At 43.0% G+C, this 71,730-nt stretch overlaps 2 protein-coding genes across 8 annotated transcripts; one reads left to right on the forward strand and one right to left on the reverse strand.

Moving 5' to 3' along the window:
- Nucleotides 1–10,204: 10,204 nt before the first annotated feature.
- LOC147465625 (chitin elicitor receptor kinase 1-like) lies at nt 10,205–53,045 on the forward strand. Of its 5 annotated transcripts, XR_015189326.1 has the most exons (13): nt 10,207–10,912; nt 21,623–21,675; nt 21,743–21,806; nt 21,915–22,055; nt 37,596–37,762; nt 37,833–37,922; nt 38,327–38,426; nt 51,361–51,512; nt 51,610–51,692; nt 51,780–51,912; nt 52,006–52,119; nt 52,305–52,490; nt 52,565–53,045. XR_015189326.1 is itself a non-coding variant. In XM_086520982.1 (12 exons), the coding sequence occupies exons 1-12, from the start codon at nt 10,264–10,266 to the stop codon at nt 52,610–52,612; spliced, it is 1,794 nt and encodes a 597-aa protein (XP_086377108.1). In that variant the 5' UTR covers nt 10,207–10,263; the 3' UTR covers nt 52,613–53,045. The 5 variants fall into 5 exon arrangements, 4 of the variants coding, with proteins under 4 accessions (XP_086377113.1, XP_086377108.1, XP_086377101.1 ...); XM_086520982.1 differs by lacking the exon at nt 52,305–52,490; XM_086520975.1 differs by lacking the exon at nt 52,305–52,490 and having other exon boundaries at nt 10,210–10,912; nt 52,491–53,045.
- A 2,925-nt stretch (nt 53,046–55,970) lies between these two features.
- LOC147465626 (pectinesterase-like) lies at nt 55,971–58,433 on the reverse strand. 3 transcript variants are annotated; one of them, XM_086520998.1, is made up of 4 exons: nt 57,445–58,433; nt 57,303–57,347; nt 57,139–57,210; nt 55,971–57,019 (listed from the first exon to the last, which is right to left on the reverse strand). In XM_086520998.1, exons 1-4 carry the CDS (start codon nt 58,334–58,336, stop codon nt 56,343–56,345), a joined length of 1,686 nt encoding a protein of 561 aa, XP_086377124.1. In that variant the 5' UTR covers nt 58,337–58,433; the 3' UTR covers nt 55,971–56,342. The 3 variants fall into 3 exon arrangements, with proteins under 3 accessions (XP_086377124.1, XP_086377116.1, XP_086377115.1); XM_086520990.1 differs by having other exon boundaries at nt 57,139–57,975; nt 58,201–58,432; XM_086520989.1 differs by having other exon boundaries at nt 57,139–58,432.
- Nucleotides 58,434–71,730: the final 13,297 nt, after the last annotated feature.

The raw sequence follows: 71,730 nt of genomic DNA on the forward strand, positions 1-71,730 counted from the left end.
TCATTCTAGGGCTAACTGATTTTTCTATTGTGCACTAAGCAATACACTCTCTAGTGTGTGCCTTGGGCTTCTTCATCTTCTCCAAGTTGTGTTATTCCCCTGCAACCCTAATTCCAACATTATGCACAACAAGAAGGCAATGATTATGAAGAGACTTTTGTTCCCACTTGTCATATGACTACTGTTTGTTTTCTCTGTGCATTGGCATCTCATTTTGAATGGAATGTACACCAATCACACATTGTTACCGCTTTCTTGAATGGTGATATATTTGAGGAATTATATGTAATGCAACCTCGCGATTTTGTCAAGAAAGGACAAGAATATAAAGTGTGCAAATGTAAGAAAGCTTTGTATGGGTTGAAGCAATCTGCTCGTGCTTCGTATGAGAAAGCTGATACTCATTTGGTTAAACAAGGCTTTCATAACAATCCAACAGAAAGCACTTTGTATGTCAAGCTTGAGAGTGATGCATTTCTCATCGTCATTCTATATGTATGTTAACCCTCACGGCTCACAGACACCCCATCACCTACGACGGACGTGTATTATGTATTCAGTAGAGTCAGGTACCGGGCTTGTCGGACCAATAGGAAAAGGGTAAGAGTGATCGCCGATGAGAGGCGCACTCTAACTGGGACATTCAAGGGATTAGTTGGCTAAGCATGGGCGCCCAAGTGTGAATGGGGTGAGCTCATATAAAAGCCAACTAAACCTAAAATTGACTCATTCTCTCATTTGTGCAATAGAAGAGTGATGAATTGCCTGATACTCCTTTGTTCATTGTTGAGACAATGCCTGAATGGAGTGAAAAGATTATTAACTTCTTAGTTAATGGTTTTCCACCCAAAGAACTGCGAAAATATATAGCTCGAAAATTAATCAAGGAATGCGAACCCTATTTCTTACTGGCTGGAACTCTCTATAAGAGAGGAAAAGATGATGTTCTTAGACGATGTGCCCGCGAGGATGAGTATTTATATATTCTACAAGAGGCACACATGGGCGTAGCTGGTGGTCACTTTTCAGGAAAGTTGACTGCCCGAAAGATCTTACAGTCAGGCTATTGGTGGCCCACTCTGTTTAAGGATGCATCACTTTTTGCAAAGGGATGTGATGAATGCCAACGCTTCAACAAGCCACAAAGAAGGGATAGGATACCTCTACATCCCATCAAGGTAACCCAACCATTTGAAAAGTGGGGATTAGACTTTGTAGGACCGATTAGTCCGGCTGCACGTAACACGCAATCACGATATATCATTGTGGCTACTGACTATGTAACCAAATGGGCTGAAGCAAAAGCAACACGAAAGGCGGATGCAAAAACAACAGCTAAGTTCCTCTTTGAGAACATTATCACACGTTTTGGATGCCCCTTTGAACTTGTGAGTGACAATGGAACTCATTTTATAAATGAAGTAATAAAAGAACTCACATCAAACTTCATGATATCCCACCACAAGTCTACACCCTATTATCCCCAAGCAAATGGCCAAGCTGAGAGTACCAACAAAACTCTCATCTCCATTTTGACAAAGACAGTTGAGGCTCATCGCAGTGATTGGGACCTAAAGCTTACATCAGCTTTATGGGCTTATCGTACTGCGTATAAAGTTGCTATTAATTGCACACCGTTTAAAATGGTGTATGGCCAAGAAGCAGTTATGCCATGGGAGTTTGTCATTCCTAGTCTTCGAGTAGCTTCTCAAGAAGGTTGGGATGGTAACCCCTTAGTGGAGCGATTATATATCCTGGAAAGGCTAGATGAAGAAAGGCAATTAGCTGTGCGAAATGCTTTAGTGGAAAAGGATAGGAGAAAGAAGTGGTTTGATAGCCATTTAAAGGATAAATACATCAAGGTTGGTGATAAAGTTCTTATGTACGGGTACGTAATGAAAAGAAGAAATTGAAATACGCTGGTAAGGGACCATATCGAGTGTGTGAAATTATCCCGCAAGGTACCATTCGTGTGGAGACTCTAGATAGAGTTGAAACCATTGGATTCCTTAATGGGAGTAAATTCAAAAGATATTATGATCCTCTAAGCCAGGAAGAGTTGCAAGCCATCCATCAAAAGAAGGCTGCCAAGGAACAAGCAGAGCTTTAAAAAATCCAAGCAAGAGTTGAGGCTTGAGAACGACAACAACGTCTTAGACGCCAACGAGAGGCTAATCTGGGAATCACGCAAGCATTTTTCGAGGACACAGATGACGACTCATTAGAATCTGAGCCACCCCTACGATACCCAATTGAGCTAAATAGCCCCTATGGGAAAGTACTATACAATGCCTTATTATATACGGGAGCTAAACACAATTTATTATCCTATGGAGTTTGGTGTCAATTAGGGAAACCGACCCTATCCCCGAGTACGATGCAAGTCAAGGGCATTAATAAAAAGAAAACTGCTATTCTTGGAGTCCTTCAGACCCCTATTGTCTATGACAATGGAAGCATAGTGCAGAGGTTTCTAGTCATGCCCGCGGGAGCTATGGAAGGCAACGTAAACCTGGGACACACGTGGATGTTGGCAACCAAATGCACTATTGATTGGGATACTGGTAGTGTCACGACGCGACCACCGACTCTTACCCCTATCATTCAAGCAAAGTCACCTACGTTGCAAACTCTAGCAAAGTTGAAGGATAGCCAACATTCACAAGCCAAGGTGGTTAACTCGTCTTTGCCGGCTACCCATGAACCTAGTACTTCAACACTTGTAGTTGCAGCAAGCAGTAATATTGCAAGTACTCAACCTGCACGACCTAAGAGTACATATCAATGGGTCCCCAAGGCCTTACTTCCAACTACCTCAACCCTCCCATCCATTTCAAGAAAAAATTTCCCTGGAGAACCAAGAGCGCGCTCTAAGAGATTCAAGACCAAATCACGATGGATTCCAAAACGACTATTAAAAGTCCAAGGCTACGATGATGGAAATGAGCAAATTTGGGTACCTAAACGTAAAATGTGTCCTTCCCTATCGACAACAAACCCATATGATTCAAACAGTGTAACGCTAAAGCCAATGGCAGACCGTAGGAAGGGAAAGATCACAGAATGCTACACACCTAGTCCAGAGCTAGTTTGGGCTCCAAGGCAAAACCAATTTATTCCACCTAGCTCAAGCAGGGGGGAGTTCCCTGAAGCTTCTAGCTCCTCATGTAATACATCCATAGAGGTAAAAGCTTCTACACAGCCTCCATCTATAGTAGTGGACCTCCATGAAGCTACAAAAGAATCCACACCTCCCAATGTTCAAGAATCACCTGATGAACCACTTCAAGTTCGATCCTGGGAGAGTACCTTACCACCCTTGCAACTTGACGAGGCACCTAGGGTAATAGAAAACTACTGGCAAAAATCCTCACCTATTACCAACTGGAACAATTGGTTTCAAAGGGTGACGACATCATTTCAAACGGTATGATCTACCCAAGGAAGGGGAGAGTGTTTGTGGACATCCATTATTCACTTGCTTCCCTCTCAACCTTTCCCCCTGACCCCTTAATCTCCAATCTTAGGGAATGTATATATAAAGCCTTATACTCACAAAAACAAGATAAAAAAGTAAAAGAGCAAGAGCCATAACACAAAATCATAAAACCAAATTATGCACAAGAACACGACCCTTGTAATATTTGCACTCTAACCATCATCTATTTGCGTGTACAGATATGGCTAGTACGCTAGAGTCATCCACTCCTGCCTTGGGTGAGAGGTGCCCTCGTTATCTTTCACAAATATTTCACATGGTCTTTCCAGTGCTTGCATGTGAATGGGATTTGATAGGTACGCTAGCATATGAGAGGAATTTTGAGGAGTTAGAATGGCTAGTACGTCTCTTAACCACGTCTGATCCATACTTAGTAGAGAGTGTTTCTCCCATTGCACAAGCCTACCCTTTTGACCAAGATGACTATAGGCGTCTAGTGACCTTCTTAGTAAACATGGGCACCTATGATGAAGAAGAAAATTTACAGGACAACACAGATGGCACATATGGTCTCATGGATGATGACTTTGTTTATCTCGACGACGAGGATAGGGGTTTAGCCTTAGGGTTTCCCCCCAACCTCTACAATATCCTATTCCCTTGACTCTCTAGGGGAGTGCAAATAATTAGGTTAGGGTTCCTTATGTTTTTTGTTGTGTTCAATAAGTGTTGGTACCTTTTCCCACTAATGTGCCTCTTGGAGGTATTCCTTTTATTTCCTAGTGTGTACAGGAGCGTGTTGCTATTGATAGGATTTGGACCTTCATGGAATCTTTATCTCGACTCACTCTTCAAATCAAGCGCGACCATCGACACAAACAGGTGTTTCTTGTCCATTAGCATTGCCCCTTATCTTTTTTGCATCTATGATTGTCTGCTTTAATTGTGATTGGTAGCCTAATATTCACCGCATTTGCTTAGTATCAAACATTTAATTCAATGTAATTTTTTGTCATAATCACTTGTCGAGGTTTAAAAATCAAGCAGTCCGACTAAGCTAGTTTGACCAATTTAGGTGTTAGAGATCTTCTCTTAATACCATGGGGAATGCTTTCCTAATAATCAATGGTTACTTAGGTTCTTAATCCGATTTAGGTAGCATTGTGTGAAATGTACTAGGGCTTTCTAGTGGGCTTGACCCTATTGACCTTTAGCTTAAGTATTATAAAGGGAGTTTACTAGTGTGATGAGCCTGGGGAGGTGTATCAGTGTTATATGACCCCCCAAAGTTACAAAATTAAAATGCTGAAAATGAACAAACAAAAAATCAAAGTGCCACACTGTAAAATCTTAAGCTGGAAGAGAAATCTCAGCTTTATTTGGTACTGCACTCACATGTATTGCCTATGGTACTAGAGCCCTAGAGGTTCCCAGTGTGGGCGCTTTTCTTTGAAAAGCAAAAAACCCAAGGCATACAAAATAAGCACACACATCAAATTGAATCACTGTGAAAAGACTTTGGGGGGTCAAAGAAAAAGTAATCAGTCAGGCGATGATTTCATGAGAAATTCCTTTTATGGTAGCTTAACTACAAGGTCTTCTAGATATAGCCTCTAGTCAGCCCTCGAACATGAATACTTGGCTCTCGCGATTAAACAACTTAATTGACCACAGAAAATTAAGAAGCTTACCCATGGTATTAATATTCGATCTCTAGTGCCTTTCGACCGTCAAATTAGCGACCCCCGACTTGTTTAATTTTTTACCTTTACATCTGTTTATGCATTTGATTACATTGAAATTTAATGTTCATTGCTAACAAATTGTTTGAAATTCTTTTACCAATCAATTTGTCTACCTAAAACTGCATATGCTTTTTAATCACTTATGAGAATGCAATTACTGTGCCAATGTTGTTTGATTTTGCAGTGACTGAAGAAGGCTAAGGACATTCATCTCAAATGCTCTTCCACCTCGACGAACGAACTTCAACTCAATAGCTTCCGAGGACGGAATCTACATCAGGAAGGGGGGCATGTTAACCCTCACGGCTCACGGACACCCCATCACCTACGACGGACGTGTATTATGTATTTGGTAGAGTCAGGTACCAGGCTTGTCGGACCAATAGGAAAAGGGTAAGAGTGATCGCCGATGAGAGGCGCACTCTAACTGGGACATTCAAGGGATTAGTTGGCTAAGCATGGGCGCCCAAGTGTGAATGGGGTGAGCTCATATAAAAGCCAACTAAACCTAAAATTGACTCATTCTCTCATTTGTGCAATAGAAGAGTGCTCTTGCTCCATCTCCATCTCCATCTTCTTCTTCTTCACCTCCTTGTGTGTGTGTGTATGTGAGAGAGAGAGAGAGAGAGAGAGCGCGATCGAGCATTGCGGCGGCACGACGGCGGTGAAGCGGTTGAGCGCGACGTAGCAGCGTCTCCTTCTTCTTCGCGGCGAGGAATCCTCCACGGCAGGAGCATAGAGCGGTGAGTGACACACCATTGCCCTCTTTTGAGCTTACTAGTTAAGCTAGTTGTGTGCTTGGAGCCGTCTATGGCTCGCACACAGTGTAAGGCAAGGCCCTTGCTTCGACAGTGCGGCAAGGAGCGCACAATGTAGATGATTTTCTGATTACTCGTCCGAATGAGATGCAGATTGTTGAATTCAAGGCTAATTTGAATGCTACTTTCAAGATGAAAGACTTGGGTCTTTTGTCATAATAATCAATATCTAATTCTCCTAAATGATTTTCTCATGTTAAACTGATCATTTAATATGGGGAAGTGCCAGGGGAGAAAAAGCTAGAAATTGGTTAAGCTAGCAGACCGGCCACAGTAGGGATCCAAAGGAGGGAAATTAGGGATCCAAACGGGGGGCCATCTATAAAAGGGCCATGTGCAACAATGGGCTTAAAAGACCCTAAGGTTCAACCTATTAAGACTTCCAAAATGCTAAGGTTCCAAAATTCAAAGGTTGTGTCCAAAGGTCAAACATTGGGGGAATTGGATGCTTTGTGTGTCCCAAAAGTCTTTATCAATCCCTACATAGGAGGGGGTGAGCCTTGCAAGTAGGGAATGAGAGAGAAACACACACACACACACACACACACACACACACACACACAAGCTCCCTTTACACAAAGGGAATGAGGGACACATGTCAGCTCCCTAGCCCAGATGCCCACAAGGTGTACCCAATTCCTATTGGATGGCCTTGGAGGTGGACCAATGAGAATTGAGCTAGAGAAAATCTAGTTTAATTATTTTAAAAACACTTAATAAAAGAACCAATAAGAATTAAGCTCTCTAGAAGAATATTGAACAGTCTCTCAAGGGGACCAATGAGCATTCACCAACCCAATGGCTTGCCTGATCCCTATTGGCCAGGAGGCAAAGGGGTCCAATGAGAAGTTAATTGCATTTATTAATTACCTAAAGCCTCGGGGGGTTCACCCTTCAATCACCCCTATATAATGTGCATTCGTGGGGTATTAAAAAAACCCCTCTTTTAACATGTCTGAATGAATAAAATAACTCCTTATTTTAGGATTTTTTTCCAAAATTGAATATAAAAACTCCTTATTTTAATGTATCTCTATTAAATTGGCTAATTTTTTTGCATTTAAAAACCCCTCATTTCGAACTCACGTTATACATTAACATGATTACATAGTGCACCCCTGAGCCTAAAGCTCTCACAAAAGGGGAAAGAGGGACACATGTCAAAAGGCTGTCACTTACACTGCTTAATTTCCATTGGCTAAGCCCGGGGAGGTCCAATAGGACTGTAGCAAGAGCAAATTGGAAGGGGGGTCGACCAAGAGAGACAGGGGACTGATTTTTGCAAGGCATTATCACCTACACACTCACACTAGCTCTTGTGTGAAGCAAAGAAGACTCTCTCCCCTTCTCAAGCTTTAATGGAACCAAGCTAATTACTAAGCTAAGCTATGCTAATATGAGTGATTATGTGAGGAGATGTACATCTTTCTCGTAAGAATACTCCTTCTTCCTCTCAATCTACTCTCATACCCCGCTAGCTCTCACCATTTTCGAAGGTGTGTGAGGACCGTGAGGGAATTGATGTTGTGTTTGATAAGTGTTTTGCTTAGTGCATGAAGTTTCCATCTTTATTGCACTAGCTAGTATTGAAGGAACACAAAGAATTGTATTGTAAAATGTCTCTCTTGATGGGAGAAACCATAATACAAAGCCTTTTGGAGGGGGGACCGGCTCCATGCAAATCCGGTCCTCAACTGTTGTCAATTGTTTAATTTCTCTCTTTTGAAGTATTGTTCATGCTATCTAACTAGGTGTTATGCTTTTTGTTGCTCTCTTCACCCAAGCACTCTTGTTATTCTCATTAGGAAGCTATTCTAATGAAATTCTCACTATGTTGATGCTATTTTCCGCTACACACAAGTTACTAGACCATTAAATGTTACAGCTTTTGCATCATTATATGGGAATACAGGTTAAACAGTGTGATGGTGGTATTGTCTTGTGTCAAACAAACTACATAGAGACATTATTGTGTGAGTTTGGCCTCGAGGACCGCAAACCTATTACAACTCCAACGGGGACATGTTTGAAATTGAGTCTTCATGATGCTGGAGATCTTGCTAATGCTACTCTTTATTAGTTTGCGGTCTCAGAGGTTAACAAATTTATGTATAGCCCAGGGTCTAAGCATTGGCAAGCTGTCAAGAGGATCTTTCAATACTTGAGTGGAACTTTACATCTTGGGTTGTTTTATCCCAATGGGGGATCATTGTTGCCAACTTACATGCTTTTTTGGACTTAGATTAGGATGGTTGTTATGACACATGAGTGTCCACAAGTTGGTTTTGTTTCATGATGCTTGACAATCATGCATATCATGGTTGAGCAAGAAGCAACCTACTGTGGCCACTTCCAGATGTGAGGCTCAATACAGTGCAGTATTCACAACCACGGTTGAGTGTGTTTGGCTCGGACACCTTATGGACTGATTTGGGTTTTGGATAGGACATTGCCAACATCATTTACACTGATAGTCAGAGCACATCGGCAATTGCAAGGAACCCAACTTATCATGCTTGTACAAAGCACATTGATGTGCATTATCACTATGTCAAAGAGAGACTCATAGTGGGAGATCAGCTTGGCTTACATGTCGACACACGACAACCTTGCAAATCTATTTTACAAAGACATTGCCTCATGAGAAGTTCGAAGCTTTCCGCAAAGCTTTGGGCTTACTTCCCTTGGTGGATTGATCATGTCCTCAGGGCATGGCACTTCCCTATACACTAGGTGCCAGCTCTCATTCACGGCATCACTCCCAGGGGAAAATTTGTTACCATATATGTGATAGTGATGTGATGTGTGTGAACACATCACTATATATTTGTTACCATATATGTGATAGTGATGTGTGTGAGCACACTTAGGACTACCGGGGAATTTTTTCCCTCACTGGGAGGTTTCCCCTCCCCCCCCGGTGCATTGTATATACGCCCATCATTCTAGGGCTAATCGATCTTTCTATTGTGCACTAAGCAATACACTCTCTGTTGCATCTTCTCCACGCTGTATGTGTTTCCTTGCAACCCTAATTTTAACACTGTTGTAGACCTCCCTAGTCCAACACAAGGTCAAGCTTCCCAAAGCATGCTCAAAAGTCAGAGCAATGGAAACCCTCAAGTAGTTGTGGAGCACACTACCTTAGGTATGCCCTCGGTGCATATTGTCGATTGTGCTCATAAGTATGAAGTGGATTATGAACATCGTGCTTCATTTACAATGGTGTGTGGAGATTGGCCCCCTCTCTAAATGCCTTTAGGGTTGGTTTTAGGATAACTGTCTTATCAAAGAGATAGAGGTAAGGTACCTAGGTACATGGATCATTTAAAAAGTTCTACTTTATTATGCTAGAAGATGAAGCTATGGTAGCCCAAGCCTTATGAGGTGGCTAGTGGATGATTCATAGCTCTCCACTCTATCTATTTTGATGATGTAGGGCTTTTCTCTTGAAAGGGGATAACCTTGCATCATACCCTATTTGGATGGAGCTTCCAAAACTTCCACATATGCCATTCTGCAGTAGGTTTGTAGACTTGCTGCAGCTTCTCGAACTTGCAATGATGTAATCATTAATTTCTCTCTCCGATATGTTTGCCACATGTTTCCAAAACAAAGGCTCAGGTTGTGTTTAGATGAGGCGGCGACAAGGAGAGATGAACGGGTGTGCACTTAGCGTGGTGCCACCCTCTTACAAAAAATAGGAAGAAAGAAAGTTTACCATCATTAACTTGCCATGCCATCATTACCTTGGCATGTGGCACTAATCGACAATCTTTATCCAATGGTCCACACTTGCTCCCAAGAGTTTACTGCTTTACTTTACAGTTTAGAGAGCTTTCGGACGAAAAGGACTGCAAGGTTATGATGTGCTCAACAGTGTCATCTTTCTTGACTGAAAAAGCTATTGAGTGAGTGCAACCTCATCTCTTTTATCCAAAACACTGCCTTTGTGAGCTAATTGTGCCATTTTCTGCATAGTTAGGCTAACGAAGGGTGTGTTACTACAAAATGACAAAGGAGCTTTGACGTTTCATCGTGTGAAACGTACCTTATGTATAGTAGGAACCCCACTCCATAACCTTTCAACATTCACTTTGAAGTTTGCCTCTTGGCGTTTAGGCAAAAAAAAAAGGTGAATTATTATTGAATTTTGAAGCGGTCTTTTCCGTACACTACCTAGTGCCATGCCAGCGAGGCAGCTTGTGTACACAACATTAGCCTACGTTGCGGCTCAAGCTGTCACAAGCTGCAGCCTGCCATGAGGAAACTGAAGGAAAGGCTCTATTTTCCTCACCTGCTAGTGGCATCCCTGTTTCTTCTGCTACCCAGTATAGCGCCTACAACTCCCACCTGCATCCCACCCTCGGGCTGCAGTGTGGCCCTCGCCAACTACATCGTCTCTGCTGATGACTCCGTCAGCACCATCGCCACAGCATTTCAGTCCAGCGTCACCTTAATTGAGAATTACAATCAGATCTCAGATGTCAACAGCATTCTTCCAGACCAGGTCCTTTCTATCCCCTTTCCATGTGCCTGCTCAAATGGTCAACTTGGATACTCCCCAGAGCACGCGATCAAGTCGGGAGACACGATAGACAACCTCGTACGTACAACATTCAGTAACTTGTCACAGATTAGTTGGGTTGTTTCGGCTAATGGTGATATCGACGCCAACAACTTGACCCCTGGTTCCATTATCAGCATCCCAATAAACTGTTCTTGTGGCAATCCAGACGTCAGCACTACCTACGGCCTGTTTTTGACTTACGTTATTCAAGGTGGCGACACTTTGGAAACATTGAGTCAGAAGTTTGGCATTCAAGCGGAGCTTTTGAGAGAGTACAATGGACATGCTGACTTCAACAACCTTGTTGCTTACACAGACATCATTTTTGCGCCAGGAAAAGGTATTTACTTTTGCTGCCTGTTACAAGTTGGAACTTCTACAAGATCTAGTGCTCAATGGTTTTATAGGTTTCCTGCATGAGGGATGAATGTTAGGGTGAGGTACTACATGTGGATACTATATGCAGTTTTTGCTGCTTACATATGTGATAAAAAGTGGTTCTCCTGTCTCATTATGTTGTGTTAATTGATACATTTCGTCATTTCCATCTCTCTCACTAGAGGTGATGGTAGCCATCTACCACCTCTTGTTATATATGGACTAACAAAGATGGTAAAGCATATTTTGGATTGAAACCTTCTATCACAAAGCATAGCATGATGCTGACTTTTGTCAGATTGTTTCCTTATGTGCTAAACTGTAGCACTAAATTTATCTTATTAAAGTGTGGCGACAAATACTGAACTGAGAGAGCTAGTTTTGTACTGAATGTTGCATTTTGAGGAAAGTGTCGTACAAAGAAGAGATAGGCTTGATTTTGGAGCACTGCCATGAAGAAACAGGCCATCAAGGTAAGGATCAGGTTGTCTTTCGTGTTTTGAGAGCAGGTTACTGTTGGCCCTCTATGATGAGAGATGCTTATTTTTGGTGCAAGTCATGCCATGAATGCCAAGTGTTTGCAAATCGAAAGCTTTTGGCTGAGCCTCAGAAAGCTATAATGTCTTTTGATGCATTTGCAAAATGGGGAGTAGATGCTATAGGTCCAATGCCAAGGACCAACAATGGTAAAAGGTATATCCTTGTGGCTGTGGACTATTTGACAAAATGGGTGGAGGCAAGAGCAGTAAAAGATGTAACAGTAGGAAGAGTGGCCTCTTTTTTATATGAACGGGTGTGTTGCAGGTTTGGAGCTCCTAGGGTTATTATTTCTGATCGTGGACCAGGATTTAGGGGAAAACTTGTTGTTGCTCTCATGGAGAAATTGAAATGATGCATGTATGACAGCCAAATTGGCACTTTATTCCGTTTGGGAGCGCTAGGATGATAAAAATTTGATGGTAAAGAGAAGGTCTTCTGTGAAAAACTTACACACTTGTGGGGGGAAGTGTGTGCATCTGAGCTTTGCAACAGCTCTGTGTGTGTGTGTGTGTGTGTGTGCGCACTGGGTGTGTTTCCATTTGTGTTTTGTGATGTTTTCTCCCATCTTCCTGGTAGGCTGGCAAGGAGGTCCAAGGGCCACTGCCTAAGGCCTTTCATTTGGCCTAGCTCCCAAGCATTCTGCCCCATTTGGCAGTGCTGCTATGGACCTTTGCTAACCCTTTGGCTGATTTGTGTTCTTCTTCCTCCTTCGATGACTACTTGGTAGTTTGTTTTTGTTTTTTGTTTTTTCTCCTCTCCATTTGCCTGTCATGCTGGGTGAGGGTGCCCAGGAGTCTCTGTCTAGGGCCCTCGGGTTGACCTTACTCTTTTGGTGTTCTGCCTTTGGGCAGAGCACCGTCAATCATTGAGCTGAAGGTGTGTCTTGTTCTAACTTCTCCCTCTGAATTCTGCTAGGCAGGTGCTTTTCGGCTTGTTCCTTCTGTAGTTGTTTGCTCCCCTGGGGGTGGCATAAGCTCTTTGCATCAGGTTCTCTGCAGGCACTTCTGCGTTGCCATGATTCCATGGTTCCTTCTTCTGTCCTCCTAGTTGAGCTACATTTCAACCACCTTGAGCATGTGGCCGTGTTAGGAGTCCTTGACAACTCCTCTTGGCTGTGCTCCAGGCCTTAGTTCCTCTACCGATTGTGAGAGATCTTCTACAATGTTCTTGGTTTGGTGCTGGTTGGAGGCTTTCAAGCCCAGATTGTGGATGATTCGACTCTCATTATTTTTCACCTATTGCTGGCTTCCCTTTTGGTACCTCCCTGGGGGAATGCCTGATAAGAGGATTCGAGGTGCCATTCTTTTCCAGGTTGCAGGATATCATCCTCTTATCTCTTTTATAAGGGGTGAGAGCACTTTTTACTCTCTTTAGGAGAGATTTTTATCCCTTGTAGTTCTGATAGAGACGAGATTCCTCTTGTTGTGCTGATGACAAAATGCTTTAACTGGGGGAATGAGCCCTCCAGATGTTCATTTAATAAAAGATATATCTGTGTAAAAAGAGAGAGAAATATTTCTATTAAATGAACACCTTGAGCGGCTGATAATCGGGTGATGGTGACCTAGTGGGATTCCCTGCGAAGGAGGAGCTTAACCATTTTCTAGAACCTGAAGGCTCATGAATCACCAGCCCGGATTATCCCACCACTAGTGAGAGTGCCCCCTATAGAACAACAAATACTCAAAGCATTTATTACCAATGATGAAAAATGGGCAGATTCCCTAGTGCTTAAGCGATAGTAGGGGACGAAAGGTATGTGTAAGGTGTATGTGAGGGATGTATATGTGTCACGTGACACATCCAACCCTATGTGTACGTGGACAAGCTACTTCATGACAAAGGGTTCAGTGAGTCCAGTTAGTCTAGCCTAGGAAGTGTTCTGGCACTTTTTGTGAGTCTGTTCGCAGACCGTGCATGCCTAGGCACTTAGAGTAGATGCATATCCTCTGGTTGCACACAGCATGATCATCAACATTACCATCAGAATCCATCAGGAGCATTTTCCAATGCACAGAACCTATTTTCCCTATTTTTGACATTTTTCACTTATTATTTTTAAGTGACTTTTGTTGGGAACTGACTAAAGCAATATATAAGGAAAGCTAGCGCTAGGCTTATCTGGCAGAAGTGGAAGAAGTGCACAAGGCAACAAGCTTGCAACAGGCATCTATTCCTCTCTCTCAAGCAAGACCTTGAAGCTCTGGCGTTTTTCCAGCCCTAAACTTCAGCGCTTCAGCCCCTCACTTCAGCACCTGCAGACTCAGCCAGACCAGCGTTTTCAAGCAGCAGAATCCAGCGTTAGTACATGAAGAGGTTGCTAAAGCAACGCACGAAAAGGAGGGGGGAGTTTGGTCGCAATTCTACTTGGGTGTTGAAGATCAACCAATCAATATTCCTGTTCTACCCACCTTGTCTACGGATTAGCAATTGAGTGGTGAGAATTATGCCATTTGGAGAGCGACTATGATGGTCTTCAACTCATACAAGCTTGGAGGCTTGTCAGTAGCAACTTCTGAAAGCTGAAGGATCCAGTGGGAGCGTGTTAATACTTGGATTCGATCATTCATTATCCTCAACAGTAGACCATTAGTCATCAATCACATCGCATTGATGGAGAACGCAAAGAGGATTTGGGTAGGATAGGGTGTACTTGTGTTGGCTAGTGTGCACCCAGACCAGCACATTTGTGGACATCCTTTATGGGTAACTTTCATCATGTCATGGGGTCGTTTTATAGCTGGCCGACCTAGCATTTATGCAAGTATATAGGAAGCATAGGGTGCCCTCTTTTCTCAGTGTATAGAGTTGCCACCTCCATGGGGTTTCACCCCTCGAGTCATGGCTGTGGATTGCTGTCCCTTTGTGTGATGTCTCTCTCTCTCTCTCTCATCTCTCCTCTCTTTTGCTTTTGTTTTGCCACTTTGCCACTACATTATCCCTAAATTTGTCTCGTCTTGGTGATCTAGATGATGATTCTCCTCTATGGATGATGAACCCTTCTTTGGTTCATGTCCCTCAGGGTCTAGAAAGGGATGCACGGTCTTGAGAGTCAAGAGGATGCAGTGGATGGTGGTTCACATCACAGTGCAGATGAAGATGAGGAGGTACTAGTAGCTCCCGAGGATGGGGCAAATTGGTCAAGTTATTGAAGTGGTTGTTGGACACACTGCAAGATGTGACGACTATAGAATTTCCACCAGATTGGCATGTTGCAGGTACTTTGAGGTAGCCTCGATGGTTGCAACAAGGTGAGACAAATGGAGCTCTAGTAGAGGTGAACTATGCCCTAATGTCCTTGGGAGGCAAAGGATAAAAACCTCTTACAATTGAGGAGGCCCTTTTGGAGTTGAGATGTAAGGAGGCCATGTAGGTAGGGCTTGAATCTATTGAGATAAATGACACAATGGAGGTGGTTCCGAGGCCTGCAAAGCGGGCGGAAGGTCATTGGTGTCAACAAGATGAAGTACAAATCAGATGGGTCTTTGGATAAGCACCAGGCATGCCTCCTCACCAAGGGCTTTTCTCAGAGATCGGGAGTGGACTATGATGACACATTTGCATCAATTGCGTATATCGCGAGTCGGCGACTATTCGGACTATTTCTGCTCTAGCAACTCATCATCGATGGCCTGTGTTCCAGATGGATATCAAGTCCGCGTTTCTCAACGACGACTTAGAGGAGGTGTATGTGGAGCAACCTCGAGGATTCTCAGCTCTAGGATCGGGTGACAGTTTACAAGTTGTGCAAGGCTCTCTATGGCCTGAAGCAAGCTCCTTGAGCGTGGTGCCAAAAGATCGATTCTTTCTTCTTGGACATTCCTTTCATCTTTCATATGCAAACACAAATTTATATCTTTTCACATAGGGTTGATTGGTCACACTTGTTATCTTCTTTGTGAATGATCTTGTAATTATAGATAGCCATGACTAGCAAATTCGCAGCACGATGGAGATATGAAATAACAGATCTTGGCTCGCTTCACTTTGTTGGACTAAAGATATGACAAATAGAGGGGGGCATCTTTCTCTCTCAACAGCGCTATGTTCAAGAATTGTTAAGAGGCGTTGGTATGACCGAGTATAGACCTATCTCTATTTCGATGGATCCCAACCATAAGTTGTCCTTGCATAACCCCTTAGATATAGCTGATGCTATGAAGTATCGAAAACCGGTCAGTTCGCTTATCTGGTTGCTGAACACCTACTTTGTGTCACAATGTGATGACGTGGCTACCGACAATAGAAACCCTAAAATTCCTGCAAACCCTAATTTCTGCCAGAAACCCTAATTTCTGAAACCCTAACCCTAACTGCTGGCTGAAACCCTAAGTGGTTGGAAACCCTAAAAGGAGGTGCTAATGCCATGTGGCAGCAGTGTACGGATTTTCCGGAAGTGAAAAGCAGCCCCATGGGCGACACAAATTGTCCAAGAAAGAGAGAGAAATTGCTTTATTTTATTCTCTAGAGAGAGAGAGAGAGAGAGAGAGAGAGAGAGAGAGAGAGAGAGAGAGAGAGAGAATTTTCATTGCTTTTATTTTGAAAGCTTTTGGGGCTCTGCTTTTGGGCATTCCTTGTAATCTTTATATACGCGGTGAGGGCCTCACTTCTAAGAGCATCTAGACGCAGAGTCTGAGAGTGAAACCCTAACCGCTCTTTGGACTCTGACATTGATTTTAATACATAAAGAAATACCGAAAGGGGCGCTAGTCTTTGGGGCCAATATCTCTAGGCACGGAACTCCGCCGGGCCAGTGCAAATCTATTGTGATCTATGAATTGTTTTGAAGTGGTTATTTGGTGCTGTGGTGATTGATTCTTGACTTGGAGTGTCCAAGTCTGTTACAGTGGTATCAGAGCACAACCGATTTCTCTTCTACGGAAAATCCGATCCCCAATTTTTATTTCCGCGGCACCTATGGCTTCACGCAAGGATCAGTCGACTCCCTCTGCATCTGGAGATGCAGGCAGGGATCACAACGAAGATTCCGGCAGAGTATGGCCCGCCTCGGCCTACTCAGGCGGAGCAAAGAGAGATGAAGCGTTGTCAATTGATCGGCGATGCAACAAAGATGATGCTCAGTTTTGCAAAGGATCCGAAATTGGCAAAATATATGAGCGAGACTTCTTTTCAAGAAGTGCATGCGTAGTGGCAGAAAACCACTACACCACCCTTGAGACCCGCTCTCAAGAAACCTTTTGATCACAAATAGTATTCAGAGAAGGAATTACAAGAGGTGGTTGATGCATGGATTGCTCAGCTTTTTGACGCACAAAAGAAAGCCAATAAGCACGGCAAAAAGCAGAAGAAAGGCACTGACTTCCCGGGATATTTGGGTCGTTAGTCGACATTTGACAAGGCAAAGAAACAGAAGAAGCGTGTTCGATTTGAAGGAGTACCAAGTTCTTCTTCTTCTTCTTCTTCTGACAGTTCTTCTAGCTCTTCAGATTCGAGCGAAGAAGACAGAAAAGGTAAAAAGCGAAGCAAGAAACAAAGCTTCGGAAAGGGCAAGAAAAAGGCAAAGAAGGCTAAATCTCGCCCAGAGACTGACAGTTCTACTGAGGACTCGTCTACAGACAGCTCAGATTCCGATGACGGAAACTTTTATGCAAACAAGAAGAATTTTTACAAAGCCAACCAGTATGACTTTCTCGAAGATAAAAGCAAGAAAGTCCGAGAGTTTAAGGGGCCACTCAAGGTTGCATCCGTTTGTACGTACAGATTCTATCCGTACCGTACAGTTCAGCACGTACGGATAGGTTCCGTACACTTTTTTTTTTCTTTTTTCTTTGGGGGTTTTTTGGGTCTCTTGATGGCATTTGTAACGGTGTACTGTTGATTTGCTAGTCTTTATTTGAAGTCTTGGTGAATACATAAGTAAATGTATGAAGTACTCTCAGTTTTGGGCTTTGTGGAAAAAAGGACGAATTTTTACGTACCTAAAAACTCAATCCATTTTGTACTACGTACCTTACGTACCGAACACTACGTACCTAACTACCTTGTGGCCACTCGATCAAGTTTGATACTTTTTCAGGATACTCAAATGCTTCGAAGGCTTTGTCTTTTATACAGCAGTTTGACATCGCTTTCGCGGGAGGACGCTACTCATAGCACTCCAAGATTCAGAGAGCTGCCTCTTACTTTAAGGGGAATGCTCGCACTTGGTGGTCCACGCTTCTTTTAAACAAGACTGCGCCAGTTAAATGGCTGAAATTTAAGAAGCTTTTTATTTCTTCTTGGTTGACGCAAGAGTATGAACGAGATATACGAGCTGCTTGGAACCATCTTCGGATGACCAAGAAAGATACAATCAATGCTTACTGTGAAAGATTTTGGAGCTCTTTTCTACTCGCCTCTTCATTCAAGAAGATCTCGTTCAGAGAATAGATTGAGCGGTTTACCTTGGGTCTACCTACATAGATCTGAGATCACTGCTTGGAACAGAAGTCAGCTTCTATTCAGGAGTTGATGAGTCATGCGAAGCGGGGCTTTGCCATTCACTCTGGCAGTCTGACCTACCCTACAGATGAGGCCATGACACAACGAGCTGAACAGACTTCTACTTGGAATGAAAGTAGAAAGAAAAAGAGCAACCCAGAGAAAAAGCATGCATGACCCAAGCTTACTCCTCAGGAGCGAGCTCGATTCATCAAGGAGGGGAAGTGCTTTGGATGCGGGGAACATAGACACATCTCCGCGAAGTGCCCTAAAAAGGCATAGAAAGAACAGAATGATAAGGACGACGACAAGACTGAGAGTTTGAGAGCAGCTGAGGAACGTGGACGAAAAGGCAAGATGAAAACAGGACTGATTCCAGATTGTGTGATACCGATCTCGACACCATGGACGAGAGTACAGAACTTTGCCGAGCTTGGGGCAAAGTGAAAGATCAAGAGGCCCTGATCTTCTTTGATGGAGGAGTCAAGGCCAACTTCATTTCACCGGAATTGGCGGCGCGGCTCGAGATCACTCCCGATCAGATGGGACCACTTGCGGAGGCAGTTCTAGCGGCACCCGACAGGGACGTAGCCATTACACCTATCATTGGCAAACTTCGGTTGCATTGTCAGGGGTATTTGGGGCATGAGGACTTCTTCATAATGCCTTTGGAGGGTTGTGATGTTCTCTTAGGGATTCCCTGGTACCACAAGAACAACGCCGTGGTTGATTATCGGGCGAGAAAAGCGACTTTGACTACAGAAAAGGGCAGAACAATTGTACTTGATATTAAACTGAAGGGCGAGTCTGTCCCTATTGTATCGACTTCGGCCATTTCAAAATTAATGAAATCCAGTTTGTTTGTTTACTCGATCTTTATGAAAGAATTGAGCGATAAGGATAGGACAAATATATGTCTAAACACGCCAAGATTTTCTCCACTCTCCTGCCGATTGCTTCTCAGAGGGCCTACTAGGTGAGTTACCACCCGCTTGTCCTGAAGATCATACCATTGATCTGAGACCTGGAAGCACACCACCGAACCGGCCACCTTATCGTGTGAGCCGAGCACAGAATGAAGAGATTGTGAACCAAGTGAAAGGGTCTTGTCCAGCCTAGTACTTCACCGTATTGCTCTCCAGTGTTGTTGGTTTTGAAGAAAGACGGATCTTGGAGAATTTGCATCGATTACAGAGCTCTCAACAGTCACCATCAAGAACAGATTTCCGATTCCTAGGATCGATGATATACTCGACAGGTTACAGGGATCCTCTTGTGCTTGGCCGGAGATCTGGTGCAGTCGGATGCACAAGAGGGGAGTCACTCCGCTCCTTTGTCAACAGATGCCTTGATTTAGATACTAGAGTCACTGATGTCTCTTTGAGCTTCAGGGATACTGAAAGCTGACAGTATTCTGCTATATGACTTTATGAAATGGAATTCCCGATTATGATACTGATTTGTTCTTGACTTCTTTTAAGTGCAGGAACTGATAGACGAAATGACTGCAGCATTTTGGTCTGATTGATCTCGAATAGACATGGTTGCAATAGGGGTTAGTCAATCGGACATCGATGAGGTCGCGATTGGACCTAGATGCGATTGCTAGCTACATTGGCGATAAATCATGGTCTAAGATCCGAATGAATGTTGAATGTCATGTGATGTCCTGTGATGTCTTGTGATGTTGTGTGATGTGACTGTCGATTTGGTACATGTGCTAGATGTGTGTTCCTAGTACGTAGGTACTAAGCTAAGACGGTTTATGGCTTTTTTCGGTTTTGCTGGCATAATCGTGGTCGATTACAATGCTTTCAAGAGGGGGATATGTCACAAAGTGATGACGTGGCTATCGACAGCAAAAACCCTAATTTCTGCCAAAAACCCTAAAATTCCTGCAAACCCTAATTTCTGCCAAAAACCCTAACCCTAACTTCTGGCTGAAACCCTAAGTGGCTGGAAACCCTAAAAGCAGGCGCTGATGCCACGTGGCAGCAGTGTACAGATTTTTTGGATTTTACGGAAGTGAAAAGCAGCCCCGTGGGTGACGCAAATTGGCCAAGAAAGAGAGAGAAATTGCTTTATTTTACTCTCTTGAGAGAGAGGGAGAGAGAAAATTTTCATTGCTTTTATTTTGAAAGCTTTTGGGCATCCCTTGTAATCTTTATATACGCGGTGAGGGCCTCACTTCTAAGAGCATCTAGACGCAGAGTCTGAGAGTGAAACCCTAACCGCTCTTTGGACTCTGACATTGATTTTAATACATAAAGAAATACCGAGAGGGGCGCCAGTCTTTGGGGCCAATATCTCTAGGCACGGAACTCCGCTGGGCCAGTGCAAATCTATTGTGATCTATGAATTGTTTTGAAGTGGTTATTTGGTGCTGTGGTGATTGATTCTTGACTTGGAGTGTCCAAGTCTGTTACGCTTTGACATCAATTTCTCGGTGGGACTTTTGTCTGCCAAGTCTCATTTGGAGTAGGCTCTTCAGGTCTTGCGGTATTTGAAGCAATCACATTTGTCCACATTTGTTGGGCATATGGTATGCTTATGGAGGTACAGACTTCAGGATTATTCTTCGAGGATGGAGTGATTCTGATTGGGGTGGAGGTCTAGATGGACGACATTCGACTACACATTACACCTCTTCTTTTGGATCAGGAGTGATTTCATGGAGTAGTAAGTAGCAGCCCACAATTGCCTTATCTTCCACGGAGGCAGAATATCCTGTTGCTTGCAGTGCTTGGTCACAAAGGTTGCTTTTGGAGATTGGTTTTCCGCAGCAGACCACCACTATTTATACCGACAACCACTGTTGTATAGCTATTGCGAGGAACTCCATGTTTCATGCTCGGAACAAGCATATAGAGATACAATATTACTGCGTTTGATAGAAGACATTGGATGGCACCCTATCAAGAAACAACCGGACACACTACTGGATGCCGACTATCAACATCCAACTAGTTGTTACGCCCCAAACAATTATTTATGCAAAGAGTGGTTATGCATTGTTGGTTGCTATCTAATGGACCTTTTAGGACATGTAGGTCCCTTGATAAGGTCACATGGGTGCGAGACGAAGATCCCTAGGTTTTTCTAGATTTAGCTTGGCTGTGAAGTTAGCAGTACATGTACACGTGGCACACTGAGGTAGTTTGCATATGACAAATGTTCTGTGTAGCTTGATGTTGGGCAACCTTGATCTGCAAGGTGTAAGAACCAAGGCGTTTGGAACTTTCAGTAAAGCGTTAGCAGGGTTCTTCTGTCTCTCCACTTCTGTGAAGTGACTAGCAGTGAATTATACTGTCTCAGAATTATATGGGGTGCTATCTGAGGATATATGTGTCAATCTTCTCTTTGCACTGTTTATTTCTTCTTTTCCAAAAGTGTTCTAAGTTGGAAACCATTTTACAAAAGAGAGCCCCTCGTCGATATGCATGGACTTGTAGGTCAAGTTGATTGTCAAGCGAGCTGAGGGAAACAAACATTGTTTCTCAATTAGCTGAGACTGCAACAGTATCGAAATGGATGCTGTACAAGTTAGTAACAATTGATTCTAATTGAGCAATTGAACCAGCTCAGAATTGGTCATCATGTTTGGATGAAAGGATGTTTGCAATATGTTTCTAATCAGGATGCTTGGAAAATTTTTGAACGACACAATTTTGTTAGATTAACATTGGCATAGTTTGTCTGTTTGCTTTCAGATGGAAATGGAGTTTATCCTCCTTACAATTTGAGGTACTAACTCTTTTCCTGTTTCACGTTGTATGCACAATATACTGATTTATTATCTCGATTGTCAAAGTTTTATTTCATCTCTCATCAATCATGCATTCCTCCTGGTTTCAGTGCAGCGGAGCAAACATCAGGTGCTGAGTACTTTTCTGCCCCATAACATTTTATCTCACTTAAGCAGGCACAAATGGTTCTCATAGATATGGCTCCTTGACTTTTAAGCTTAATATGTTGTGAATCAGGCACCAACAAGTCAGCAATCATTGGGGGCTCAGTCGGTGGAGCAATTCTACTTGCCGTTGTGCTCGGTCTCTTTCTATATTGGATAATGGCTCGAAAGAGATCGGGATCCTCGCAAAAGGAAGAATCAACGTGTTTGACAGGTCTTTTTTTTTCCGTCTTTTAAGCTTTTGAAAAGACTCTCTAGCCGAGGAAAATGCTTCTAGGGTTACAAGAGAAAACCATGAAGGCAACATCATACACCTGCTGCCTGTAGCAACTGCAAGGATACTTAGTGTGCAGCAGTGAGTCTATCAGCTAGCAAGGGGCTCATTAACATTAAGTAGTGTACTCGTGAAAACAAATGTAGTGGCTTTTTGAAGGGACATGGATCCCAATCCTCGGAAGATGCTAGAAACTCCTTCCAAATAGTGGTCTTACCCTTCTGTTTCCTGTTGACATGAAACTGTACATGCCAGATGGTAATGTACCTATAAGCTTCCCCCATCTGACATCATCATGGGATCCAAGCCTCATGTGAAGATCATGGGTTTAATTCGGCTGTAGCAGAAAGCCTTTACTGCGCAGCCAGGGTGATACTTGTTGAACAAGTTGGCACTCTTTGTTGGGGCAGTATTCTCGATGTTCGACAATAGATTTGTTGCAATCCTTTGGATGACAGGTTTGCACATAGTGTCGGCAATTGGTGGGGACATTTAGTTCCTACTTCCATAGTCGGCAACATTTGGATGCTTCTCCCTTCCCTTTGAGAGCTCCGACCTCGGAGCAGTCTATTCCGATCTTTGTGGGCATGTTGCAATTCCCCTAAGCGGTTCCTATACTCTTACCTTGAGTATTGGTGTTATGTTGTGTATTGGATATTGATTGCACAGTTCAGTTGTGGGTATGTTCTTTTCAACACAAGTGCAAAGGATAGTTTTTGTGAAGATTTTAAGGAAGCAAGTTACAACAGTGGAAGTATATGTGCTCTTCTGAGTCTGTATGGAGTTTGGCATATTGTATTGTATTGTACCTACAAATATGATCTTGGCAGATGTAGAGGATTGGTAGACATTTGGTTTGATCTTAGGGAGTTTGCTTGAGTAGCCAGGTCGTGTTTGACTGTGATAGCTTCTTTGGCAAACATAACCGTCAGATGACGATCTTTTAGGTCTTCCTATTCTCAGTAGCTCGAGTTTACTGATGGTGTGATTCTCTTTGAGTCTCGAGTATGAGATTCAGGTTTTTGCTATTCAGTTGCAGAGAAGGAAGCAGTTTTACTCCTGGTTGTCTCAGATTTCTTTTTGGTGGTACTTATTCTTTCTTGGTGATTGAGCAAGAAGGGGGCTTCCTATCTTGAAGGGAGCTCTTGGCTTTAGTTATGGAGCTTTCAGTGACAGTGATTGCTTTGTTTCGACGTGGTAATGAATCAATTGTTACCTGAGAGCGTACTTTTGAGGTTACTTCTCTATTAGAGGGGGGCTTCCCGGTTATTATCGTTAGTTGACTACCGGTGCTCCATTTAGTGGAGTACCATGCACGGTGTCTTCTAGTCCTTGGTTTCCTTGCCCATTCCTTGAGGCTTTCGATGGTGTGCTTTAGCCCACATTTCTTCGGTGGTTGCTTTGTCTTATGGATTTGTGGTGTGACGGTTGCTCTTCCCAGTGCATCCCAACAGTATTTCCTATGCTTTGTCTTCTAGAGATTGTACCGTTCAGGACACACCTACTTCCCTTATCCTTAGACTGGCATGCTGTTTCGTACAGGTCGATAGTAGTCCTCCTTGGACTAGGAACCGGTTATAGTTAGCTCAAGCATTCTTTAGAGAGGGGAGATGTTCTTCTCGATTCTCTCGAATTTGGTTCCAGGTTCCACAAGTATTTTTTCTTTTAGATTCACCTACCTTGGGTGATCAAGTTACACAGGTATAGACGATTGGAGAGTTGTGGCAGTTATCCATGGTCCGGGTTGTCACAAACGGGAGTGCATAGCAATATAAAATATACTCGGATAAATAGAATTTATCACTTAATACTGAAGCCAGAGGATATAGAGAGAAATAGATAGAGAGAAAAGATAGAGTTAGAAGATCGACACAATACTGAGGACCAGAAGATGGGCTGGTCCCCCCCCCCCGTAATAGTATCTTTATTACTAAGGAGAAGTCTATACAAGCACTTGAACCGAACGTATTACCATGTTCGTTCTAGAATAAGACTTGATGGTTCTCAGAAGCCTCGGTTTCCTATTCCCAAGGCAAAACCCTATTCCAAGGAACTTCCGTTCCTTATTCCAAATCCTCAAAAACCAAGGTTCTCGCCTTTGGATCTCACCTTCCAGACTTAGGGCATGGCATCCTTGCAACTCTTTTCCGACTCTGTTCCCAGAGTCCTCATCCCGCAGAATAACTCCGCTTTCCCGGACGCGCAGTCCTTACTTGGGAATCCCAACTTTCGGATCACAACTTGAGAGACTACCTCTCTTTGATCCATGGATCTACTTACCAAACTTGGGTACGAGACCCTTCGGCTGATCTGGCTCTAGTTCCTCAGAGCACTTTCTCCTTCAGAGGCTCATGCCTTCCTCTGCTCCTACTCCCTCACTAAGAGGAAGTACACCTGCAAACAAATACTTAGAGATCATAACATGAAAATAGTTACCTTCAAAGTCTTTATGCTCGAAACGCAACTCGGATCTCGAAAAGCAATTCCCCAGAAGAGATCTCTATATAGAAAATCCTCTCTTCCAATCCTACACACAAAAGAGGTGTGTTCTCGGGTTCCTACTTGTAATCAGCCCCGTCTACGACGTTTATGGGCTGAAAATAGAGAAAAACAGCAGCTTGTCACAATGGAAAAATGCTCCGTAGGCACTTCTTCGCAAGGGAACTCACGCATTGGGTCCTGGCGACATTTAGTACACTTGGGGCAGCCATGGGCATCACCGGCAATGTCTTCTTTGTGGCTGAAATCTGCAGCAGCATCTCCTCCTTGCGAAAACTGGTCTTCCCTTTGGGAGAGGGCATGTGATGCTTTTATAGCTCCCTGGCCATGGCAAAGATAGCAGAGCATTGGCTGCTCGCGTAGAGATTGCGACCATTTTTTTTTTTTTTTTTTTTGGGGGGGGGGGGGGGGATGGGGGGGAGACGTTGTTTTGCCAGAAAAAGAGAGAAAAATCGCTGGCTGGTTTTTATTGCTTTATTTAATCATAGGCTGCCCACTTATGAAGTGGGCGGCCGGTCACCTTTATAAATTGTCTGAATCTGCAATAAAACCTTATAAGTTAAAACAAAACTTTCACAACACGTCCCAAGTGTCCTTGGATGCAATCACATGCACAGTCTGCATTGTAAGTGGGCGACCGGTCACCTTTATAAATGGTATGAATCTGCAATAAAACCTTATAAGTTAAAAACAAAACTTTCACAATACTTCCTAGGCGTCCCTAGATGCAATCACATGCACAGTTGCAATGTAGACATAGACTTCCTCGCGGGAAAGCATCTGCTCTCCCAAAAAGCAACCCCGCTTTCTCAGAAAGCATCTGTTTTTCCTCAAAGTTTTCTCTGAACCTATCTAAGTGCTTGCTTTTCCTTGTGCACAATTCTAACACAATACGGAATTTTCTCTCGACTATGGATATCCCCTTTCCGATGTACTCGTCACCCACCTTGTGACGCACCACGAATACCCATCACCTAGTCCTTTCCTACTGAACTTTTGGTACAATCTCCTTCGCGATGCTCTATGTCACCCATCCTATGACGCATCAGAGATGTCCGTTCTTGGATGGTCGGATACTTCTTCCCGATGCTCCTTGTCACCCATCCGATGTGACGCATCAGAAGTGCCCGTTTTTGGTGGCCTTACAGATATTCCCTTTCACAGTGCTCTTGTCATTACTCTGAATGATGCACTAGGAATACTCTGTACTCCGATGTCTCAAGTGAGAAAAATCCTTTCACTTAAAATTCCAATAATTCATCTATAATTATTTTACCTTGGTGTTCCAAGCGAGAAAACCCTCTCACTTATAAATCCAACAATTCGTTTAGAATTATTTTTTTGCCAGATAAAGCCAATTTAGCAACATCCCTCTCACTTATAAACAGTAGTCCTTAATTGTAGAGATCCAACTGAATTGCCGAGGAGGAACCGGAAGGTGCTCAATGGTGAGTTGAGCTAGTCCTTTCTCAAAAGAACATAAAAATTAAATTAAACAGAAATTCAAAAATTCTATACTTACCTTACCGGTTCATGTCATTCCTCTAGTATCTCGAGGATATCTTTCACCAATCATCAAACTTACGAGCCATGTAAGAACTCATCATTTGCATCTTTCCAACAGATCGGAAGTTTCCTTATCTGAAAATCTGTTAAGTCAATTCGGCCTTCTCATTCCCGAGAAGAGTTCTCCTACAAATCAATCTAGGTATCTGTCCTTGCGCATAATGCTGTGCTGTTAGTCCTGAGTGTATTAAACCTCTTGTGTCCTTCCACATAGGGAATGCCTAAATCATAGAGCATTAATCTCGATGTCTTTCTTTCACTAACAGAGTTTGCGATCACCTTAGAGAAGGTTCTTGTTCCGGGCCGTCGCTCAATGTAGGCAGACGGTTCCAATCCGAAGATTCCTTGTGAACGGCGGCACTTTCTCCTAATCTTTTCCTCCTGCGAGTTATTACCACTAGCAATATTTTCTTGACGCCCATTACCGTCTCTTCCTTGCGGAGGCCATAAAAAATGTTTCACCTTGCAAGCATCAATGACGCCTTGCCAAATCTTTGGCAGATAAGATTCTAGCCATAGTATTTTCTGAACGTATGTTCAAACTTGCTTCACAATAGAACGAACCTAATATGGATCCTGGGATGTTCTCCCATATGTGGTTAAGGTAATTCTTACCATTTTGAAACGGTTGGCGAATTTTACTCTTATGAACATAATAGTTTGAATTTATTCCAATAGCGTGTAAATGCTACTTGACCTGCTCATGGAGAAATATATACCGTAACCAAAAGTTGTCATTGTAATGGTAAAAGGACATAGCGTAGTCAATGATCAACGACCCACCCTTAGAAAACCTCTTCTCCGTAGAGAAACTCAAATTCCTTTTGCCGAACATATCTCAAATAGAGATTCTCGTGTTGGATTATCCTTGCGCGCAAAAAGGCGCGCAAGGATTTGCAGCCCTAAAAGACCATCAAGATCAGCCCTAAAAGGAGTAGCAGATTCAGCCCGGATAGACCATCAGTTTTCAGCCTAAAGACACCTCAGTTTTCAGCCCTAAACCTGCAGATTTTCAGCGACAAAGACCCACAGAAAACAGCCCCAAAATCAGCGTTTTTGGCTCAGTCGCAGATTTCAACCCATAGCGTTTTTGGACAGCAGTAGAAAGATTGCAGATTTCAGCCCTTAGGTCTACTTCGTCATCACCGTCGTCATCGTTGACATAGTCTAGACATGCATCTGTCTCATGCATACCATTTGTACCAGATTGTGCAATCATAAGTAGACCACTCTTGCCGACGAGAGTGGGGCCTTCGGAGGAGGGGTTTACAACGTCTCTGGTGTCGTATCTCTCTTCTGTCTCTATCTCTCAGTCTCATACACTTGCACACACAGTGTCCATTCACTTTGTTTGTGATCATAGCATTCTCTCATTAAGAACGGAAGGCTCTCCCTTCCATAAGAACAAAAGGAACCTTGAGCACAGTTCGGAGCACTCATCTTGAGCAAAGCGCAAACAGTCATTCCGCTGCACCTAACATTGGTATCAGAGCTTTGGCAATGTTCTGTATCACTCAAGGAAAGAACCACAAGAATCACAAGATTTTTTTTTGCTTGTTGCGGTCGCACGAACTCAAGTTCGCTTGGGCGTGTCGATTCCTAATCGTGTTTTTGAAGAGTGACAGGAATCCCAGGAAAGAAGGGCTTGTCTAGCCTCCCCTTGTGTCTCTTTTCACTCATTAAGAGCGGACCGTGCACTTAGTGGCCGGCCAATCGACGTGAGGTGGGAAAAAGCAACCTTGGTGTGAGCGCAAGGCCGCCAAGGGGTGCGCCCATGGAAAGGAGTAGAACTCGGGTGAAGAGAAGATCCTTCTCAAACGCGGTTTGCAAGCGAAAGAAAACCTCAAGACCCTCAAGAACCCAAGACCCGCAAGAACCCAAGTTCCTCGTGAACTTGAGAACCACAAGAACCCATGACTTCAGAATGGTCATCACTCGAAGCGGAATGGATACTTCGCTTGGAGGTGATGAGCATGAGAGAGGCGAAGAAGAATTTTCCCCACCAGGAGGTTTTTCTCCCCCTTCTCCATCTACGTCAAGGATTGCACTAACTCCTATGGAGGCTTTGGAGCAATTGTTTTTGGAACAGAATTTAGAACGCGAAGCAAGAAATGCAGAAAGAATAGCAAAAATGAATTGCAGGCACGCAGAAGACAAAGCAGAAAGAGAAGCAGAAAGAAAGGCAAGAGTAGTAGAAAGAAAGGCAAGACAAGAACAACGTGACCGACACATGCAAGAGTTCTTGTGACTCTTTTCTCAAGTGCCAGCACAGATGCAAGAGATTCAGGAGACGGAGACTCTCTCAGTCTCTTCTTCTCCCAAGCATGACACACAGGATTTGCATGATTATGAGAAGCATGATGAATTGAATGACAATGATTTGCATGATGATTTGAATGACAAGCATGATGATTTGGATGACAAAGATAAGCATGATGATTTGAATGATATTGCTAAGCATGATGATTTGGATGCCAATGACGAGCATGATGATTTGCATGATCAAGATGTGATTTCTCACAAGCATGATGAGTTGCATGAAAATGATGTGATTGTTCACAAGGATGATGTGTTAGTGGATGCTTTTTCTAGCGAAGCTAACCTCGTTGTAGATTCGATCAATCACGAAGAACCAATCTTGGCTTTCGAGTCGAGGTCCAAAGAACCCCCACAGGACGATTTGATCATTCAAGAAGAGCCGATCTTGGCTCTCGAGCCTCGGTCCAAAGAACTCTCACATGAAGTATTATATGTTCATATGATTGATCAGCACGCATTGTTCGAGTGTTTCATTCGTGATCGTTTCCTGATTTTAGTCAGCATCTTTATGTGATCCCTTTTCCTAGGCATGCCATATTGTACGTTGAGCACGTTTCACTCATGGATGAGACGAATGTATGCGGATTTTTCATGAAAAGCTGAAAAGTATGCATTCAAGGAAGTCACATTCCCTGTCTCTTCCTTGGCATGACACAGTTGTAGAAAGAGCACATGAAAGTATGAGCACCAAGTATGGGCATTTCCGTTGTGAATTGCCACAGTTGATTGATTTAGATCAGCAAGACAAGAGTCGATCTCATTGTTTGCGTGTGTGTGGTGAACCGTTTGGCACTCCGTCTCTTTGTTCATCTACATTGCATGCACAGTCTTTGAGGAAGACAAGATTTTTTCCACTCACGTTACATGGAATAGGTATGTTCATGGTTTTGTGTCTGAAGTGGTTTTAGGAATTTTCAGCCATGGAGATTCTTGAAGAAGAAAGAAGCATGACTATCGACGAAGTTGAAGCATTGAAGGAGCCACAAAAGACTTTGTGTCGCTTTCGGCGCGGCCCAAAGAAGGAAGCGTTGCAGACCTTTATGAAGTTCAAGTACCGCATGACCCACACATCAGAGTGGGCCGGCGAAGAGTCCCTTCCAGGATTCAGGATGCTATTGGCGATCTCCCTCGACGCCATACAGTTCGGTACCAGTACCTCACTTTGAAAAGGAGGGGATGTCACGTGACACATCCAACCCTACGTGTCCGTGGACAAGCTACTTCATAACAAGGGTTCCGTTAGTCCAGTCAATCTAGATTAGAAGTGTTCTGACACTTTTGTGAGTCTGTTCGCAGACCGTGCATGCCCAGTTACTTAGTGTAGATGCATATCCTCTGGTTGCACACAGCATGATCATAAGCATTCCCATCAGAATCCATCAAAATCCTTCAGGGGAATTTTCCAGTGCATTTAGTCTATTTTACCTATTTTTGACATTTTTCACTTATTATTTTTAAGTGACTTTTGTTGGAAAGTAGGTAGGGCAAATTGAGTAAGTTTGTATATAAGCAAACCTAGACTAGCACTAAATGGCAGAAGAGGCAACAGGAGCCAAGCTCAGCAGGCAACTTCTCAGCAAGACAAAGAACTTGGTGGTCTCCCCTCCAAGCAAGGACCTTCCCCTAGCGTTCTCTTCAACAGCATTCACTAGTGTTTTCAGCATTTGCAACATCGCCATCACCTTCCACAGCCTGGCGTTTTTGCATCAGGGCACCATCGCCAAGGAACCCCTGCAGCTAGCGTTTTTGCATTCCTAGCGTTTTTGTAACCTACAGCGTTAGCAGAATTTCAGCCTTGCAGATTTAGCATATGCAGCGATTTGCAACCCTAAAAGACCATCAAGATCAGCCCTAAAAGGAGTAGCAGATTCAGCCCGGATAGAACATCAGTTTTCAGCCCTAAACCTGCAGATTTTCAGCGATAAAGACCCACAGAAAACACCCCAAAATCAGCGTTTTTGGCTCAGTCGTAGATTTCAGCCCATAGCGTTTTTGGACAACAGTAGAAAGATTGCAGATTTCAGCCCTTAGGTCGACTTCGTCATCACCGTTGTCATCGTCGACATAGTCTAGACATGCATCTGTCTCATGCATACCATTTGTACCAGATTGTGCAATCATATGTAGACCACTCTCGCCGACGAGAGTGGGGCCTTCGAAGGACGGTTTTACAACGTCTCTGGTGTCGTATCTCTCTTCTCTCTCTATCTCTGTCTCATACACTTGCACGCACAGTGTCCATTCACTTTGTTTGTGATCATAGAATTCTCTCATTAAGAACGGAAGGCTCTCCCTTTCATAAGAACAAAAGGAACCTTGAGCACAGTTCGGAGCACTCATCTTGAGCAAAGCGCAAACATTCATTCCGTTGCACCTAACAGTGCAGTCCCGATTAGACGTAACCATACCTCGTGCAAAAGAGCAAACAAGCACAATGCACTTTATGATTTCGTCAAAGATGTAACTTTGATCAAAGACCTGCCCTCTCACTTAAAGTTTGAGGGTCTTCTATTCAAAAACTCAAGAGTTAATTTGAATTCCCCTACTCCAAACTTTCTCCGGATAGCAACGTATCCTTCGAGGAGAGGTAACAAAAATTCGTTGTTTCTGTGTTCAATGGTTCCGTCCCACTCCGGGGATTAGATTCTCTATGTATACTAAGGTGTACACTCTCAGCTTTTATTGCTGACTTCCCCATCTGCTGCAAAGTATCTTGCAGATGCGTCTACAAAAATTCGCGCAAAAGTCCTTCGTTGAATTTCTTCATTTTTCCTTCCTCAGAAGGATCAAGAGTGGAGCTACCTTGGCAAGAGTGAACCACTACTTGCTTTGAATTGCTCGTGTTCCTATTGGGCAAACCGATCCCAATCTTCTTGGATGCCTTCCTCAAAGCTAGAGGAAAAAAAATTTGTCGAAAAATTCAGCCTTCAATTGAATCCAAGTCTTGTTGTGAGTTCCTTGCAGAGCTTTGGTATACCACCAAGTACTTGCAATCCCCTTGAGGCGTTTGGTCACATGCCTCACCTTCGACGCTTTACAGAAATTTGCTGTTTGCAAAGGCAACTTTAAACTGTCGAATTAAAGCGGTAGCTTTGGGGGCATCTTCCCTTTATCAAAAGTATCAAACTTGACTGAGTGTTCTAAGGTCTAAAGACGACCTTCATATCCTTCTTGAAAAGACTGGTTTTCTTGGCTATGGTTCTGGATTGATATTCATGGATATTTTCTGGATTCTGAAGGATCTTGAGCATTCCGCTCCTTGGATTCTCTACGTTCTTGAGCATCCTGCTCTCGTCGCCTTCTCAGAGAATCCCAAGTCTTGTGTCGACTTCTTGCAGAGAGAAACATTTTCCCAACACTCCGAGCTTTTCCTGCAAGACTTAGGTTTCCGCTCGCTTACTTCTCTCTTAGCTTGTCATGGCTTCTTCCCGTATCTTCCCAGAGTCGTCCTTCTTTACAGAGAAAGAGAGGAGACCATGCTCTGATACCGCTGTCACAAACGGGAGCGCATAGCAATATAATATATACTCGGATAAATAGAATTTATCACTTAATACTGACGCCAGAGGATATAGAGAGAAATAGACAGAGAGAGAGAAAGATAGAGTGAAAAGATCGACACAGTACTGGGGACCAGAAGATTGGGCTGGTCTCCCCATCGTAAAAGTATCTTTCTTATTGAGGAGAAGTCTATACAAGCACTTGAACCGAACGTATTACCACAAGCACTTGAACCGAACGTATTACCACGTTGGTTCTAGAATAAGACTTGATGGTTCTCGGAAGCCTCGGCTTCCTATTCCTAGGGCAAAACCCTATTCCAAGGAACTTCCGTTCCTTATTCCAAATTTTCAAGAACCAAGGTTCTCGCCTCTGGATCTCACCTTCCAGACTTAGGGCATAGCATCCCTGCAACTTTTTTCCGACTCTGTTCCCAGAGTCCTCTTCCCGCAGAATAACTCCGCTTTCCCGGACACGAAGTCCTTACTTGGGAATCCCAACTTCCGGATCACAACTTGAGAGACTACCTCTCTCCGATCCATGGATCTACTTACCAAACTTGGGTACGAGACCTTTGGGCTGATCTGGCTCTAGTTCTTTAGAGCACTTTCTATTGCAGAGGCTCATGCCTTCCTGGGCTCCTACTCCCTCACTAAGAGGAAGTACACTTGCAAACAAATACTTAGAGATAATAACATGAAAATCATTACCTTCAAAGTCTCTACGCTCGAAACGCAACTCGCATCTCAAAAAGCAATTCCCTAGAAGATATCTCTATATAGAAAATTCTCTCTTCCAATCCTACACACAAAAGAGGTGTGTTCTCGGGTTCCTACTCGTAAATCAGCCCCATCTACAACGTTTATGGGCTGAAAGCAGAGAAAAACAGCAGCTTGTCGCGATGGAAAAACGCTCCGTAGGCACTTCTTCGCGAGGGAACTTGCGCACTGGGTCCTGGCGACATCTGGTACACTTGGGGCAGCCATGGGCATCACCGGCAACGTCTTCTTTGTGGATGAAATTTGCAGCAGCATGTCCTCCTTGAGAAAATTGGTCTTCCCTATGGGAGAGGGCGTGTGATGCTTTTATAGCTCCTTGGCCACGACAAAGATAGCATAGCATTGGCTGCTCGCGTAGATGATTTTTTTTTTTTTTTTTTTTTTCGATGTCTTGCAAGAAAAAGAGAGAGAAATCGCTGGTTGGTTTTTACTGCTTTATTTAATCATAGGCTGCCCACTTATTAAGTGGGCGGTCGGTCACCTTTATAAATGGTCTGAATCTGCAATAAAACCTTATAAGTTGAAAACAAAACTTTCGCAACACTTCCCAGGCGTCCCTGGATGCAATCACATGCACAGTTGCAATGCAGACATTTTATTCCTCGCAGGAAAGCATCTGCTTTCCCAAAAAGCAACCCCGCTTTCTCAGAAAGCTTTTGTTTTTCCTCAAAGTTTCCTCTGAACCCATCTTCATTCAAGTGCTTGCTCTTCCTTGTGCACAATTCGAACATAGTTCGGAATTTTCTCTCGACTATGGATATCCCCTTTCCGATGCACCCGTAACCCACCTTGTGATGCATCAGGAATACCCATCACCTAGTTCTTTCCTACCGAACTTTTGGTACAATCTCCTTCGCGATGCTCTATGTCACCCATCCTATGACGCATCAGAGATGTCTGTTCCCGAATGGTCGGATACTTCTTCTCGATGCTCCGTGTCACCCATCTGATGTGATGCATCAGAAGTACCCGTTCCTGGTGGCCTTACAGATATTCCCTTTCACAGTGCTCCTTCATTACTCTGAATGACGCAGTAGGAATACTCTGTACTCGGATGTCCCAAGTGAGAAAAACCCTCTCATTAAAAATTTGAACAATTCATTTATAATTATTTTACCTTGGTGTTCCAAGCGAGAAGACCCTCTCACTTATAAATCCAACAATTCATTTAGAATTATTTTTCTGTCAGATAAAGCCAATTTAGGAACACCGGTGTTCTCCCTTCAAAGGGGGATGTGGAAGGAGCTTGGGTTTTAGTTTGCACAGACTACTTCCTTTGAGTTCTAGTGGTTCCATGTGCAACAAACAAGATTTGGTGGCTTTCTATACTTGTTCTTCTATTGCAAAGCTTGGGTGTAGGGTCTCTTAATCTTGCTGTATTAGCTGTAGTCTCAGTATTGATGTGAGTTTCTTTTTTGTTGGATGTATGCTCTCGATTCAGTGTGAGTGGGGTGATTATCTCTTGGGATGTGCTCTAGACAGATGAAGATCAGTAGGAGTTTTCTCTCTCAATTCGATGAAGTTTCTAGTACAGTTTGCAGTTCATCATTCTATATGGTTGTTGGTGGAGTACTTTGGTTCTTCGTCGTCGGATGCTTGATTTCTCAGTGGCATCGGTTGTCTGCATTCTTTGGACTTTCCGTAGCAGCTTGGAGATTCTGGCATGTGGTATGTGACAGGAGGTGCAAGTTTCCGACTCTTTACTCTAGGTGGAGCACTTGAGATTTAGATACCAATAGTTTATGCCTTTACCCTCATTTGTGATGCATTTCTCTTGGAGCCGTTAGTAGCAGTACCTTCTGTAGATGCTGGTTGTGTGACTTGTGAGTTGGTTGAGTTTAGGAGATTCTTGTTAGAGTTGAATTTACCTCAATGGACAACATTTTACTCCCCGGACATCCGTCGGGGGTAGTGGTTGGATGGTATAGTGGCCACATATTGTATGACCGTGGAGTTCTGTTGCAGATATCCTCATCCACAAAACCCTCTCTTTACAGTTGCAGATTGCTCACTCCAGCTTCCTAGTCGGTCTTTCTTTTGAGGAGCTGAGAGGGGGTGTTAGAATTGTGGCATCTCTGTGGATTCGTCCAGTCGGCCGAGTTTCTCTGATGGATGGGTGTTAGGGAGTGAGATTGTTTTGTGGCTGTGCTCGGCAGTGTGAGGTAGTGTTCTCATGTTGGGATTTTCCAGCCATGTTTAGCTAACGGTTTTGGCTCTGTTCCATGGCAAGTAGGCTTTTTCAGGTTGGGGTTATTTTTCCCAGCCTTGCCCCGGCTTTTCCCTCCATCCCCATGTTTTCCAAGTCGTGAAGTCAGGCTGGTTGGCTGACCAACACACTTAAGGGCATATTGGAGAGGGAATGTTGCTTTTGGGTGCAGCACAGCTGGTGGAAAGTGTGTTGGGGGAGGTGACACGGGTGGTGAAGAGCTGGTGTAGATAGATGCTAGAGAGGGTAATGGAAGTGGGGGTGGAGGACTTCCACTCGGTAGGAAAGGCTGACACTTACTGTGGTAGTACTACAGAGGACTTTAAGGGGGCTTGGTCGATTTTTAGACTGCCTTGTATGTGTCATGCAGTAGCAACAAACCCATCTAACCACTGGACGAGAAGGCCCTTGAATTTCCTGGACAGTTCAGCAGACCCACTGGACTAGACTCGGCTAGACTAGGCAAGTTGGATGAGGGCGAGAGTGGACTAGACTAGACTAGACAAAGTTGGAGGAAGGCCAAAGTGGACTCTACTAAGCTAGACCAAACCAGTTGACCAAGCTGGATGAAGGCGAAGACCAACTAGACCAAGCTGGACGAAGGCAAAAATAGACCAGTCCAGAGTAGCCGAGAGACTAAACCAGCTAGCTCCTCGACCATGTATGGTCAGCAGAGTGAGACTTCAGTTGAGATCCCACTGGGCGTGCCAAAAATGAGAGCACCTATGTCGCAAAAGGCTTCTCTTTCTCATGGCTGCATTGTTTTCCAGAATGGCAGCGTTTTTGTTGGCCGACCCGACCATGCTTGATGTTGGGTGTTAGGACACCCCTTCTGCCCTAGCAATTTTGTTAAGAGGCAGCCGCTCTTGCCATTTTTTGGCCTCTTGGCTACATTTTTCCTGTGCGGAGGGCGAGGGGGCACTCTTTGCTCTTGGATTTTGACAGATCTACCCTCCGCTTCCTTTGGTTTGGCGTTGGGTGCTGGAACTACTGGATCTTTGATGTGTGTGTTCTTTTTAACAGATGTTATTGTAGCGCGGATAGTGTGTCGTGCTCTCTACAGTGGGTGCTCCTCAGTGCAATGTGCGTGACATCTCACTCAAACAGAATGAAAACAATAGATAAAAGCTGATCCACACAGAGACACAACAGCAGACCAGAACATAAGGACTCAACTATCTCAAAGAATCGATACAAACTCTTGCGTGGCAGCACACTCAGCTTCAGCCCAGAACTCACAGGTACAATGGGGTATCGAGGCTCAGATGTGCAGGGATGGTGCAGATGTGCTGTGTGTAGACTCGCTACCCAAGACGACGATGCTGGACCATATATGAAGAAGATCCACCAACGGTTCATAAATGTCAGCCACCTAAGTCTATCTCCAAACTGAGTGGTGGTGGTGATCTGGCCACGATGTCCACTAGACCACCGTCTGTATCCCTGCCATGTGTCACTGCCAGCCCAGAGAGTCCGTCCAGTGTGAACGAGACCAGACCAACTGTACTAACTGTGTCCTGTGAAAGTGACACTGTAGCCTGCTACAGTTATGTTGCTGACTCTTCTCTGTTTTAAGCCCTTTGACGGCTGTGCACACATATATCAACCCCTCTTGGATCCTTTGCAACACTTCGGATTCTGCTAGGTGCGTACCAGCATGCCTGGACTCTCCCGATCGGCTGAATCATTACCTTCAGAGTTGTTTACAAGCATTGGAGCCATAGGATTGGAGGTAGGCGATACAAGCAGGACAGTGCAGACATATTGGTAAGTCCACCCCTCATCTCAAAGGCTCTTGACAGCGCAGATTGCATAGTTTGGCTTTCCCTCTTCTCAAAGGATGACCACAACGCAGACTCCTACGTTTGGCTTTCCCCTCGTCACGGAGTATGATTCTGAGCAGAGACTGTATAGTGTGGCTCTCCCTCATTGTTGGAGTAACACCACTCTGCTGCTTCATCTAGGATAGGGCATACTTGTATTGGCTAGTGTGCATCCAGGCTGGCCACCCTTGCATAGCATGTAGGCTGTAATTTTTCTGGACCAGGCCACATTGTCCAACAGGACCTTATTTTGGTCCTGGTCCCATTATTTGTGGGTGCCTGCGTGGGTATTTTTCATTCCGTCTTGGGGCCCTTTTATAGCTGGCCGACCTGGCATTTATGCAGGTATAGAGGCAGCATAAGGGCCCTCTTTTCTGAATGTATGGAGTTGTATCTGTATGCACCCCCCCTTGTACCAGTAATGAAAGCACTTAATGAGTAAAGCCATTTTTTTCTTGTCACTTGAATTCATTCAGTATATTTCTTGTGAAGAACTTGGCATCTTTTCTGTGACATTTGGCCAGCTACTTTGTTGGACTTCTATCTAGAGAAGGCCCAACAAAGAAAGGAGGCTATCTGGTGTGGGCCGTAGCTGGTCTGCGATGACAAGCTATATGAGGCATTTTGTAGATGATGGCTTTTGACCTGTAGGTTTGTGGCCTGCTTCATTTTGTGTCATTACCTAACCCTTATTTGACTACACCTGTGTATAATAGCTTTATTTTTCCTGTTTGTGCTTTTCAGTTTATGCAATGGGAATGCTTCAATTTGGTATTGTGATTTGCAGACCATTATCAAGTTCAGCCAATTTCTTCCTCTTTTCTTGATTCTGGAGAGAAAGTCATGGAGTTTTCTTATGAGCAGCTTGCAAGAATTACCGATAATTTTGATGTATCAAAAAAAATTGGATCTGGTGGATTCGGAACAGTTTACTATGCTGAGATGAATACAAAGGTGAAGCTGAAATTTTTTGATTGAGGCTTATCAATAGTGGAAAGTTTAGCAGTGTAATTTATTTGTGTAGAAAGTGGCTATTAAAAAAATGGATCTCAGAGAATCTCAGCAGTTCAAAGCAGAGGTACAGGTGCTTGCTCGTGTTCATCATACAAACTTGGTAAGGTTATACTGTGCCCACTTGCTTTTATTTGTGCTCAGACATGCCAGATCAGCTGTCTCTTTGTTGCTTTCTAAACTGAACTTCAGTCTAAGAAATTGTATTAGGATACATCTTTATGGAATGTCCACAGATGTGGTATTAAGGTATCTGTCTACACAATCTGGGTTAGGTATGCATTAAGGTTTCTGCCATGGCTGTTCTAGTGTGTGGATACTTAGGAGGATTGCGAATTGTGAAGCTATTTTTAAGTGCACTGGGGCTTATTTGAGAGAGGAGCCCAGGCTACTTTGGAGTTCTTGTAAACAACATCATATAGATTTGTGCTCTTAATTGGGGATCATATTCAGGAGAAAGAAGACTTGTGTTTGATAATTGACGAGTCTGATTTTCATGGTTTGCAGGTGGAACTTGTTGGCTGGTGTACAGAAAAATCTCTTTGTCTTGTGTATGAGTTTGTAGAGAATGGAACATTGCGAAGTCATTTAGAGGATCCACAAAAAGGTAGCCTTTCTTTGCTTCAAAAACCTTGAAAGCACAAAATAATTAGTTGATCATGTACTGAGGAAAGAGAAAGGTCACCGGTATGTAGTCCTGTACCAAGGACTCTGTAAATAGTAAGAAAATTTCTGCCATGGAAGGTGGATGCATAATGAGCTTCATCAAACAGACTTGATCGCCGTTTCTTCATATCTTGCATGCTTTTCCACTTGATGCTGCCTCAGGAAGCACTCTGGTTGTTATGTACTGCAGTTCCAATTTGTCACCACGCATATTCCTTTCACCACAATGGGGCACTTACCTTTTTGATTGCCTCTTTGTGCTAGGGATCACCAATCGTCTTGGCATAATCCACCCTTTGGTGGAATGCCTCCATGCCTTTGTCCCCGAGCAACAATTGCATGTATGGGGTGAGTGCACCTTGCTGCAGCTGCTTGATACCTAGGATATTAGCATCCCACCACCTATCTGCAGACTGCAACAGTCACTTGGAGAGCAGGATGCACCGCAGTTAGCCCACTCAACACATGAAAAGTGGTTGCAAACCTGGTAGCACAAACTATCTAGAGGGTTTGACTGTGAAGGTGGAAGAATAGAGAGTTACTTATAGATCTTTAGCATTGGTGATTTGGGCCTATTTTAACCCAAGGATATAACGAGTGAAGTACTTCCTAGCCATTGTTTGAAACAATCGGAATGGGGCTAGAATCCTTGAAGTTCCTTGATCCTACTCTTCCATCTCATTCTCTGCTTGCCTTGGCAGTTCATTGAATGTACGACAACATGAATTATATAGCAAATTCATCATCTGAGACCAGGGGCGATCTAAATTCCATTAAGCAGTAGAGGCATTGACAGTTGATGGAATACATGAAGGATGCTCTCATTGAGATAATTTCTACCCCGCTCAATTTTTGTAGCATTGATCCTATTGCACAAGTAGTTGGGTAATTGAATCCTACAACATTGCCAAGGGAACACTTCAAGTCCATCAACCTTGTCAATTTACCATCTACGTAGTAAATCTTTTTGGAATAAAAGCATATAGAGGATCGCCACTTTGATGATGTTTGGTGGCTGCACCTGTTGGAGATAGAGGCTGGGGGACACAGTGGAGTGCCTCATAAGGAGTGCACACAGCATATGCCGGGTCTGTAGGCTGACACTCTCTCCAACCCTCCAAGTCGTGCACCTAAGCTTCTCCCTCTATCATTCCCTTTGCTCACTTTGGGTTTGGTGTAACCAAAGTGAGCACCATGCTCTCTAACCTCTCCCAAAGAGTCCACACTAACTCTTCGTCACTTTCTTTGCTCTTCTTGGGGCTTAGTATAGTCCAAAAAGAGAATACATCTTAGATCACTAATCTCTCAAAGAGTTCACTTGTCTATTTATTGCCAGGTAAAGTTCTCCTTATAAGTGGATTTAATTTTAACTGAATCAGTGGTTAGCCCTTTAGCTTTTGGCTTAATTTTCGTTCCTCTTTAATGTTTGGTACGTTCCATTTTATGTATTTTCTTCATCTCATAGGCCACACTAGCTTCTTAGAGACATCATCTTCCTTTTCCTTCTTTCTCATGTGGCATGCCATAAGCCAATGTCCATCGTCCATGACCCATCACACGATACAAAAAATATACATTATATCATTTGTTTTGAGTATTATTTCACCTGTGCAATCTTACATTTATGGTATGCAACCTTTGTATGTGTATAATTTTTCAACTATTTTTCTGCAACTTTTTTAGGGTGTTTATGCAGAGGCTGCTAAATGAAATTTTTTTCTTTTACATTCCTTGAGCAAGATACCGATCAAACTAATATTATACTTCAAGCGAGTATATACTTTTGGAAAGCATCTTAGTTTAATTGTCATTTGTACAGAAACTTCACATTTAGAATGTATGTCAACTGCAACTTCATACTTTGCTGCGTAGCATGTGAAAAGAACAAACACTTTTCAATTCGGTCTTCAGCTTTACTATGTTGCTGATACAATCAAGGGAAAATTACCAAAATACCCCTTTAATTTGTGGAAATTCCCAAAATATCCCTCTAACAAAAAAAAATTCCCAAAGTACCCTCGTATCTATTTTGGTTGGATTGTTCAAGATTTTATAATCTTTATTCCTTTTTGACAATTGAGATCCCTTTTTTCATAGTTTATCCGGAACGGGGAACAAGGAACGGCAACGAGCATGAAATGCCATTCCTTGTACTCGCGTTTCAAACATGGAACGGGGATTCGGAATGGGAAGTTGGAAGGGGAACGGGGAATGGAGACCTGAAAATGGACATTCCGTGTAACTATGCGGGCCTTTTTGAGTGCTTAGCATGTAATTTGTCACAAATTACCTCGCAAAAAAGGCAATTATGTCTAAAAGTAATGAAGCAATTCATCTCCAAAGCCTACATAACCAACTTAGATTCTAGTTTTAGCATCTTGTATTGATAGACAATCAGTCTTCTTATGAAAAGCTGCAAATTTTTTGTATCTTTGGAGATATTTAATCTCACAACGAGGGGTATTTTGAGAATTTTGGAAAATTTGAAGGGCATTTTGGGAATTTATGACAAAATATTGGGGGTATTTTGGGATTTTATTTTTAAATTTGAGGGGTATTTTGGGTATTTCCACAAGTTAGAGGGTATTTTGGTAAATTTCCCTACAATAAAACTTGAACAATCCTGTCTAGTGGCATTTGTAGAGGTCATTACTCATGGTTGTGCTTTTCAAGGAGATAGCCTGTCTAGTAGCATTTGTAGAGGTCATTACTCATGGTTGTGCTTTTCAAGGAGACATCTATGGCTATGCTCTCACATCGTTGACAGAGAGTGGTGTGCTCATGTGTGTTTTAAGTGTTGAGAGTTTACACCACTCTGCCAGTGCTGCTTCACTATGGTCTATGGCATATTTGTATGGCATTGACTCCCGGGTGCATATGGTCCTGGGCATCCACTTTTGGTCTGGTCGCTCGTGTTTGGTCCTACGCTGACTTAGGCTATCTTATATAGGCCCTCTCATTTATTTATTTATTTATTGGCACGTCTTGCAACGGGTCTGCAAGTGAGGGCTCGTTCGCAGGCGAGGGCAAGAAAAGGGTGTCGGGGCTGTTTGTCTGCACAAGGTGGGCCTGCAAGTTAGATGGTAGGCTCGTTCACAAGGTGAGGGCTAAGGGCTTGTCTGCAGCGGGGGTAGGAAAGAAGCGTTGGTCTGCACAAGGCGGGCATTGAAGAACGTTGCTTGGGCTCCGTCCCAGGGCGGGGCTGAGTGTTAACGCCCCCCCACAGGACCGCCCTCGTCGAGGGGGAGATAAGAGTTCGAAAGCAAGCAGCCGAAGCAAGAGAGAAAAGAAGAAGAAGAAGAAGAGAATTTTTAACGTCATAGGAAACTATCCCAAGAGACCTTAAAGATCTATCTGACGAGGAGAGTTGAACTCAAGACTTGTTATTCAAGAGGGAAATGGCATGAGAGAGAGAGAGAGAGAGAGAGAGAGAGAGAGAGAGAGAGAGAGAGAGAGCTATGGAGGAGGAGGGGCCTAAACAACCTCACCACCATCAAGCCTCGAAGCCACAATGAGGCAACAGATACACAATGTGGAAGAGGTGCCCCAGTCCCTGCCTAGGGCTAGGGCGGGGGGCGGGGCAATGTCCACCAATAAATATTAAACTCAATGTCTCAATCATTTTCTCAACTTCAAAGGGTTCTTGGCAGTGGCTGCGCCTTCTTTGGATACCATTGGAATCTCAATCATTTTCTCTACTTTGAAGGGTTTTTTCAAACCTCTAAAGGTCTCAGAACTTATCAACAAGCTCATCAATAGGCCATGAAGGTCTGAGAACTTAGCAAGAACTTATCAACAAGCTCATCAACAGGCCAGCCATTCAGACTCTGTCATTCTCGGAAAGTAGCAAAGGAAGCCCCAATGTCTTCCTTGGGCACCCCGACCGCACGCAAAAGCTTCCTCGCGGTGCTGCACCAAGAAAAGATCCCGCCGGGCGTCAAGAAGCAAGGATTGCCGCCCTCGAGGCTCAAATCCAAGAACTCATCGAAGAGAATGAGAAACTCAAGCATCGCTTGTTTCCTCTTAAATTAGAGGAGACGAAGGAAGTAGAGAGCCAAGCTCTACTCACAAAAGCCAAGGGTGTGGAAGCTTCCTTTACCGAAACCGTCAAGGCAGTGAAGAAAGTGCATGAATCGAATCACAGGAAGATTGACACCAAGATACAAGCAGCTTTACAAGAATGCCGACTGCAAGAATCCCTTGGCCTTCAGGTCAAGATTGAAGGACCCGACTCACTATGGTTGTCACTGGGAGGGGCACCACGTGCCAACGGAAAAGAACAGACTGAACAACTTTAAGCACTTCAAATAACAACTGAACTGAAAGAGATGACGACACACGGGACGGGGAGTGACGGAGTTCCACCCCAAGAGAGCATTGGCCCCAAACCTCTTTATATCGCTTGAACTCAGTTCAACGCCAATACTCCATCCTCTGGACCTCTACATGAGAGCATGCCAGAGAATGAGCCCTTGGCTCATATTTAAAGGCCCTTCGAAATCCCAAATCAGCTCTTTCCATAGTTGATCCACCCTAGGTACTGTTTCCCCCTTTTCCTTTTTCTCTTTACCCTCCCGATGGAACCTTAGTCCTTAACCGATATGTATCGCCATCTTCTGCTTAAATGAAACCGTTGCAATGTTGGTCCATGGGTCATATCTGACCTCCGTGGACTCTCTCTCTCTCTCTCTCTCTCTCTCTCTCTCTCTCTCTCTCTCGTACCGACACTCTTAACATGATATCAAATCTCAAGCTTGTGATGTTTAACCAGCTTTGGCGACTGAAACTGGTAGAGCATTATAATCACCTTCCAAATGCTTTTCCTCCTCTCTTTGTGTCACATGCATTGGTCGTTGGTTTGTGGGCTGGCCACCCGAGTCGACAGGGATCAACACGCACATTTAGGGTTTGCACTTGCACTTTGCCCATTTCAAGCATGTTTTGGCGCTTTCATATTTTTACTTTTAGGATTAGCTTCTATTTTTTTTTTTTGGCTCGTGGTGTTCAACATAGATATTTTCCCAATCTTACGTTGGCTGAGACCAGCCTGTAGCCTACCTAAAGGGTGGTAAAGTTTACCTTTCAGGCAATCTATACGTTGTTTAACTTTACTTGTACTTTATGACACAAACAAAGTAACTTCACGAATAAACCTGGAACTGGAATTCACCACTTCAAAACAATTTACGACTTGATAGCTAAAGCGCTCCCGAGTAGACAACGACAATCTGTAGGCCCCAAAGATCGGCGCCCCTTTCGGTATTTCTTTATTCAATTGCAAATAAACGACCCGAACACTTTCACCCAACTCTCAAGGGCTGTAACTGCAGGTTTTTGACCCAATTTCGGCAGCATAACGGTACGAAAATCCCTGTAGGTCAGCGGTACACGTGTAGGACGGTTTTCCTTGCACTCTTGAAGCTTTCCGGTGAGCTGCAGGCCAATTTCAGCATGCTGTAATTTCCTGTTTTGGTCACTATCAGGTGCCCAAAGCCTTGTATAAGCATCAGAGTTACCCGGAACGCGGAACGGGAACGGCGACGGGGATCCTCGCGGAACGGGGGAACGGCCAGGGGTCCGGAACGGGAGGCATAAAAAACACCCAAATAATGCTTGAGAAGGGAATTGGTGTGAGGGGGTGCATTTTAATTTTTGAGTCCTTGCACACTAAAAAAAACACCTAATGTTCATTGCAAATTTGCAAAAAACTGCCTATTTCTTCCCATTTTTGAGAGTTGGCCGTTCCGGGCCATTCTGAGGCCGTTCCGGGCCGTTCTGACCGGCCGTTCCGGTATCAGGTGGTCACCCGGAACGGCAAAACGTTCCGGGGCGTTCCAGCTTGGCAGAGGGGGAGGGAACGGCGTTCCGGCCTTCTAGGGCCTGCGGAATGCGTTCCCCGGTAACTATGATAAGCATCCCAAGGCTTTCCTGAGGCTCCCTTGGTGTTATCTTGCAGGTAGTTGCGAAACACTAAACTTGCAAATAATCGCAGCAGGCTGTAATTGTCTGTTTTGGATCGTTTTGAACGGAGCAAATACGTCTATGCGTGTATCACGAGCTCCCACATGCAATGGGACAATTCCTGTGTGGTTTGGATGAGTTTTCACGAGAGGAAACTCTCTGTTTTCTCAATTCTTCGCGATAGAATTGTGCGTACCTTTGGGGGATTAGCAATTAGCTAATCTGGTTTCTATACAGAAGGCTCTTGCCTTGGCAAATGCGCATAAAACCCACAGAATTGTACATGGTCATTTGGGAAGCCCAGCTAGGGGCCATTACCTTTTGTGCAAAGAAGGGGGAGAGATGCACGAGAGCAAATCATCGTGCTTTATGAGACGACGGAGAAGGAAAGCTTTTCATTAACTGTGATCACCTACATCCACTACTCACACATACATTGTACTCACAATGAGTCAAAATCAGCCCCTCTCAAATTTGGGCCTCCCTCTTGGGATGAGGATTGTGGATGTGTGTGTTGGCGTGCAGGTTGCTCTTCTACTGCCTTGTGTCCACTTTACTCCTTTTGGTTTGATTTCCTAGTACCCACCAACTTATAAAGTCCTGTCGAGGGGCCTAAATGACTCTAATTGAGCCTAGCCACTATGGCCAACGGCCGTTTCACATTGGCCATGCAATGTCCGGGCATTTGTGATTTCAAAAAGAGGGTCCCAAAAATTAAATAAAAATCAAGGGAAGGAAACCAACAAATAAAGTTAGTGTTTGTCACATTCTCATGACATACCCCCCTCTTGAAATCCCAAACATCTTGGATTGCATGCATCCTATACATGCCAGCGATGATTTAGTGTGATTAGCACCCACCCTTTTATCATCGCATGTATCCGCAACTTAATGAAAGCTTCATATTGTCATTTTTGTCTATCATAGAAGTGAGCATTGTATCTTTAACATTTGTCAAGCAATGTACACTTCTATTGCATTGAATCCGCTTGTACATGAGAAGTGCGAGCTCCAACATCACCCGTTCTATGGGCATGCTGAGTTGGGGCATACGTGGGTTGTAAACCAAAGACTTGAAGCTGCAATACATTTGGTGGTTCTACTAGTTCACTCTCTTCCATCCACTTTGCATCCATAGGTGAATAGTTCTTGAACTTCACCAACGTCTCGCAACTTTTCCCTAAACTTTTCTTTCTTTATGTGCCAAAATCTGCTCAAATACCAAGATCTCATCAAGTTCCTCAACTTCAGGTTGATCTTCATCTGGCATATCTTCTAGCACATCACCCACAAAGGGTCTTAGAAGACTCACATGAAACGCATTATGAATTTCCAATTGTCTGGCAATTTCAGCTTGTATGCAACGTTGTTGATCTTGTCGAGTACGTGAAAAGGCCCATAGGAGTGCATATTGAGCTTTGGAAACAACCTTTCCTTGCCTTGAATCTTCTTTAATCTGCCTTTTTTAAACCGCAAAAGAACCCAATCACCGGTTGAAAATAAGACATGTCAGTGATGATCAGCTATCCTTTTCTACTTTGCCGGAGTCTTCTCCAAGGCAAGCTTAATTTTCTTATACATTTCATCCATATTTTCTACGTATCGATCTGCCTCAAAAATCTTATCCTGTGTGTGCAAAATGGGAGGAACCTTTTTGCCACCCTCAATAATTTCAAAGGTCACCTTGCCTGTTGACGAATGCACCGTATTGTTGTATGCATACTCGAGCAAAGGTAAATATTGTTCCCATTTGTCCTTATTGTTTGACACATAGCATTTAAGTAGATCTAAGATAGTAGAATTAGCCTCTTTTGACTGTCCATCAATTTGTGGATGAAACAAAATAAAAACTTAAGCGTAGGGCCCATGTTTTCAAACAAGCCTCTCCAAAACAGACATGTCATGTGAGAATCACGATCGCTGACAATTGACTGTGGCATACCATGGTACTTAAACACATTGCACATGACCAATCGTGCCGTTTGATCAAATTTTATCTTCTTCATGATAGGAATAAAATGCGCCTGTTTGTTGAACCTGCAAATAATGGTCCATGTACCATCATTCCTCATGAGTGCTCTTGGAAGATCAAAAATAAAATCCATAGCAATACTTTTCCATGGCTTGTCTGGAATAGGCAGTGGTTGTAACAACCCTGGTGCGTTTTGCCTGTCATGACCTTTTGATCACGCATGCTCGCACAAAGGCATCCACATCTCTTCTCAAGGGAGGTTAGTAAAAGAATGTCTCCACCGCTTTTACTGTTTCATCTATACCACGACGCCTTGCATACGATGGGACATGACTTTCTACCATAACCTTATGTCGCAATGGCCTAGTGACACATAGTCAGCCATGCATCATTTAAATACCATCCTTGAGGAGATAGTGCTCATGGCGTTGTCCATCTACAAAGATTCTCGCAAATCTTCATTAGTAAGATACTGATCCTTCATATCATCAAGCTTATGATGATAAGGAATTGACATAGCTGAACTTTGTGGCTTTCTTGACAATGCATTAGCCACGACATTCTTTTTGCCTTCCACATACACAATTGGGAAGTGGAACATAGACAAAATGTTTTCCCATCGCATATGATTTTCAGATAACTTTGACTGTGTCAAGAAGTATTGCAACATCTGATGATCTGCTTGGACAACAAAATCAGCACCTAGCAGGTAGTGTTTCCAACTTGAAAGTGCATGAATCACAGCCAATAGCTCTTTCTCATAGACTTGCATAGTCTTTTCTGGCCCTTGCAAGATTCTACTTTCATAGGCTACTATTCGACTGTCTTGCTTTAACATTGCACCAATACTATTGCCACGGGCATCACACTTGACCACAAACGACTTCCTGAGATGTGGTAAAACGATTACTGGATCCGAATCATCTTTTCCTTCAAGAGATTAAAAGCTGAAATCTCTTTTTGAGTCCATTTGAAATTGACCTCTTTCTTTTGCAAAGCATATAGGGGTGAAGCAATCTCGGTAAAATTTCGGATGAATCTTCTATAATAAGAACATAATCCCAAGAAGCTACAGACATCATGCACAATCTTCAAAGCTGTCATGTCTTGATTGCTTGAACCTTGGCAGGATCCATTCGGACACCATCCTTTGACACCATGTGTCCTAGAAAGTAAATCTCTTCGAAGAGAATTCACTTTTCTTGCTGTTGATGAGCAACATGTTACTGCGTAACTCTTCGAACACAATGGTCAAATGATGTTATTGCGTAACTCTTCGAACATAATGGTCAAATGATGCCTATGCTCCTCTTCATTCTTCGAGTAGACTATCATGTCATCAAAGAATGTGCCAACAAACTTTTGATGTGGGCGGAAAATGCTATCCATCATCCTATTGAACGTAGCAGGAGCATTTGTAAGACCAAATGGCATCACCAGAAACTCATATAAACCAAATGCCGTTCTAAACGTAGTCTTGTGCACATCCTCTGGCCTAATACGAATCTGATGGTATCCACTCTCAAGATCTATTCTGCTGAAAATCGCTACACCCTCTAAATGGTGAAGAATATCATCAATCCTTGCGATAGGAAACCTGTTCTTGATGGTATTCTTATTCAATGCACGGTAATCAATACACATGCGCCAAGAGACATCTTTCTTCTGCACTAGAAGCACTTGGGAGAAGAACTAGGTCGAATCAACCCTTTTTCTAATAGCTCCTCTATTTGGCTCATAATCTCTTTCTGTTGGGCCGCACTAACCCTATAGGGAGGTGTATTTGGTGGGTCACAACATGGCACCAAATCTATCGCATGATCCTCAGGCCTCTCTGGCGGCAACTAAGATGGTAATGAATCAGAGAAACAATCACTAAACTCTCGCAAAAATGCTAACCTTTCTTTATCTAACCAACAGAAATTGACTTACAATTAATTGAAACATTGCGTGCAAAAATCAAGCATGCAAAAAGATGATTTTTAATTATAGAAATGATAGCAGAAGGTGATTCAATAGGGATAGACTCTCCTTTTAGCTTTATATCCAAGATGTGAGTTTTGCTCCTAAGCTGCAAGGTGATCTTTTTGTTGAAGATAGTTGGCTTTCCATGTATACGGAACATCCATGGGGTTTCCAACAAAGCATCTCACCCTTCCAAAGGCAATGATATAAAATTCTTTTGTGTCCACATATGACTGAATATGCAGACGAAAACTTCCCAATGATGGGAGTTACACACTCTGAATGGTCAGGACATGCCAAACCTACCCGAGCTGTGTACCCCATCTCTTCAGCTTTAATGCCCAACTTGATAGCCAACTCTGGTGAGATAAACTTTGCCTTTGCACCTGGATCAAAGAAAATAAGTGTAGTTTGATCCCTAGCTGTACCCCATGCTCTGCTTAGCTCACTGGCATCAGAGTTTGGCCTATTTCCCACTATGTTTGGCACTAAACCGGCCGTGGGTTTGGGCTTCTTTCCTTTCTTGTCCTCTTTGTCATCTGAATCAGCTCGCCTCTTCTTCTTTGGATGATCCGCAGTAAAGTGACCAGGCTGCTTGCAAATAAAGCATTTATCCTCAGTCATTAAAACGTTCTTTTCCACAAAAGACTTGCGCACAAAGGGTTTCTTCTGTTTCTTGGCGTGTCCTCCAGACGTCTTGGTTAAGTTTCTCTGCTTTTCCTGACGCTTGGGAAGCTTCAGGAGTCGCTTTTGCAAAGGGCTTCTTTGCTGAACTTTTCTTGGACTGACTCCCTTTCACGTTGCCTTGAAACCCACTGCCTTCTCCCTTCAGCAAGGCATTACCGGTGTTGGCAGCCTCCATTAGCTCCTCTATGTAGTAGACACGGCACCAGATGAACTGTTGAATATGACCTGATTGAGCTTTTTCCTTGGAAGCTCCAAAACCCAAGATCTCAATGTAGGGATTCCAAGCTTGAGGGTGATTTTTTTAATTTCACCCTTCAATCTATTCAAATTATTTAGCATCACCGAGTAGGGAAATTTCAGACCAATAAAAGTGGGATAGCTTTCAATTACTAGATGTGTTATTATCCTTCTATTGAAATAGAAAACTGAGAAAAATTCAATAAGATCCATCTGTTGCTTTCACCACCAATAGCTTCTATGTGAGAAGAACGTGACCAAAAGAGTTCTTGATGTATCTTGGCACTTCTATCAACTTTGAAATTGCCGATGCATTCAAAACTAGGACTAACTAGCCAAAGATCTTTTCTTTATGTTTGAGGATCTGAAGAATTTTCTCCATTTCTTCCGAAAGTCAGCTTACCCTCAAGCAGATTGTACTCATCTTGAGCATGAGCCATCATCTAGTGAATGCTTGTGGCCTGTTGCTTTAGGCAATAATGTGTGAGTTCTTGAGGCAACCCACAACAAAAGTGCTCTTCCAGAGTAACTAGCCAGAAAGAAGCTACAGGAAGACAAGAATTCTTCTGATTATACTCCTCAAGGGTATCCTCCTCTTCAAAAAGAAGTTGGCTCCATGCCGAGAGAACACCTACTTCAAAGCATGATGTCAGCCATAAAGAGGCGAAGAGTTGCTTGAAGTCAAGCCATGTTCTGGGGACTTGGCTCTGCAATAGGCGTTGGACCACCATTGTTGAGCATTTCCCTTCAAGAAATAGGAAGCCTTTCTAACCTTGGAGGCTTTTGTGATTTTTTCCCCCAAAAAAGCTGTGTCAAGCTGCGTATGAAGGCTAAGGCCTTCTGCTCATCCTTGGAACCATGAAGGTGTCAAACTTGACACTCTTCACACCTGCCTTAAAATCTTTTGGGACAGCCCATGATGTAAGCTGATCCAACTGGTTTTCTACTTCAACCTGTCTCTCATCTTTATTGTCAAGACTCAAGAGGCTCATCATGTCCATTGGTGTCTTCTTCATCAGTGACTCAACCTCGACCTCTTGATCAACTTCTTCATACTTCTCCTCTTGATGGATGTTGTTGTCCTAGCAGTTCTCCGTAGCCGGTGAAAATTGCTGTCCGATCTGGATTGGATTGCACATAGAAGAGCTAACAACTGTGCTCTGATACCACTGTAACCGGCTGGTTATACTCAACAGGTGGCCAATTGGTAATCTACTTAGCATTGTGCTGCCTTAGCATGTTAGTCCATTAAGTTATGTTGCCTAGTTTTTCATGATATACAATTGTGTGTGGCCCCCCTGGACAGTTCATTCAGGGCCATGGTAAAATTAAGAAATTTGCCAGTCTTATTTGCTTGTCAGAGAGGTTTTTCCATCATGAACCATTGCTTATTGCATGGTTCTTCAATACAAGGTAGATCGACAGTGAGATTGTTAACTTTACAGATTTAGAAACTTTTAGCAAGCTGGTCTTGCTTCAGCCTTTTGTGATTGTTGTTTTGTGCTCTTTTCAGTCACTCTCCCACGTCAGGCTCTGGCTGTTAAAAAATGCAAGACGCTGCTTTCTTTGATTGTAGCTCAGGAGTTCAAATTTCTGTGGTGCACTGATGCTAGACGCTGTTTTATTTCACTATTTGTTGGTAGGAATCTTGATATGATCTTCTGTGAACACAATCTTATCGGCCAGAAAAAGTGTTTGTTTGGCTTTGCATACTTTGGCTTTTGTAACTGTTTACCCATTTTTATGTGCTGTCATAAGACGCAAGATCTTGCATTTGAATGAAGCTCAGGATTTGAGGTGTTTGTGGCACTGATGCTAGATGTTTGTGTTGTTATTTCACACAGTGATCTAGGCTAGAATCTTGGTATTACCTTGTTTCTTGATGGACTAATTCATATTTAAATGACAAGGCCATGGATGACAATCGAAACACAATCGCTTTAGCTAGGAGCGTTTTTTTTTGGCTGGTTTTGATGGATAAGCGTCTGTCTTTACTATGTAACTGGTCTACTGATGTAAACAAGTCTTGTTGCTTGATTGTCTGGCTTCTAAGGTGCTGCGCCTTTAACATGGGGTTCTAGGGTCCAAATAGCATTGGATACAGCAAGAGGTTTGGAATACATCCATGAATACACAGTTCCATCGTACATACACCGTGACATAAAGCCAGATAATATACTCCTTGACAATAGTTTGCATGCAAAGGTCTATTTCTTACTTGAACATATTGTTTGTTTTAATGAAATACAGAGGTTAAGACAGTTAAAATGACAAAGGATAAAAAGAAGGATGTGCTTTACAGGTTGCAGATTTTGGATTGGCTAAACTCGGTGAGATTACCGGAACGACAAAAAATGCTGGGACTCAGGGATACCTGGCTCCAGAGTAAGAACTGCATCTGGTGCTTCAGTCTGTATTATTTGGCCATACAAATCTTTTGCAATCAGTATCTGCAGTTGCCTACCTCAACAGGTATGTGATGGGAGGGGTACTTTCACCAAAGGTGGATGTGTATGCGTTCGGTGTGGTTCTGATGCAGCTCATTTCTGCGAAGCGGGCCATCGTTTTCTTGGATAACAATAACAGAAGATCACTGCCAAGTTTGGTATATCAATATTCTATCACTGATTTACCAAAAAATGAAGTCTTTTAGAATGTAAGATTGATGTATTTGAATGTATATAAATGATAATGGCAGTTTGAGGACTTCTTAAAACAGCCGGATGCAAAGGAGAAGCTAGGCGATTTTGTGGATCCCACATTGAAGGCGGTTGTCCAGGAGGAGGACCACACACTGAATTCAGTGTGGAAGGTGCAGTTATTGAGCTCTGATTGTAGGAAAATGTGGTCAAAAGGTCTATGTCTTACATTTAAAAGTTTTATGTCTTACATTTACTAGAATTAGAGGGTTCTAAAAGTTGATGGCTAGAGTTTGAGTTGGAAGTCTACTACTATTAAGAAGGTCAAGGATTTACTCGTCTTTTTGGCCTACATAAGGCCTTAATAAAGTGAACTCTTGGGAGCGATTGTGGACCATTGGACATGCTTGTTGATTAGTGCCACATCCTTTTCTTCTACCCTTCCTTTTGAGAGGGGAATGAAGTTATGGAGGCATTCTTTTGAGAGGGGATTGAAGTTATGGAGGCCATTGTGACTAACTTGTTTGACACTCGTCTATTCCAGGTGACTCAGTTAGCTTGTGAGTGTACAAATTTCGAAGCAGACACAAGGCCTGACATGAAGACTGTTGTGATTAGGATCTCAAGCTTGACATCCTCTCAAGAGTGGGTTCTCAACGCCTTTAATGTGGAAGCTGGCGGACGGTAATACGCCAAGGACAAAGCATGTTATGGATCTTTGACTGCTTTGTGCCTGATGTAATACCAAGAAGATGGACAAAGATTATACTGATCAATTTTGGGGGTTGTCGCAAGCAGAAAATGTGCAGACTAAGAAATCTTCAAATGGAGTGGAATCTTAAATTGTGTACTGTACATGAAATCACTCAAATTGCTTGTTAAAATTAGAGGTCAAGAGGTCAAGCAAGGTGTATTCTATGTGGATATGGGTTTGCTTTCATATCCAAGGAGTACCTTCATTCATTGTAAAATAACTTGTGCTTATAAGGCTGTGGACATTTAACTTGCCCATGATATCATTTATGAACATGTACATGTTTCATCTGTATCTCTCAGGCACCTATTTGCCAAAAGCAAACTGAACTTGGCCTATTTAGTATACAGAGTTTTGAGAAAGAAGGTTTAAATGTTGGAGTTGGAGTGGTTGTTAGAGCGCAATAACAAGAAACTAGTGATAGGATAATACAGGTGTTAAAGATTCCAGTTTGTTGTATGGATTTTTGGCATGTTTAATGATAGGTTCTTCAACAAGAGCCTGAGTTTGTCAGGTGAAGGGCTGCATGATTCTTTTTTTTTTCGACACACTAGAGGGCCCACAAGGGGAGATTCTTATACATCCCAAATATTAGCCATGAAACATGGTCGGGCAAGGGCTGTGTACTATCAGGCAAGAGCCACGCATAGGCATCACCATGGCCACCTAATTGATGCACCACGTGCTGGAACGATGGAGAGAACTCGTATCAACCAGCTAGGAACCACCTCTCGGGTGACCCACCCTAGGAGGAGGATGCACTCGAGTGTTCAAGGGCAAGAGCCCTAGCAAGGTGAACACCAGGTGAGCACAAGGTGTCCCTCTAAAGGTGACCCAACGGGGGATTTAAACCCACGACCCGTAGGTTGAGAGGCCAAAGCCTTACCGCTGCACCAACTCTTTGGGGATGGCCGTGTTGTGAATATGCTGTCAGTAAATGCTCAACTAGCTAAAATGCCAATTTTAAAGCAGTCAGAAGTGGTGCTACTGATTGGTAGGCACGCTGTGAGAGTACTCCTATGGTCATGGGCATTATTCCAAGGGAACCATAAGCGCAATTTTTGCAACAAAGCTCATCTGAGCTATCCATGTGGCATTCACATGACAGCTCAAGCTTTTCTTACTCTTTATCTGAAGGTCTCTCTCTCTCGTAGCCCCCTCCCACGCAAACATATTTCTGCAAAACGCACAGGCATTTGAAAATTAGTTGGGTCTACCCTTCTAGTATTGATAGCATGGATGGCTATGCTTCATTGTTCGTGCAAAGAGTCGCAAACATTGGTGTTGTTTTTGGGAGGAAAGCATTGATTAGTGGGATCATTTGTGTTGTTCTAAACAATCCTCCAGAAAAACCTAGAGTTATATTTATTCATGCATCATTCTATAGGTAGAACTTAAGAAAACCACGTGAGATTTTTGGGCAATTAGTGCAACTCTATTGGGTACAAGGATTCAAACCATACCATTGTGCTTTTGCTATCCTTCAGTTAAACCGTCGTACCAAGGTGACCACAAATCAGGAGTTCGAGGAAAATCTAGATTTTTTTGCCTAGTGCATCCTTTTGAGAGCATGTTGTGCATATCCAAAAAAAAAAAGATCATTGGGCAAAGTGTGGTTGCATTTTGATCATATAACCTAAAAATTTTGGCCAAAAACTAGAAAATTACTCTAAAATGAAGAATTGATTGCAGAACACTCAATATTGTGTCAAATGATGTGAAGCCCATCAATAGGAGTCTAAGAATAACACAGACAGATAGATAGTGAGGTGAGGTTAACTATAGTAAGTGGACACAAAGAAGTGCGATATTTTGAGTTGTTATTGAGAGTGAAGGCTGATCTTATAGTCTTTTAGGCCATGTTGAGAGATGGTATTTGCATATATAGCAACTCCAGATTGAAAGTAGATTGGTTACAATTGAGCCAAACATCGAACATCACAAAGTTTGCAATACAAAACAAAGATATAAACTTATTCGTTTTTTGTGTTCAAAAGGGCATAAAAGCTATATAAAGGAGTAGGCAAGGCTAAGGAAACCTAAGGGGCCAAGTTAAAGCATAGGTGAAGAAGGGTACAAAAATTCCCAACTTTTTGTCTCTACTATGAGTCCAGATTAAAATGTTTTGCTACCATCTCTTGCATCTCAACTTCTTTTGGCTTAGGTGTTTCCTCTCAAGCTCAGGTACTCCATCCAACCTTGCCTTTTGACTAGCCTTGCGCTTCTCAAGCAACTCTTTGGTGATTTCAATCAACTTCTTATAAGGCTATAACTACCCTGCTCCCATAATACGGTAATGTTTTCACTTGTTTCCAAAGTTCGACTTTCTTGTAATCTAGATCGATGAGCTTCCAAAGCAAATAATACTTGGCTCAAAGATGTTATCATCCAGTACCCCACCAAAGTCCAAATCCAATTGCAAGTGAAACAGGCTCAAAAGAATTGTTTGAATTTTTTAATAGTTTGTTTTGACAATTGTTACACTAATTTTCTTTCTTTTCCTGTTGCTTTTGACAACTAGCTAGCTCTTCAAGCTCTCTTTAAATTTCTTTCGATCCCTTCAATTCTTCGCTGCCCATTTTCTGGAAGTTTGTTTTGAGCTCGACTGGTACCTTTTAGTGTCTTGCTGGCTCGCCCTCTGACATCACTAGAAGATGGTTTTCCTCTAGGTGCAAAAGAGCTTTTCATTTCTTGCAAGCGTACTTTGGGCATACTAGTATAATATGAGTGATTTTGCACTCATTGCAATAATCTCATATAGGCCAATCATCCCCCAACACCAATGCTATATTGCCCTTCATAATAAGGAAATAAGAGTACCATGGCCTTTATTTCCTCATGCTCATTCTTGTCAAAAACTTTCACAAATTAGATGAACTAAGGCTAGTTTAAGCCACTTGATAATCCATCACATTTTATTGGAACTAAGGGCCGTATAACCACGTGCATCATTGCTTGATAGGAGATCATAAAACTGAAGCACCTTATTACATTAAAAAGTCATAGGAGCATTCCCACCTTTCCCTTCACTATCTACATCTTTAGAGCAATTACAGTACGTCTTGTATATCACTGCTGCTCCTCACAGCACAAAAATAATTCTGGGTAGAGAGAGAAAACGGTAAAATTGCACACTTAATATGCTTGTTTTTGGCATTAGATCCTCAAAACGCCCAATTTACCCTTGGATTTCCCCTGATACAAGTTGATTGATTGATTGAGAGAGAGAGAGAGAGAGAGAGAGAGAGAGAGAGAGATGGCCAACTGATCTCTTCAAAGAATGTCATTGGCACATCAGTGGCATTGCACATGCCATAATCAATTTTCTTGTTTAAAAAAACATAAGCTAGTGCGTTATACACCTTCGAAGATTGTCAAATAAGCCAAGGAAACAACAGGCATGGAAAGATCTGAGGGGGGTAACATCACACATTTACTAGTCCTCTTGAGAATCAAGAGCCAAGACTATGAACATTTATGTAGGAAGTCGACCGCCAATGGGATAAACGTCGCTTGACCTTTGACGTATATGAACAAGACTTAGAATTTGACATGAAAAGACGATCACAGCCTGTATGCCTACAAAATGCCTACCCTTGTTGATAAGGCAAGCATATAATAAAGAAATCCTTGGGCACCTGTTTATTTGGTGACAAAGTCTAAAAGCCACTCATCCCCTTGAATAAAATTTGACACTGTATACAGCATGGCCATTGAAGACGATATTTGCTCTGCCCACTTAACTCTACCTTCAAAACCAGCGCCAATGCCCATATTATTGTACTCACCATAGAAAAGTGTGCTCAAAGCAAAATCCCCTCGCCACGGACGCCATCCTTCTGGCCTCACAACTCTCTCAATCCACGAACTTTTGTAAATAGTTCTTGAAAACGGCTTCCATGGACGCCCTAGGTAAACCTTGTATTTCTTTGGATTCAGTATAAAGCTCTCCATAAACTCATTTGTCCCATTGATAATGCAATCTTCAAACACAAATCCTGTTGTTTGCGCTGGATCTGTGCGGCCATGCGCTGTTATGGCACTCCATGAAATACACCCAGGTCTAATCAGGACCTCACAGTTTTGAAAGACGCTTGCTGCATTTCCAAAAATGAAGTCAATAGTGCCTTCAATCCTGCAACTCTGATAGTATTGGCGTAGAGAATGTGCATATAGCGTATCTTGGTGGCCCAAGAAGGAGCAATGGTAAAACGCAGATCGGTCACTGCCCACTCTCAATGCCACTGCCTGATGCCGATCTGGCTGTGCCAAATTCTCAATGGTTATATAGCAAGCTATAAATTCATCCCCATCTACAGCTGCAAAACCGCCCCAAGTTAAAAACCACTTAGAGATACCATTTAAAACGAACTTTTGCAGGTGCAAGCGGTTTTGCGGACAATTGTGAGGGATAAGCAAATAATAGAATTTGTTTTACCTACAGTAGCCGTATCATAAGTAGAAACACCAGGCATTTGCGCATTCAGGTTGCCTGTTATGATCGTTTTCCCTACTCCAGCTCCAACAAACGTTAAGCGAGGTTTTGTGTATGGGATTCTCACAGTCTCTTTATAAATGCCTTCTTCAATGTAAATAACATACCTTTCACTTGACATCTCTGGGGCATTATCCACCGCTTTCTGAATGCTATTATACATTCCTTGCCCAGCTAGTGAAACTGTGACCGTCGGAATCAAATCCTTAATGCCATCCTCAAACTTCTCCAGACCTTTGTGTTTAATACCTTGATAACCAGGTAGTGTTCTCTTAGATGGAGGACTCCAAGCACTCACATTTGCACCATGCGTATCATACGCATCCAACATGCTAAGTGCATTACTTGTAAAATTGATCGCAATCTGCACACATTGCATAAGGTAATGAATTGCTTCATCGGCATGACTTGATCCAAACTGAGCTGTAACATTGAGAGTATCTATAGCACCATGTGATAAAAGCTCAAAATGCTGCATTTCACTTTGATTGAGAAAGAATGCAGTGTTCTTGCTACCATCAGCTGAGCTTTGAGTGAGATCGTCCCCACTGTGAGAATGAAATGACATATCGCGAGAATGGGTACCATTAACATATCCAAGTGCAGAGTAACAATCATTTTCCCATGTCAGAGCAGCACTCATCCATGCTTCCATGTCCTTGATTTTGTCAAATCCAACAGCACCAGCAAAAGCAATATTGTTTGAGCTTCCATCGCAAAGAGTACAGCCTTTCTGTAGCACATAAGATGCGCGACGAAGGAGGTACTCACAATTGTGGGCTGCACTAACAAGGTTGGGGTCACTAGATGCCACAGGGAGGAGAGCTTGGGACTGGGCATGGCATACCTGGGTGCGTTGCTGTGCAAGAGCGATGGAGATTGTAACAAGGCGGGCAGGCGAGTCATGAAGGGCGAGGGGGGTGAGTATAAGGGAAGACTCGCAAGCTTGGGGGGAGGAGGCGGCGCGACATGCGAGGGAAATGAGCAATCGGGTTGAGAGCTTACCTTTAGAATAGGTCGGAAGGAGAAGGGAAATGCAGGTAATCACCGTGATTAGAGAGATCAGCAGCAACGACGCCAACAAAGACGAGAGACGAGAAGAAGAGAGGAAGGGAAACCTGCAGGCGCCCTTCCTCGACATGAAGCGGGAGACAACATCATCAAGCACTATTTTTAAGAAAAACCATTTTCGATGGACTAGCAAGGGCGGGGAAGTTCGCACACAAAAATCGGGGGTAGATCACAAAATCGGGGAGATCACAGTCGTAGGTGAACTTAAAAATTAAACCCGTCCACGAATTAAACCCGGACAGTGCCTGTGTTTTAACCTAGTAAACCTTATAAAAACGGCGCAAAGTTACAACATGTGTGCATGGGTGAGATAGTTAGCCCATGTGTCTCAATTTGGGCAGCGAGGTCCTAAGTTCAAATCGGGTTGATGGGCAGGCTCATTTTTTTGCGTTGGTCGAGCCTCGTTTGCTTGATTCTCGTGCGTCCGGGTTTACTCCTCCTCGGCCTTCCCGTGTCCACTTTCGGGCCGCCGATTTCTTTAATACCCTCCCCCCCAGAGCCATGGTTCGCCCATGCTTGCCAAAACATCCGCCGATTTCTTTAATACCCTCCCCCCCAGAGCCATGGTTCGCCCATGCTTGCCAAAACATCCTCCAAGCAGACCTTTGCGACAAATTGCTCTGCTCATAGGGTCGCCTAAAACGCCGCATAGTTGCAAGCAACCGCTATTCTAGTGGGTGGTTGAACCACCCCCCATACTGGCCGCGATGCATCTTGACCAGGAGCAGAATCTGCCAAGATTGCAAAAAACCGGCTACCTTCACAATCGTGACTCATGAGAAAGATGCAACTCAGATGTGCAATGCCTTTGGTGCCAACTCTGAGTCCCTTTGTCTCTAGCTCATCGCAAGACAGCAAAGCAACAAGCTCTGCTTATAAAATTCAAGCAATACCCGAGCACTTACAGCTCAAGCCATCACTTTTTTGAAACCCTACGAACGCCAAGTGATATATATAGAGTGAACATTTTTGTGAGACTACTTTGAGAACATAGAGGGTGAACTTAATTAGCGGTAGCAACATAACCATTATACTTAATTAACTTGGCATGGACAATACGTTTGCAAGAGAGAGAGTTAAACAACTTGACAACAGTTGAGGACCGTATTTATGTGGAGCTGGTCCCCCCTCCAATAGGCTTTTGTATTCTAGATTCTCCCATCAAGAGAGACTTGGTACAATACAATCTTTGTGTTTCTTGTGACCTAGGTGATGCAATGAAGATGGAAAGCTTCATGCATCACGAGCATAACATAGACTTTGTAAAAAGCATTAACCATCCCCGGTCTCAGTCCCAAGGCCTCAAACACCTGCAAAGGTGGAGAGAGCTAGCGGGGAATGAGGGTAGGGAAGAGAAGAAGAAACATTCGTAGGAGAAAGAAATAGTTCCTCACTTATCATCACTCTTCTTGCTTAGCATACATAATAGCATAGTAATGAAGATGGAGAAGATGTAAGCTTAAGCATTGGAGCATGGCTTTTGGTTGGATTTGCATTCCATAGCCAAGAGTGGTGATGTAGGCTCTCAACTTCTTAACAAGCTTGGAGAAGGAGATGGAGCTCTTGCACTTTGCACTTCACACAATGAGAGAGAGAGAGAGAGAGAGAGAGAGAGAGAGAGAGAGAGAGAGAGAGTATATCCCCCAAGCTAACCCCTAGCTTCCTTGGTCGACCTCCTCTTCTAGCTCACGATGGAAGCTCATTGGACCCCTTCAAGCTTGGCCAATCACATGCAGAATGCATATCAAGCAAACATGCTAGCCTTGGACAAGCGTCCCCCTTTTCCCCTTTGAGAGAGAGGACTTGATAAATGCATACACAATTAATTAAATTAGCTAACTTATCATTGGACCCCTTGAGAGGCCAACCAATAGGCTTTAGGCACCTTATGAGGGCAACATGGAGAGGAACTTGACATGTGTCCTTGTTGCTTCATTAGGCAAGGCTTGGCTTGTGTGAGAGTGTGTGTGTTCTCTCTCTAGCTCCTACAATGAGGGCTCGCTCCCCCTTGTGTAGGGATGTGCTTTGACTTTGTGGAACACCTCAAGCTCCTCAAGCACCTTAGTCATGGAGCACCTTAGCACCTTAGTCATTAAGCACCTCAAGAACCTTAGTCAACAAGCACGACAAGCACCTTAGTCAGCAAGCAAACAAGCACCTCAAGCTTGGGCCGGATTCCCACCTCAAGCATAGCCCTATCTTGCCTAAGGTCAAAGGACTTTTTAACACTAATCTTTGGAGGTCTTTAATGAAGCTAAGCCTAAGGTCTTTAAGCTCCATAGGTAGCATTTCTCTTTGACAAACCATTTACCTTGGCCCCGTGTTGAGATAGATCCATAAGCACGTGTCTATATCCTAACCCTTGTTCCCGTTTATTCTCCCACATTAAATGATCAAATTAATATGAGAAGATAATTTGGGTTGGTTAGATATTAGATTTTATGACATTACCTCTCTCTTGAAATCATAGTTGTCCTCGACTATGAGGTAGAAGAGATAAAGCCTTAGTCATTAGTCGATGTTTCTTAGAGGCTAGAGGATCCCTTTTTATCCTACGACATCATTTCAAGATGGATAACTAATCCATTTGGTGCTTGGGAGACATAGCTGCCACAAGCATGTCTGCTCTTTAGACCATTTCATTCTCCCAAAGTAGAGTGACAAATTCTACTTGGTGTTTGAGAGACATCGTCATCACAAACATGATTCTGAGCATGCATACTATTTAAATTTGTGCACAATAAAAAAGAGAATTAGTCTTATAAGACAAAAATATTGATCATTTAAAAGAAACATGTACATTTGCTTACTCTAATGTAGCATTGTAAGCATAGACAAGGTTCATACTATCCTTAAGTTGTATTCTATTCCTTGCATCCATCTAGCATCTTCAAAAGGATAATTTTTGAACTTAATAAGATACCGCAGGATAATCTTACCATGTCGTAGTATCTTGTCTTCATGCCGAAGGATAGCTTCGGGTTGTAGCACCACTTCTTGGTCTTCGATTTCTGGAGGGTCTTCAAATTGGTTCACTTGGTGGCTCTCCTTTGTAGGGCTTAAGTAGGCTCACATGAAAAGCATTGTGTATGAGCCAATGGTTGGGTAGCTTGAGTTGATAAGCCATCTCATTGATTGGTTTCAAGATTAAAAAAGGACCATAGTATCCTTTTTGCTAGTTTAGCATAATACTTTTGATGGCCCGTAGGATTTTTGCCTGTCATTTGCCTCAATCGAGCCTTGGGAAATTTAAGTAATACCGAATCATTTTCTTTGAACGTTAAGGCCCTTTTGTGCTTGTCTGCAATAGCTTTTTGCCTTTGTTGAGAGATGGATCTAGCCTCCTTAATCTTTTGAAAAGATTCTTGTAGGTTACGGCTATACTCATCGGCAACAAAGATCTTCCCATGTGCTTTAAGTAGCAAGGGACTTTTAGGTCTTTCCTCTATGATTTCGAAAGGTGATTTTCTCGTAGAAGTATGGATAATATTATTGTATGCATACTCTACAAGGCGTAGGAACTTCTCCCATTATTGTGAGCATTGATCTACTTTTGTAACATAAGTCTTTAGTAAATCGCGAATCGTAAGATTGGCTATCTCACTATGGCCATCCGTTTGTGGGTGATAGGTTTGTAGAGAAATTCAATTTTGTACCTAGATTTTCAAAGAGACCTTTCCAGAAATTACTGGTCATTCTAAGATCTCTATCTAACACGATGGATGTTGGTAATCCATGTTGTTTGAAAGTCTGAGATATGAAGAGAGTTGCCATTTGGTGTGCCTTAATAGTCTTTTTGACAGGAATAAAGTGTGCTTGCTTGCTAAACTTGTTGACTATTGTCCATATTCCCGTATTCCCACCGATAGACTTGGGTAATCCAAAGATAAAATCCATGGATATACTCTCCCATTGGTGAATTAGGGATTGGCAATGGCTGGAGTAATCCAGGTTTCTTCCCTCTATCATATTTAGTCTTTTGGCATACCACACATTTTGAAATATACTCTTGTATGTGCACTTTCATGGTAGGCAATAGAAGTACGCCTCTACTCCTCAAAGAGTAGGTTGAATGCCTCTATGCCCCGCATAGGGAGGATTATAGGATTCATACATGAATTTCTTACGAAGGGAGTGGGTAACACATAGCCTATTTCCATGGAGAAGATAACCATCCTGCAAGGTGAATGGTTCTTCTTTCTTCCCCAATGCAAGGGCTGACATTATGTCTTTAACGTCTGGGTCAGTTGCATACTCATCTATCATGGAACACAGATAATTGTGAGTTGCTATAGACACCGCATTAACTTTTGGTCGTCGTGAAAGTGAGGTCTTTAATGAAGTTAAGCCTAAGGACTTTAAGCTCCATTAGGTAGCATTGCTCTTTGACATACCATCTCCCATTTGGACCCTTTTACCTTGGCCCCATGTTGAGTTAGATCCATAAGCACATGTCTATATCCCAATCCCTGTTCCCGTTTATTCTCCCACATTAAATGATCAATTGAATATGATAAAATCATTTGGATTGGTTAGATATTAAATTTTATGACATGAAGCCACACACACACACACGGCAGGAGTGTAGGTAGTTGCAAGGGCGACTCCGGCGTCATCTGCTCTTTCACAGACACTGACCCATGGATGCAACCGGCTGTGGGGCCTATGGGAATGCATCAATTTGATTGTCATTCTTTCCATTTTGAGCGGACATTCTCATGGGTTGTGCTTTTTAATAGCCTATGGGAGGTTCTCTAAGGGGCTTTACACACTGCCAAAACTAATAAGTCCGCTGCCCATTGTGGCCTGATAAAAATAGCGAGCAAGCAATGGGTGGAATTGGTTACACATCATACTCAATGCAAAAACCAACAAATACAAAAGAAAACTTCTCTGATTGGATGCCAGAGCCGATGCCAAATATGGGCAGCCTCGGGGTGCCGTCCAAAACCATGGAGAATTGGGCGCTTGTGTGGCTGTCAGCATGGATTTCATCATGCACCATTTCTCAGAGTGTGTAATGCTGAGTCTGCCAATTTCCTTGTTGGCTTCCTTTTATTGGTTGGCAGCTAACAATATGGCGGGCAATGATACAATGTGTAAAGGCCCTAAGTATGTGTGAACGATTTTAAAGAGAAGGGAGAATCAGAGCGAGATGCTAGTTTTCTAGAGAGCAAGATCACGGCGCAGCTGCCACATTGTGGAGAAATGCAAGAGGCTACGTGGATCTCTCTCAGTGTCTCTTGCTGCCATGCCGTCAGTCTCTCTCTTACTATGAGCACATAAGAGGAGTCGGCTAGTTAGCCAACCAATTTTAGGGGTGCGTGCTGAGATGGACACCCATATTTGGGTCACTGTGGCTGGCGAGCAAGCCAGAAAAATCAAGGCCTAGTTTTCATAGCCAGCGTCAGCAAGTCCCCATAGCAGTGTTTCTAGAGAGGCGGTGCTCTAGTCGATAGTGGCTGGCAATGAAGCCTCTCTCTCTCTCTCTCTCTCTCTCTCTCTCTCTCTCTCTCTCCCCCCCCCCCCCCCCCCCCCCTATCCCTCTCACTTTGTGCGCAGGGTGATGTGGTGCTTGCAAACCAAACTTGATAGGGATCTCTCTTCTGTGTGTGTGTGTGTGTGTGTGTGTGTGTGGAAGTCCAAAGATCAACAAAGTTCATTATTACTGAGTTCTTTGAAGTACTACCATCAAAAACACCAATACTTTGTGTCGTGTAGAAGTCCACCAGCCCTATTACCCGTATCTTCCCACCGGCTACCTCCACTCCCTCAAACAATTATTCACCTCCCACATTACCTTCCTGAGTACAATTCTTGCCCGCTGTGTTACAACAAGATCTTGAGCAACAAGCTCCTGAACAGGCGACCTTGGAGGAGCTCACAAGTGTCCTGGCTAAGGTGAACATAAAGTTTTTGACTTTCTGAGGACTCTCCATAGAGGATGCATACGACCATCCTAGGAGATTGTCTCCCTCTGCAGAGGTCGTGGGCTCAACAGAGTAGACGCCTACCTCATGCTCTTCCCGTCAACCTTGGATGGCTTAGGCAATAAATGGTACACTCAGTTTGCTGAGAACCATTTTACAACTTGGGCCACCTTACAAAGTAATGAAGATGAAGAAGATGGAAAGCTTAAGCATTGAAACATGGCTCTTGGTTGGATTTGCATACCATAGCCAAGAGTGTTGGTGTAGGCTCTCAACTTCTCAACAAGCTTGGAGAAGGAGATGGAGCTTTTACATTTTGCACTTCACACCATGAGAGAGAGAGAGAGAGAGAGAGAGAGAGAGAGAGAGAGAGAGAGAGAGAGAGAGATTTTGTGTGCATGTGTGTGTGGGGGAGAGTATACCCCTAAAGCTATCCCCCTCCTTGCTTTGGTCGACCCCCTCTTGTAGCTCAAGACGGAAGCTCACTGGACCCTTGCAGGCCTGGCCAATCACATGCAGAGTGCATATCAAGTAAGCATGCTAGCCTTGGGACAAGTGTCCCCATTTCCCCTTTGCGAGAGAGGACTTGATAAATGCATAATCAATGAATTTAATTAACTAAATTATCATTGGACCCCTTAAGAGGCCAACCAAAAGGCTTTAGCAACACCATAAGGGCAACATGAAGAGGAACTTGACAAGTGTCCCCCTTTGAGAGAGAGGACTTGATAAATGCATAATCAAATAACTTAAGTAACTAAATTTTCATTGGACCCCTTGAGAGGCCAACCAATAGGCTTTAGGCACACCATGAGGGCAACATAAGGAGGAACTTGACAAGTGTCCTAATTGCTTCTTTAGACCAAGCTTGCCTTGTGTGAAGGTGTGCGTGTTCTCTCTCATGCTCCTAGAATGAGGGCTCACCCCATCATGAGCAGGGAAGTGTTTGACTTTGTGGAACACCTCAAGCCCCTCAAGCACTATAGTCATGGAGAACCTTAGCACGTTAGTCAGCAAGCACGACAAATACCTCAAGCTTGGGCTGGGTGCCCACCTCAAGTAGAACCCTAGCTTGCCTAAGGTCAAAGGAATTTTAACACTAACCTTTGGAGGTCTTTAATGAAGCTAACTCTAAGGTCTTTAAGCTCCATCAGCAAACCTTGCTCTTTGACAGACCATCTCTCATTTGGACCCCTTTAACATTGGCCTCGTGTTGAGATAGATTCATAAGGACATGTCTATATTCTAACCCTTGTTCTTGTTTATTCTCCCACATTAAATGATCAATTTAATATGGGAAAATCATTTGGGTTGGTTAGATATTAGCTTTTATGACATTACCTCTCTCTTAAAATCATAGTCGTCCTTGACTATGAGGTAGAAGAGATAATGCCTTAGTCATTAGTCAATATTTCTTAGCGGTAGAAGACCCCTTTTTACCCTACGACATCATTCCAAGATGGATGACTAATCCATTTGGTGCCCTGGAGACGTAGCTGCTGCAAGCATGTCTGCTCTTTAGTCCATTTCATTCTCCCAAAGTAGAGTGACAAATTCTACTTGGTGTTTGAGAGACGTCGTCATCACAAACATGATTCTAAGCATGCATACTATTTAAATTTGTGCACAATAAAAAGAGAATTAGTCTTATAAGACAAAAACATTGATCATTTGGAAGAAACATGTACATTCACTTACTCTAATGGAGCATTGTAAGCATTGGCAAGGTTCATACTATCCTTAAGTTGTATTACTTGCATCCATCTAGCAACTTCAAAAGGATAATTTTTGAACTTCATAAGATGCCATCAGATAATCTTACCATGTTGTAGTATCTTGTCTTCATGCCGAAGGATAGAGTCGACTTGTAGCACCTTTTCTTCGTTTGGTTTTTGGAGGGTCTTCAATAATCGGTTCACTTGGTGGCTCTCCTTTGTAGGGCTTAAGTAGGCTCACATGAATAGCATTGTGTATGAGCCAATGGTTGGGTAGATTGAGTTGATAAGCCATCTCATTTATTGGCTTCAAGATTTGAAAAGGACCATAGTATCTTTTTGCTAGTTTAGCATAATATTTTTGATGGCCCGTAGGATTTTTTCCCGTCATTTGTCTCAATCGAGCCTTGGGAAACTTAAGTGAGACCCAATCATTTTCTTTGAATGTTAAGGCCCTTTTGTGCTTATCAACAAGAGCTTTTTGCCTTTGTTGAGAGATGGATATAACCTCCTTAATCTTTTGAAAAGATTCTTGTAGGTCACGGCTATACTCATCGGCAACAACAAAGATCTTCCCATGTACTTTAAGTAGCAAGGGACTTTTAGGTCTTCCCTCTATGATTTCAAAAGGTGCTTTTCCTGTAGAGGTATGGACAACATTATTGTACGCATACTTTACAAGGGGCAAGTACTTCTCCCATTGTGAGCATTGATCTACTTTTGTAACATAAGTCTTTAGTAGATCGAGTATCGTAAGATTGGCTATCTCACTTTGGCCATCTGTTTGTGGGTGATAGGCTGAAGAGAAATTCAATTTTGTACCTAGATTTTCAAAGAGACCTTTCCAAAAATTACTTTTCATTATAGGATCTCTATCTGACACAATGGATGTTGGTAATCCATGGTTTTGAAAATCTGAGATATGAAGAGAGTTGCCATTTGGTGTGCCTTAATAGTCTTTTTGACAGGAATAAAGTGTGCTTGCTTGCTAAACCTATCGACTATTGTCCATATTCCCGTATCCCCATGGATAGACTTGGGTAATCCAAAGATAAAATCCATGGATATACTCTCCCATGGTGAATTAGGGATTGGCAATGGCTGGAGTAATTCAGGTTGCTTCCCTTTATCATATTTAGTCTTTTGGCATACCACACATTTTTAAACATACTCTTGTATGTCCACTTTCATGGTAGGCCAATAGAAGTATGTCTTTACTCCTCGAAGAGTAGATTGAATGCCTCTATGCCCCATATAGGGAGGAGCATGGGATTCATACATGAATTTCTCACGAAGGGAGTGGGTAACACATAGCCTATTTTCATGGAGAAGATAACCATTTTGCAAGGTGAATGGTTCTTCTTTCTTTCCCAATGCAAGGGCTGACATTATGTCTCTAAAGTCGGGGTCAATAGCATACTCATCTATCATAGAAGATAGATCATTGTGAGTCGCTATAGACACCGCATTAATTTTTGGTTATCATGAAAGTGCATCAGCCACTTGATTGTGCTTATTAGCAATGTGAGCAACATGAAAATAAAATTGAGAAAGAAAATTTGCCCACCTTATTTGTTTGTTGAAAAGATTGGTTTGAGTCAGAAGTACTTGAGACTTTGGTGGTCTATTCGTAAAATAAATGCAGTCCCCAATAGATAGTGCTTCCATGTATTTAGGGCATGTAGAAGAGCTAAAAGCTCTTTTTCATATATGCCTAAGACTCGTTCATCGGCCTTGAGCCTTCACGTCTCATATGCTATGCCATATGCTTCTTGAAGCAAAACTGCTCCAAGGCAATCACCGTAAGCATCACATTGGAACTCAAATGGCTTCGAGAGATCTGGAAGGATAACGACTAGTTGGGAGGTAAGCTTATCTTTGAGCTTGTCAAAAGTATTTTAATCCTTAGCAGTCCATGAGTACCTAATGTTCTTCTTTGTTAAGTCATGTAATGGTCCCGCTATTTGAGAGTATTTGTCTATGAAGCGTCTATAGTATGCACACATACCTATAAAGTTTCTTAGCTCATGTAGATTCCTTGGATTAGGCCATGCATTTATTACCTCCAACTTTGATGGATCCATACAGATACCATCTTGAGAGATAATATAATCTAAGTATTGAATCCCTTAAAGGAAAAATTCGCTCTTCTTTTGATTGATAAAAAGCTTGTTCTCCCTCAAAGCTTGAAAAATCACCTAGAGATGTTGCTTGTGTTCCTCCAAGGACTTGGAGTAGATGATGATATCATCAAAGAACACTCCCTTGAATTTGCAGTAGGGTCTAAAGATTTTCTCCATTAAATGATTGAACATGGCTGGTGCATTAGTCAAGCCAAAAGGCATGATTAGATATTCATAAAGGCCAAACGTTGTACGATACGCGGTCTTGAGGCTATCTTCATTCACTATCCTTATTTGATGATAGCCACTTTTAAGGTCAATCCTACTGAAGTCGGTAGACCCTTGTATCTTATCAAACACATCTTCTACTCGTGGTATGGGAAATCTATTTTAGATAGTGATATATTTAGTGCTCAATTGTCCACACACATGCAGTATGTACCATCTTTCTTTTGCACTAAAAGGTCTGGAGAACAAAAGGGAGAGGAGCTAGTCTTCACCATCCCTTTGTCTACCAATTCTTGTACTTGCCTCATGATCTCCTCTTGTTGAGCTTGGGAAACTCGATGAGGAGGCTTGTTAGGTGGTGAGCTTCCTGGTAGGAGCTCAATTCGATGGTCGTCATCCCCTCGTTTTGGAGGTAAGTCCATAGGGATATCATCGATGAACACATCTTGGAATCCATTTAGAAAATTAGACAAGTCTAATTCTTCTTGATTCCTAACTTTTACATTAAATGAAACATTAGGACCTTTTAGGGACTCTTTGACAAAAAATCACGCACGTGGAAATTGAGCTTTTCATTGGTTTGTCAAAAGCAGGAGAATTTACAAGTGGTATAGTAGGACCAGACTCACTAGCATCTATATACATTTTCTTTTCCCTGTAGGTGAAGTAGATTCTCCTTTCAGGGAACTTCATGTTGATAGCCATGCGATTGAACCACGGTGCCCCTAGGATAACATCCTTATGTTGGAGAGTAGAGATGAAAAAGTCTTCTTTGTCGATGTAGATTTGGACATGAAGCCTCAACTTCCCAATCAAGGGAGTAACGGAGGCTTACTGTCCCTTGAAAGCTCCATCAGTAGTTACAATATCTCCCATCTTGAAAGCTTGAATGCCCAACTTAGTGGCCAACTCCATTGATATGAAGTTGTGAGTAGAGCCAGGGTCAAACAAGATGAAGGCATTATGCTCCCTTACCTTTCCCCAAGCATAGGAGAGAGGTGATCCTTTGCAATGAGCATCCTCTTTTGGAGCTTGGATCGTGGAAGCTCTAGGAGACTCATTGCGGGCGTTTCTCTTTGGGCAAGAACGATAGCCATGTCCTTGTTCCCCACACTTAAAACATTGTGGTCCTTACAAAAAGCTTCAAGCTCTTTAGGAGAGAGTTTATTTTTACCTTTGTAAACTCACTTCTCCATGGACCGATTGTTGTTGTTGGAATTGCCTTGGGAAGAATTTTGGGCATTGGTTTTCCCCTTTGCATCACTTTTGTCTTTGCTTTCCATGTGCTAGGAGTTCCTTCTAGCGCCTTGTTGGAAATTGATGCGCGAAGTAACCATAGTGTGGTGGATTACTTCGGTGATAGAACCAGGCCATTGGGAGTTGATGTACTCGGCCATCTCTTCAGGTAATTATGCATAAAGTTGTTGATTTTTCTCGACAAAGTCTATCTTTTGAAAGATAGTAGCCTTGAGATGTAAATCCCAAAACTTGTCCACGTATTTGTGGATAGACTCGTTGGAGAGCAGCTTCAAGCACTTTGTCCTTTGCATCACTTGCAAGGAATTGCTTCATTATGGAAACTCGTAGAGTTTTCCATGTCTTTGGGGCCTTGCCATTTCCATAAAGGGTAGCCAATCATTGATGAGCAGACTTGTGGAAGTGCATAGCTACATGACGTAGCTTAGAGGACTCTATGAAGCCCTCGTCTCCAAAGGCCGCATCAAATTGTTGGATGAAGGCCAATACTTTGTCGGTAGCACCAAAGGTGCCATCATAGGTGAGAAAAGAAATACTCTTTTCTCCCTCTTTGAACTTCTTGAGCTTTTGGGACCTTCACGATGCAGGGTAAGATTTTTGATGTCCTCTCCTCTTGTATTCTCTAGGAGAATAACTATTACTTTCATCGGAAGTGGAGGAAGGTGAAGAAGAAGGAGAAGAGTGTTACCTCTTTCTTGCCCTTTTCTTCCTTTGTTTCCTCTCTTTCCTTTTGAAGTGACAAGGAGAAGGACAGTGGGTTGACCATTTCCTCTTGGGAGGAGTTGGCGATCATCTAGACATCTTCTTCGTGGAGCCACATCTTCAAAGGAACTTAGGGATTCGCTTCTTTCTCGTTCTTTGGATTCCTCCTCTCTTATGGGAGAAAGTTTTCTTTTGAGAATCTCATCAAGAGGCCTCCTAAGCTCTCTCTCCTCTTGGAGAGGAAGAAAAATCCCATAAGCACAAAGTTGTTGAGTAACTTTGGCTTGCAAAGCAAGGTTGCCCATAGCTTGCTGCAACCTACTAACAAGATAATTGACAAACATGGGGGCATCATCATAAGCATCTTCATGTGCAAAATTCACAGTTATCAATTTTCATTCTACTCTCTTGGTTATTGTCAGCCATGTAATTAAACTTATGTATATATTACTTTGTGCTTTTGTACCCTCAAAAACCTTAGTCGCTACTCTTCTTTACCTTTAAAGATTAGTTCTCAAGCAGCCACACTCGTGGTTTAGACATTGTTGATTGCAAAGACTAGTGGAGAGGGTCTAACATTGCTCGGTTGATTATGGTTTTTGTTGAGCTTGCTTGTAGCTCAATAATGGTTAAGCCAAAGGAAATGCCTGAGAGACTCCATTATTAAGACTATAGTTCCCAACGGTGTACCTGAAACTAAGTCCTTCTCAACCAAGATAATAGATGCCTGTCCCACTTTCCCTATTGCATTGAACATGTCCAACCTTTCATGGACAACTTAAGGACCTCTCTTCTTAGGAAAGAAAAGAGAAACCAATAATTTTGATATCAATGTAATGGAAATGGCCTATGAACTTTGAGAATAGCGGAATTAAGAGAATTAGAGTGAGCATTTTTGTGAGACTACTTTGAGAACATAGGGGGTGAACTTAATTAGTGATAGCAACATAACCATATTACTTCATTAACTTGGCATGAACAATACTTTTGCAAGAGAGAGAGAGAGAGTTAGAGAACTTGACAACAGTTGAGGATCCGATTTATGTGAAGCCGGTCCGCCCTCCAATAGGCTTTTGTATTATAGATTCTCCCATCAAGAGAGACTCGGTACAATACAATCTTTGTGTTCCTTGTGACCTAGGTGATGCAATGAAAATGGAAAACTTCATGCATCACGAGCATAACATAATCTTTGCAAAAACCATTAATCATCTCCGGCCTCAGTCCCAAGGCCTCAAAAACCTTCAAAGGTGGAGAGAGCTAGCGGGGAATGAGGGTAGGGTAGAGGAAGAAGAAGCATTCTTAGGAGTAAGAAATAGTTCCTCACAATCACTCTTCTTGCTTAGCATAGCACAAAAGCATAGTAATGAAGATGAAGAAGATGCAAAGCTTAAGCATTGAAGCATGGCTCTTGGTTGGATTTGCATTCCATAGCCAAGAGTGTTGGTGTAGGCTCTCAACTTCTCACAACGAGCTTGGAGAAGGAGATGGAGCTCTTGCATTTTGCAC

The sequence above is a fragment of the Adiantum capillus-veneris genome, chromosome 1 (assembly GCF_014529385.1).
Source record: "Adiantum capillus-veneris isolate H3 chromosome 1, ASM1452938v2, whole genome shotgun sequence".
Taxonomy (NCBI): domain Eukaryota; kingdom Viridiplantae; phylum Streptophyta; class Polypodiopsida; order Polypodiales; family Pteridaceae; genus Adiantum; species Adiantum capillus-veneris.

Coding starts and splice junctions, on each gene's coding strand:
- LOC147465625 (XM_086520975.1), top strand. CDS start 10,264: ATGAGGAAACTGAAGGAAAGGCTCTATTTTCCTCACCTGCTAGTGGCA. Junction 10,913..21,622: donor CATTTTTGCGCCAGGAAAAG/GTATTTACTTTT, acceptor ACATTGGCATAG/TTTGTCTGTTTGCTTTCAGA. Junction 51,693..51,779: donor CAGGGATACCTGGCTCCAGA/GTAAGAACTGCA, acceptor CTACCTCAACAG/GTATGTGATGGGAGGGGTAC.
- LOC147465626 (XM_086520989.1), bottom strand. CDS start 58,336: ATGTCGAGGAAGGGCGCCTGCAGGTTTCCCTTCCTCTCTTCTTCTCGT. Junction 57,020..57,138: donor TTATGATACGGCTACTGTAG/GTAAAACAAATT, acceptor GCGGTTTTGCAG/CTGTAGATGGGGATGAATTT.